At 33.5% G+C, this 71,226-nt stretch overlaps 4 protein-coding genes and 1 pseudogene across 11 annotated transcripts; 3 read left to right on the top strand and 2 right to left on the bottom strand.

Moving 5' to 3' along the window:
- Positions 1-12,855: 12,855 nt before the first annotated feature.
- On the top strand, positions 12,856-14,144 carry LOC121263299 (diacylglycerol kinase theta). The gene is made up of 2 exons (XM_041166113.1): positions 12,856-13,277; positions 13,388-14,144. The coding sequence occupies exons 1-2, from the start codon at positions 12,965-12,967 to the stop codon at positions 13,864-13,866; spliced, it is 792 nt and encodes a 263-aa protein (XP_041022047.1). The 5' UTR covers positions 12,856-12,964; the 3' UTR covers positions 13,867-14,144.
- A 578-nt stretch (positions 14,145-14,722) lies between these two features.
- LOC121263298 (squamosa promoter-binding-like protein 14) lies at positions 14,723-21,043 on the bottom strand. The gene is made up of 11 exons (XM_041166111.1): positions 20,587-21,043; positions 19,711-20,315; positions 19,413-19,609; positions 18,495-19,330; positions 18,295-18,369; positions 18,095-18,202; positions 17,892-18,009; positions 17,499-17,634; positions 17,272-17,416; positions 16,563-17,165; positions 14,723-15,819 (listed from the first exon to the last, which is right to left on the bottom strand). Exons 2-11 carry the CDS (start codon positions 20,283-20,285, stop codon positions 15,394-15,396), a joined length of 3,219 nt encoding a protein of 1,072 aa, XP_041022045.1. The 5' UTR covers positions 20,286-20,315; positions 20,587-21,043; the 3' UTR covers positions 14,723-15,393.
- A 10,565-nt stretch (positions 21,044-31,608) lies between these two features.
- On the bottom strand, positions 31,609-38,004 carry LOC121263297 (calponin homology domain-containing protein DDB_G0272472-like). 2 transcript variants are annotated; one of them, XM_041166110.1, is made up of 9 exons: positions 37,740-38,004; positions 37,276-37,571; positions 34,955-37,239; positions 34,702-34,860; positions 34,387-34,563; positions 33,985-34,179; positions 32,844-32,942; positions 32,188-32,766; positions 31,609-32,069 (listed from the first exon to the last, which is right to left on the bottom strand). In XM_041166110.1, exons 2-9 carry the CDS (start codon positions 37,538-37,540, stop codon positions 31,710-31,712), a joined length of 4,119 nt encoding a protein of 1,372 aa, XP_041022044.1. In that variant the 5' UTR covers positions 37,541-37,571; positions 37,740-38,004; the 3' UTR covers positions 31,609-31,709. The 2 variants fall into 2 exon arrangements, with proteins under 2 accessions (XP_041022044.1, XP_041022043.1); XM_041166109.1 differs by having other exon boundaries at positions 34,955-37,571.
- Positions 38,005-52,155: 14,151 nt separating this feature from the next.
- Positions 52,156-59,591, top strand: LOC121263296 (splicing factor U2af small subunit B-like). 7 transcript variants are annotated; one of them, XR_005940240.1, is made up of 3 exons: positions 52,157-53,242; positions 59,385-59,453; positions 59,494-59,591. XR_005940240.1 is itself a non-coding variant. In XM_041166108.1 (2 exons), the coding sequence occupies exon 1, from the start codon at positions 52,362-52,364 to the stop codon at positions 53,208-53,210; it is 849 nt and encodes a 282-aa protein (XP_041022042.1). In that variant the 5' UTR covers positions 52,156-52,361; the 3' UTR covers positions 53,211-53,242; positions 59,131-59,314. The 7 variants fall into 7 exon arrangements, 3 of the variants coding, with proteins under 3 accessions (XP_041022042.1, XP_041022041.1, XP_041022040.1); XR_005940239.1 differs by lacking the exons at positions 59,385-59,453; positions 59,494-59,591 and adding exons at positions 54,327-54,667; positions 59,126-59,314; XR_005940238.1 differs by lacking the exons at positions 59,385-59,453; positions 59,494-59,591 and adding exons at positions 54,321-54,667; positions 59,131-59,314.
- Positions 53,871-65,622, top strand: LOC121262003 (annotated as a pseudogene).
- The last annotated feature ends 5,604 nt before the right edge of the window (positions 65,623-71,226 follow it).

The following is a 71,226-nucleotide window of genomic DNA, read 5'->3' as shown; positions in this document are numbered from 1 at the left end:
AGAAAAATAAAATAATTTTTTTAAATAAATTATTCTTCATCTCTCTCATTTAATTGATAATATTTCATTTGTAATATTTAAATTTTCAAATCTATCTTTTAAATTATATTATATCAAGTAAACATTTTATCTGGTGTATTTTATCGACCAACTTGATAATAGAGTTTTTATTTTTTAAATTTTATTACAAGTTAATTTTATCTTTTATATATAGCTTCTGTAATTTGCAGCTCAAGCAAAAGGTTTAGAGCTCGTTTGGATGTTCTAAGTGCAGTTCAATTTTAAACTCCGCTCAACATCCAAACATACAGCTGACCTTTCATTGAGTGCAGTTCAATTTTTAACTTCACAGGATCCACAACTGACAAAAGTAACTTTTCATATTCCTTATTGTTCCATCACTTTCTGTTTCTCTTTTCCCTAAAAGACATATCCTTCCCCAATCTCATTATCCCTAGCAGACCCGCATAAAATCAAGAAAATGTCCTCGGGAAACTGAAGCTTGGCTCGGGTTATTGTATACGCTGAACATGTCTCTCATACCAACCCCAAGTGTTCATCGTTTTTGGACCACTGCTAGTCACACAGTAATCGAATTGCATCGAACGACAGAGATTGTTGCCAACACAACTATCTCGTTACGGATGCGGAACAGTCTGAACTGAGATTGACTGGCATGCTAGATAAACTCATGCAAGCAATGTGCTCACACAGTGTATTTGCATCCTTGCAATTGGTGTGTAAATAAACAACTATGCTTACCTTAGCTCGTGGTCAAACAGATCCCTTGTTCCCTTTACTCTTACTTCAATCAAATATGTTAGTTTCTTTTTCATTTGTACCCAACTCGTGACCAATTATTGAATGCAAACAATAAGGGTGGAGTGTCGCCATGGATCACTTAGTGTGGCCCCATTCCCTCTATAAAAAAGCGCTTATGCCAAAAGCACAAATCCATCTTCTCTGCAACCTTCATCCCCCACCTCCACATTCGTTAGAGATCTATGCCGTTAAAGAGATCGGCAAGCACAACTCCAAGGACCCGCTCGTATCGAGTAAGTAACGATCCACTCCCATTTTGTTAAATTGCACTGTACTTAGCTTATTTGAATTTTGTCGAACATGTTGAGTGCATGTTAGAATGTCTGTTGTTGTGCCATCTTTTATTGAATGTTGGGAATTTTGAAGTATAAAATGGCAACTTAGCACTACCAAGGACCATTGAACATAACTAACTTGACTATTGTTGTTGTGCCATCTTCCAATAGTGTTTCTTCGAAAGGCTTTTGATGTTATTGCCTCTGCACTAAACCAGTCATTACAATTCTAGCCTATCTCATCCTATCACCCACTAACAAAAGGGACAATCTCTCTTTCTGACATGGAAAAATATGTGGAGAGATCGGAGAAAAGCGGAAGGAGAACTAGGAGGGCAAATCATTAATTTAACAGTGCTCCATAGATTTCAGTGGGTGGTTAATATATATTCAAAGTAGTCCATTATGTTTAACATGCCCACCATGAATGTAGTGGTTGATTGGGGTGCCATTGTTTCATGTATTGCCTTGGGACTTCTTGCTTTCATACTTCACCCATTAAAATTCTTTGTTTTAACCCATATTTATTTGATTACTCAAGTGACAAAAGGTAGCAAAAGAAAGAGAAAATATAAGCATGTGAACCATGACTTGGTTGCTTTCTCTCATTTTTAACTTTAATTCATCAATGTTTTTACAATTGATATCCCAATTTTATGTAGACTACTACATTCCCTATTGAACAGAAGACCGCTCAGCATTGAATTACTTCAAAACATTCTTTAACATTGGCTATAAACACCGAGGTTTTTGATGCAGTCACAATTATTTTTTTCCTGGTATTAGTTGCAACTGAGCATTTTTTAGAAAAGTTAGAATTTGCTTATGGTGGAAATAGCGAGTGACTGGCAAGTTTGAGAGCAGTTCTTGTTTGTTTCATGCAAAATGTAGGATTGTATGTGCATCCTGAACTGCAGTGGTAACTAGTGTCTTCATCCAAGAATACTTGTTATTGTTAGAGAGAGCACATGTTTTTATTGTGTGTGTATGTACAATTTGATGTTGTTGGAGAGCACATGTTTTTATCCCTCAATCTATTATATGATTCATTCTTCTTGCATAAGTTTTAACTCATTAATTCGTTTTCTTCTATAATGCACCTTTCTTTTTAAAAGTATTTTATACTTCAAGTGTACTCAACAAACAGTGAGTCCTATATGCAAATAAATGACATCACTCATCCACTGATTCTCTTCCATATGTGTTTTTTCCATTGGCATTTCCTAGAATTTGCAGTGCTTCGGTGACAAACTAATTTAATCAGGCTTTCAAAAACCAATTACATATTTTGGTGTTTGTTTATAAACAATATTGATGTTTGTTTATGATAATATTTGGTATTTTTAATATATTGGTTTTTATTTATAATAATATATTGGTGTTAACATACACCAAAAAGCCACCATGTTTTTATTGTTGGCTTGGTAGTGACCAGGGAAGCCACCAAGTATTTGTTATGGTTTACTTCTAGCAATTTGAAAAAATAACTACATTGTTTATGTAAAAAGCATTGTAAATAATTGTTATGTTTTGACAATTGACAAGTCTTCTTTGGAACTTACTTTCCTAATTGCTATGTTTAACTTGCAGCCATACTTCCTATGCTCTTCCGGTAGCTCCTCGTATGTGGTATTAAATAATCAGTACAAATACATTAAAATAATGTTTATTTGCATTTTAGGCTTGCATTCTTTCTATGATATATTACATGCATTTAATTAGTCAACTTAAATCTTTGTGCTGAATGCATATCAATATGTTCTCATATGGCTTAAGTGCATTGTCTATTGTTTGTATTGTCATACTTGCCTATTAGCAGCATATTATGGATGACGTAGATGTCCTACGTGATTGCGATTTTTGAGATGGTGGGTTAGAGGAGATACTGGTCGACATGTTGTACCAAGAAACAATGGAGGGTAAATTGGTTGGGTCCAAAATTACCAATTGTGACACAGTCTGATTTGTCACGCGCCTCACTGAACTTGGTATTAAGCTTGTTGATTCATCACAAGTGTAGGGCAAAATCGCCCTTCTTAAGAAGACACAAAGCCAGTTTACAGATTTAATGGGTCAAACAAGCATGGGTTGGAACCCTGTCACGAAATTGTAATTAGAATAGAAGAACATTGGGCAAATACATTCTAGGTAACCTTCCTATTCTTTTGGTCTAATACGTTTCTTTTTTATTTATTGCATTATGTAATAAATTCATGGCCCATTATATGATTAAATGATTTTTACTTTTTTTAGTAAATTTGTTTAATTTTTATTCCATTTCTTAGGTCCGACCCCAGTGGAAAAAAGTTCAAAGACTTACAGCTGTCAAAACTACACTATCCTCTGCGATTTTTGGTCAGTCAGTCGCCACATGGGTATTGCATTATGCCTCAACGCAGGAACCCCTCTCTAGAGAGCTAGAGAGGAGGACTAGCGGCTAAAGGATGAATTGAAGGCCCAAGAGCCCGTGTTAGGCACAGGTAATGGCACTGGCACAGACTTAACGATTGATCTGGATGACATTGAGATGACCGGCTCGCCTCACAAAGGGGGACTGTAGCTAAGGAATTCTAGTAGGCGACATAGGGACCCATCTGGGCCATCAATCTCACCAGAGCTTAGCAATTCCCTACAAACAGTTTCTGCCAGCATTGCATCACAGATAAACTTGGATGCTAAGATGTACGCTTCATATAGTTCGAATCGCAGTAGAGGCAAGGGTTCAAATAGTGGGTCTAATGCAACCTTTAGCAGTATTGCACAATGTATGAAGTTTTTGCAGGAAATTATCCCTACTCTACCATCAGAGCTTCATCTTCGTGCAATGAAAGCTTTTATGGATCCTAATATTCTAATTGTCTTCCAGCACATGACTCCAGACTTGAGATTAAAGTGGGTCTGGTTGCTACTCTGACCACACATCTCGGGCCCCAATGTTTATTTTATCAAAACATTTTAATAAGTTGTAGTTGTCAAACTTTGGTGTGTTGCTTGATTTGATTTTCGCTATATTATTAGTTGTCTTGATTTCTAACATTTATTTCATGTTTGCTAATTTAAGTTCAAACATTGGCTTGCTTTTAATGAAAGTGCTTGCTAAGTTGATAAAAATATTTATTTTGTTGTTTGTAGTATGTTAAACAAATATAACATTTATTGCCTTTAATGTTTGTGTCAACATTCTGTTGAAAAACGCAGAATGGACAATGATAACTGGTGAAATGATGGGGTAAACACCGAGGAGAATGAGGCAAGCGAGGAGGGCTCCAATAGTAACCCCTCAATTACATTTGATGCAAATAGATGGGCAGAATGGGATGCATGGAGAAGTTGTGACGTTGATATCTACAAACAGGTGGCTCTTCCAACCATGGTTATAATGGATCATCAATATAATGCCCAACCTCTTATGCCTAGGCCACAACATAACATTAGCTTGTGTGGAAGGGAGTACATCATCGCAATCTTGAATGGACATCCTAACAACTGTTATGAGTTGTTCCAAATGGAGGTATAAGCATTTTGGGCCTTACGCGATTGATTACGTAGAGATGTGGCTTTGCTTGATTCATCATGAGAGGCCTCTATTGAGGAACTCCTAGGAATGTTTTGCTACACCGTTGGACATTGTGTGGTTCAACAAAATGTGGCTAACCGGTTTCAACATTCGGTTGAAATCGTCGACATGTCTACGCAGTAATGCGGACATTATGTCGCTTATTGCGCTATGTGATTCAACCAACTTAGATGACTGGGGTGATACCTTATATTCAAGGAAATCTCAAACATTATGCACGGTTTGAGCTAAGTTTTTTCTACATTAGTTACTTTCGTAGGTTAATGAATGAGAAGTGCATTTTACAAATGCCTTAATGTCATCAATACACGATTTTGAAGTTTATGCAAATTTAACAAAAATCTGCAGAAATATCATGGTGTAATAGATGGGGTCATGATCGACGCATCTGTACTAGCTTCAGTAAGTAACACATATCTAAATCAGTATCACTGTCTTGTGTCTGTGATTTCGATATGAAATTCACATTCATGTACGCCAGGTGGAAGGGTACAGCCCATGATGCTCATGTTTTAATCGATGCGTTAAGGCGTCCAGAAAACAATTTTCCATGGCCTCCAAATAGTAATTTGTATACATTATTTAATTTGTACCTTTTAAGTTTGCAATAATTTCTATATACCATCTTTATAAAAGATTAATATTATACTAAATTTTTAGGTTATTATTATTTAGTAGATTCTACATTTTCCTGCACCAAGAGATTTATACTACCGTATCCAAGGGTGAAGTACCACAGATTTGAACATTATGACAATCGTACATTCCAAAGATATAAGGATCTATTTAATTATCGACATTCATCCATTCAAAATGTCATTAAATAAACTTTCGGTAGATTGAAGAGGCATTTTCGAATTTTAATTTTATGCCCCCGTACCTTCCAACTCGGCAATGATGTCTTATTGTTGTATATTGTACGATACATAACGTCATTCGTACAGTTACACCTGATGATGAGGTATTTGTGTTGTATAGCAATCACAATAATTATCCAGATATAAATGCGGATTATAATATCAGTGAACAATCTCATGTTCCTGATATGTCGATTGCATCAGCACAGGCGATGACAACAACCAAGAAAGCTATTGCACTATCTATGTGGTTGCATGGTACTAAGCAACAAGAAAACACGTAACTTTCAACTTGGTGTAGCAATCTTTTTGTTTATGTCAGCATTGAACAATAGATGGTAAGTTGGGGACACTTTATTTATATATATCGATATTTAATATGTAAATAAATAATGAAATAAAATGTGGGTATGATACTATTGTATTTTTATTGATAATTATTTTATTTTATTTTTATAAATTTGAAGTAGGAAAAAATTTGCATGCATGCAAAAAGTAGTGGAAAATCAGTTTTTAACATGCATTGGGGGAAATAATAACGTTGACAAGATTATATAAAGTGATATTATTTATTAATTTTGTTATTTTTAAAAGAAGTAAGAAATTATTCAATCATACTTTATATAACCAAATGAAAATACTTTATATAGAAATCTGTCCAGATCAGTGGCGCGTATGGCTCACGCGCGGCTTACAGTGCCCGTAGGCTCCACGCGCCACCACACCAGAAGGGGTTTCCAGCGGCCAGCGGCCTTGGATCTTTCAGACCCGCCTGCTCCTTTCTTGCTTAGTGTGGCGCGTGCCTTACACGTGCCACTGCCGTCGGTGGTGGCCTTTGCCAGTGTGTTAGATCTTCTAGTTACTATTCTCTTATGTTCATGTTTTCCCTAACCAGCGATCAAGATGATATGATCGTGATAGTTTCTTACAATTGGACCAGATCAACAAAATACAGCGCACTCCTCTCGACTATGGCGTTTAGTCGTAGGTTTATAGTCTATTTATCAGATTATGTCAAAACTACTTTTGAGCGGCTTTCCCTTATGGGACTGGGTTGTCAAGCCTTTGACTTACCCCTTTTTTTTTTTTTTTTTTTGGTGCTACTTTTTGATTGTTTTGGAAAGATTGTCGAAGACTCCCACCCTATTGAATCTTGTATCATTACAACTACTTAGTTTATATATGCTATCTTAACTTGTCAAAAAAAAATATATATGAAAATAAGGGAAGAGAATGGTTGGCATTACTCATTTAACTCAAATAATAAATGGCACGGGCTGAGCACAGCAGCCCCTGTTGCCTAATCACAACATGAAGTGTCTCTGGCTCCACTCACCGTATTTGCCGTTACAGAGTGTATAAAAGTTGTAAGCTACTTTTAATAATGGAGTCTAATCTTTTAAAAAAATTTATGTTACGTATAGTCATTTTTATATATACTTAACAAATTCTATTGATGTGATTAATTAAAATAATTATTTTATAAAAAAAAATGATGCAACCAATTACATTTTTAAAATACGTAAAGAGTATGAAAAATGGCTGCACATATAATTTTTATTTTTAAAAAAAGTTTTACATAACTGACTGTATCTAATATTAATGAGAACTGAATTCTGCGGTGAAATATGTCTACTGTTTGTCTGTTACTTCCAACTTCACCTTATATTGGGCCGATAAAGCCTTGCTTGGCTACAAAAACTACTAGGACATTGTGGTCTTGGAAAGAGATGTAACCATCATTGGGCCTGCACGCTCACCCGAAAGAAACATACTTGGGCCTTTATATTATATAACTGTTGGGCGTGCAGCTGCTGCCAGAATCTCATCTAAAACCTCCCTATCATAAACACCACCTCAACATTAACTATTTTATAATGAGCTCAACCACACCAGATTAAATTAGCCTCAATGTTAAATTATTTTTAACATAAGTTCCGGACATCACAGAGCCAACAGAACCAACTAGGCCTATGCAAAAAGCCCGAAAACTCGGCCTACCGGAAAGACCCGAACAGACCCGTCCGTTAAAATTAGTTTGGATTATATTTCGGGTCCAACCCGTTAAAAATCGGTTTCAACCCGACTAACATGCATTTAGAGCATTCTTATTAGATTAGTCAAACTTAAAGGATATTTTTTATGAATGTAAAAAAATTTAACTTTTGACTATTCCATTCACATAAATCTCTACATTAACTATTTTTTCATTATATAATAATAAAATAATATAAGATGAATTTAATTTTAATTATTCATATTAAATCTCTACATTAGATTATACATTTATTCATTATAGTAATGAATAACTAATAATTTTAAAAATATTTACTTTTTTAATTATTAATTTATTTTATTTTATCATATTTTACTTTTCTACCTATTATATATTAATTAATAATCATATTCTTAATAAATTAATATATCACTAACTCAAATTAATATATTAATTGTGATAAAATATATGATAGAAAGAAAGAGAGAGATAAATAATTAATAAAATATGTATTTGATATATGTACAGTAACTTTTAAATTTAAAGTTACTGTAATTAAATTCTAAATATTTAGAATTTAACTAATCTAATGTGTGTATATTTTATTTTTTAATAATTACATACTTATTAAATTTAGCTTTTGACTAATCTAACGAGAGTGACGTTATAAATTCTTACTTGCAGTCCAAACCTTAGCCGCCTTGCCCTGCCCTCCCCATACTCTTCGTCATCACCATCGTCGAATTATTCTTGAGGACAAAAGCACAGGGGCTCTCTCCCCAGTGAGGGTGCGGCATTGCCACAGGCCCACTGACTGCAGCCAGCTTGTCGGTTACGCTAAAGTTGTGTTTTGCTATATTTTGCTCTGTTTCGGTAAGTGTTTCTTTCCAAGGCAGAAAGGTCCATCCTCCTATATATTTCAATGGTGCGAGTGCTGGCATTCTTTCTGCAGTGATGTGGGTTTTTCTGGTTGGACTTGGCAAGGATGTTTTATTTTAGTTTCTTCTGTAATTAGTCTATCTTTTTCACCTTTATCTGTTTTTAAACGGGTATTACTTTCTCTTGTTTGCAGGCATTAGGTGAAAAGATTTGGGATTGTCTTTGGTATGGAGCCAGGTGGAAGTGAGGGGAAGAAGAGTCTTGGACTTTATTTTGTATTTGCCTTTAAACTTCCTCACATCAAATTTATCCAAGCCAGCCACCATGGTAGCAGATGCAGAACCTTCGCAAATGATACTGAAACCAATTCGTACGAGTCATATAAAGGGCTTCGACAATCCCATATTCCCAATGCTCCTTCTTTTTCTTCATCATCTTCTTTTCCTTTCAATGTCTTTTGCATCATCTGGTTTTCAACAGTTCAGATTTTAGTTGTTCAAAGGGAGTTTCAGACATACACACACGCATAGAGAGAGAGAGAGAGAGAGAGAGAGAGAGAGATTTCGTTTGCATGCAATATTTTTATTAAAAAAAAAACGCGGTTTGACCTGACCCGAATATGTTCGGGGTGGTGGTGTTGTTTCTTGTTGGCGGGTTGGGCCCAAACCCAACTCGGATTTGACGGGGTTGTAGCCCTAGAACCAACAACATTTCGAAGGTATTGAACGCATGCTACAGAAGATACAACGGATCATCACGGGTCTTCATGCTCATGGCAACATTAAACGGCAATGATGGAGGTCGGGGCTCGGGACTGACCATGTGGAGGTCATGGTTACGTACCAGGGCAAAGGCACCAAGCAGCCGATGACTTTTCCAATGATGAGGAAATTCAAATATGTTAGCCCATATTAGCTCGTGTTCTGCATCAGTACGGCACTGGTCAGCAACATGATTCTCTTGCTTCTTGTTGAGTTGATTGACAATATGACACGATGAGGAATGCTGCTCTCCACCCTATATTTTGTATCTTCAGTCACACATTAGTAATTTCAAGCGGTTTATTATATTAATCAATCGATTAAATGACAATCACTTAAAATGTGCTGCATAATAAATGTTGGTAAAAATAAAAAAAATTTAAGACAATATTATTCGTACGGAGATTTCCTTGTAGACAGAATATTATTAGGGTAGGCTGGAATTGAATCCAAATGAAGTCATGGCCGGCCTAGTTTGTTTTCACGAGACGAAATAAAATGAGATAAATTAAAATTAAAATTAAATAATAATTAAATTATTTTATATAAAAATTAAAAAAAATTATAATAATTAATTGAGATAAGATAAAAAAGAATTAATAAGAATTATAAAAACAAACGAGAGATTTGAGTCTGCGCAAAGGGCATCAGCCTGGCGAGAATTTAGATGAGCCTGGAATTTAGGTAACTGGACCCGGGTCCCCAAACGAAACAATGAACGAGTATAATATAAAATAAAATGGGAGTGGATTCCCTTCTCTGCCATCTTATTCATGCGGTAGTGCGAATGCGATTGTCTAGGCCTCTTTTAGGCACTTCCCAGGTGGCAGATACCAACACCATACTGGTCAGATAAATGATTTGTAAAAATTTCATATAGTCAAGTTACATAAGTCAGGCTCGTAAAAGAACAGACTTCACTTAAAAAAATTGTAAAAAAATTTATTCTTTATTAGTATGACCTAACTTTTTATAAAAAATTTATCTGAGATTTATCTATTTTAGATTTATACCTAACATTATTCTATTGATCAGGGACCAAGTGTTGGGATTGCATTGAACTAGACTAAATTTGTTGTTGGGTTCCCAGATTCATCCCAAAATCGTAGGGTCAGAGAAATGTCCCGTTTGGATATAAAAACCATTCATTTCATCTCATTTCATAATTATAATATTTTTAAATTTTCGTACAAAATATAATAAGTAATTCAACTTTTTAAAATCAAATAATAATAATAAATAATATTATAATAATATTTTATTTAATTTTTAATTTTCATCTAAATTCATCTCATCTCAATTCAATCTACTGTCCAAATCGTAACTTACATTAACTATGCCGGTCTTCATAAGGCAGAGGTTGAGACCTCTATCTAATTTTAGGGGCATAAACATCAGTATATATTGTTGGCAGATAGGATACATAATATTGAGTTGGGTGGTGAATTAATTGAAAGGATCTCCTAAACTCTGCTTGATTGTTTAATAACATCCAAAGAAAGACAGGAACATCAGAAAACGTGAAAGTAACTGTGTTATTGAAAGCGACTGCATCATCAACTATTAGTGGGGAAAGAATCTTGGACGAGAGGAGGGGGTTGTTTCGAAGAAGGAAAGTAATTATCATTTATCATACAAAAGTTGTGGCGGCAACTGAATGCGCTTAAAAAAAATATAAATACTATCTACAGTCGTAAAGTATATAAAAAATATATAATCATTTTAAAAAAGAATACGATCTAATATTAAAAAATTAATTTTTTTTTTATGTAGATCTTAAATTTATTTTTTTTTTTTAAAATGATTACACGACGCTTACTCACTCACGACTGCAACTATCATTTTTAAAAAGAAAAATATTTTCAAAAGAAAAACAAACATATGGGAGTGAGTCATATAATATCTTTGACTACTAATTGTATAAAAAATACTATAAAATCTACTTTAGATACTAATTCAATAATATTTCAAAGTATAACATGAGATTAATAAAAATTTAAAACAGTCGACAACGCGTATAAATGTCTTAAAAATGTACAAAGGGAATCTCTCGATTTTCTTTTGCTAAGTTCTAGTTTGGTTTGTGTGTTTCTTTGGCATCAAAGGAATCACTTGTAAACCACAAAAACTGATAACTTTAAAGACCCCTTTAGTCAATTTAAGTGACTAAGAAAGGCGTCCTACTAAAATATATCATGAAATGCCTTACAACTCAACATAGAGAAAATAAGAAAGGAATATATATGTGTGTGCACAATTCCACAAACCCCTTCTTCCATGCAGTATCCTATCGAATTTAATTAGTTTACATAAAAGGCTGCAAATTATTTCCTATGATTTATACTTCAGAATCGAATATTAGAACTCTATTAATTTCGTTTTAGATGTTGAGTTGAATTGAGATGAGTTAAGTTTTTTATAAATAATAATAAGTTGAGATTGTGGAGTGAGTTTTATAGAACTCACCTAATATTAGTATTTATGAAAAATTGAAAAAGGTTATAGGTCTCACGTGTAAAGAGGTATTGAGTTAAAAAAGATATAAATCCTACGTGTAAAAAGATTTTGAGTTAAGTAATGTTTAGTGATTTGAGAGCTATATTTAAATGTTATGATAGGTCTAAAATAGAACTTAATTTTGAGATAAATTGATCACATTCAAGAATCCAAACGAAGTCTTAAAAGGTGAGTGCTTTGGTGGGAAAGGTTTGTTGTTGATCAAATCACAAAAACCATTGCCCATGATTAAAGCCAAAAGAAAGCCTTGACTTTGGTGTACTGGTATCTATAATTTTCTCCAATTGAGTGTGCAGCAAGCTTTGTGTTCAGTTCCTGATAATCTATTCTATTGGGAATCGACACTGTTTCTGGGCCATGCATGTTTATATTCTCTTGCTTGCTTCGCAAGAGACACGACTCCTTCATTTGTAAGAAAAATCTATTTTTTTTCTTAGATATTATAAAACATTTTTTTAGCTATATTTCTTGTGGATGGATTGAACAGTGATCTCTTTAATTATTTGACCCGATTAGATGATCAATTCTAAAGAAAATAATCACATTATCATGTCGATTTTATAGCAATTAACGTTGTTCACATAAGATTTTCGGATAAAGGCATATTTGCATCAACATTTAATACTGTGTTTATTTCTTTGTATTGAACCATCAAATTCGATTAATAGTGAGTAAAAATATCGAGAAAAATTAAAGCTGCGTTTGGATACAGAAACGGTTTCATTTTATCGTATTTTATCATTACAATTTTTTAAAATTTTCACATAAAATATAATAAACAATTCAGATTTTTCAAAATTTAAAACAATAATAATATTAAAAAATAATATTCTAACAATATTTTATTTAACTTTCAACTTTTATCTAAAATCATCTCATCACCTATATATATATATATATATATATATATATATATATATATATATATATATATATATATATAGAACACAGAACTTTCCCGTTGTGTTTACCAATTTGGTGAATTTCTTAATATTTCTTTTGTACAAATAGCAAGCACATGCAAATGCAATTAGTTACTCGAAGGTGTCCTTAACTGGCATCTACTTTCCAGTACACGTACAGTCTCCGGAATAGTGTCATGATTTGGTTGTATGACCAAAAAGTGTCGGGTTTTCCAGCATATAAATATCTGTCCCCGTCTGTTCAGCAGTTTGCACAACAATTTTACTTTAAACCAGGAAGGTCCCAAGTACGTAGCCCTGGGAAACAACAAAACCTTAAACAAGGCAAGATCATTTCTCCTGAACAGATCTGCTTCAATGGAACTCCCTAAAAATCCTAGACCCACAACATCTGTACCCAGAAAGTATCCTCTCATCGAATTCCCCACCTCCCCACAACTTATCTTGGGGGAAGAGATGCTTCATTTTAATCACCCACAACACCCTCTATCGAAAGTGGACCTTCCAGACCACTTTACCTGCTCGGGCTGCAAGGAGTATGGTGCAGGAATGAGGTTCACTTGCCAACAATGTGATTTTCAGCTGCACGAGTTCTGTGCCCATGCTCCTCCTGATCTTAAGGGCCACCCTTTCCACTACCTGCACCAGCTTACTTTCTATTCTAAGCCAGGTAATGATCTTATTGTTTTGCGCATGCAGTTGAAGTACTCAAAGCTGATGATCATTCATGTCAATGATAAATCCGTTTTGGGCTCATTAATTTTCATCCTTTTTGTTTAGGTAAAGAAGGGAAATCAAAGTGTGATGTTTGTTTCAAACCCGTCAAAGGGTATGCTTTCCGATGCAGTGCCTGTGGTTTCCAGATGCACCCTTGCTGCGAGAGGCTTTCTTCGGAAACCAGCTTCTTATGCCACCCTGCGCATACCCTCAGACTTGTGCCCGCAAACACGACGGGTGCAAATGGCGATTCTGGTTTTGTGTGTGGCGTGTGCAAGAGGAAGAGGTCAGGCCGTGTGTTCCACTGCACTGTTTGTGATTACCATCTCCATGCGGTTTGTGCTAAGAATATGGTTAATGGGCTCTATGCCAATGGGATCAAAGATCTCGAAAAACCCAGCATGCTAGGGTCTGCCGTCCGGGTTGTATCTAAAGTTGTCATAGTGCTCCTTGAAGGGCTGGTCGAGGGTATTGCAGAAGGTGTTGGAGAAGTTTTAGGTGATAATCTTGCCAGAGGAAAGGGCAGAAATCGAAGTAGCTAGAACTGAGGGAAACAATTAAGGAAAAGATATTTTGGCTTCTTCTTGGAACAGGACGATATATATGCAAGCTGTTCATGATATCCAAGATGGATAAAGTGTTGAGTGATCAGATCAGAAAGTGTATTATTATGATTGTTAATTGTATGTTTGTGTATGGTTCATGGTGGTGTCTTTTTCATGCTGGTTTGGAAAAGGCCGTTCCCTGCTAAATTAATGTGAAATAACTTAAATTGTCTGCTTAGCAAAGATGTTTAATTGGAGTAAAACCATTTTTAACTCACAGCTTGTCTTTTAATTCTTGCTTGTATTGCTCAGTTCTTCCCATTCTCATCACTCATCAGCTTTATGAATCCCGGTTGTATGACCCACCCACTAATAAATAACACAATGTTAATTCCTTCCCATTTACTAATTTCCACAAAAGTTACATCAAAGATTCAAAGTTCTTTCTCCTTTTCAGCGAACAAGAAAATTTACATTTCTGGCTGACCATTAACACCTGAAGATCGAGTATCTCTTGGAGGTATAAAAGCAGTATTGGTGGTCGGAAGAAGCGTCAAGGTACCAATCCAATCCGATAGTGTTGGCATCTAAGAAGAGAGTAGAAGAGAGTACACGCCATCCTATCGTTACATCATGTAGAAGAGAGTAGAAGGCTGATAAAAGAAGAGATGCATTCCCGGATAGCAATCAATCAGGCAGCATTTCAATGATATTTGTTCGCATTTCAGTGGAAAATATTACCGTTCAAAAAAAATAAAATGATCACGTCCTTTAAAGCAGGTGGCTTAAATGTACAGATATTACCAGAAAATCAGACTGGCACTTAGAGATATACTAACATACATGCCTCTTATTTTAAATAAAACTGAACAAATATTTCACTATTGCGTGCTTCATATGATATTGTCGTGTGATTCACCAGAGACCGATTAGCTTATAGAGACAACAATGTTTACACTGTAAATGCCCTAAAATTATGATCCATGACTTGTAAAGGAATATAAAGGGGAAAATAAAACCACATAGGATTAACCAAATTAAACCTCTTACGAAACTATACATGCTTGCATTCTCTCTCGACTTCTCTTTTTACTCCATCTGGGTGGGCATCCAACACCTTGCTATCGTGCAGCTTTCCGCCCTTCCTCTGGCTTAGAGGTTTCAGGAGCTGAAGATTTCTAAATTCCTAAGTCAAAAATAAATCACCTACTTTCAGCAGATACCGGCCAAAGAAATTTTGCAATCTAAGCCGGCATCCCGAATCTTAGGACTAGTTAGGAAGATATTATATGCAGCATCTCAATCATGTCATGCCTGATCCTGGTCATAACTTCCTAACTTCTCAGGACTGTCTACACAACTCCTGTCCAACCCTTAGTTCTCATTTTCAAAATGTAATCAGCATAACTCATTTTCATTTCCAAAAATCAACTTAACCGATATCTACTTTGATATCAGAATCAACTTGCGCTCAACCGACCTGAGCCGCTATTTCCTTTGTCCAAAAGCATCTCCCCATTAACATTATATTGTGCCAAAACCCAAATTCTCCCACTTGAACGGGGCAACCGAGCCAATGTCTGGGGAGCCACGCAAGAACAAGCAGACACAAACACAGACAGCAGCAATGGCAAGCATTGAATGAATGAAGGGGCGCTGAAGCAATCCTTGGGAAGCTGAAACCCTCATGTTGTGCTTCCTTGCAACAACTGCACACCTGGCACAAGATCTGAGCTGTTTGACTTGGGTACTTATCTGATGCTCTGGCTCCATTGCCAACCGTTCTTGCTCTATCTCACTCGTTACCATCACTGACACTTGACCATTCTCTCTGTCAGTGAGTTTACGAGCCACCAGCTTGTTGTAAGAGTGATTATGCCTCATCATAGCATAATCATAAGGTGACTGTCTAATTGCATCAAGAAGGGAAGTCCAGCAGTTCAATCCAATCTACAGGAGAAGGATGAAACAAAGAAGGATTAACAAGAGTTCAAATTCTAATTGTATCCGTGAACTATTGTTTCAAGGCTATAATTTCTGTGAACTTGTCCCGATTCAGCATTGAACTTTTATAAATGTTCACTTATTCAATTTAGCCATTACTTTTTTATCAGTAAAAACAAATTTGTCAATTTAGCCATTATAAAATGACAAATGCTAATATGATAAGACACGCTGACACGACAATTTTTGGTTTTCTCATAAAAGCAGAGCCATAAGGAAACATACGACATATATTAGGGCCACAATATTTTCAAATTATTTTATTTTTTTATAAGATCAAAAAATGGCCTAACTTGTCACATCCCTATCATAAGGACGTGTGCAAAATTGTTTACTTCTAATGGTAAAATCGGTCGCAAATAACATTAAGTTGCTTCTCTAATATATTCAATGAATTGGCGGTTCAAAGATGAAATTATTATATGATACACAATTTAAGAACCAAAATCATATTTTGGCTCTCATCAATCTATTTTTATTGTTAAAACTATTATTCGATGACCAGGGCAGGTCATCCTAGTATTATCAATCCCAGCTGCCAAACACTTCCCTCCTTTTACTTTTCCCAAACCTTGAAAAATCTGATAGTTAAAATTGATAGTTGTAACAGAGTCCTAGTACCAATCACCACTACCATCAGAACAATTATATAATTAATAACATCGATAAGAGTATCAGTAGTAGAATACCTCTGGTGGGTCGCTCGTCAAAGCATCTATCAGATCATCTGAACCTGACGTACAAGCAGCCAAATGTAGAGGTGTAACACCTCCAGGCCCCACAACATTTGGTGGAAATATATATTTCTTGGAGGCATCATTACTGCTAGTAATGGAGTAATGGATGAGCACATCAACCATCTTCCTGCACCTTCTTTTAACTGCCCGGTTCAACAGCTGAATCTCAGACAATGTCTCCAAGGACTCCTTTGTCAGTACATTTCCATCAAAGTTTCTTTCAACCAGTATGTCTAGGAGCATTCTAACTAAAGCACAACAGTCTCTTTCAACAGAGAATGTGAGTAAAAATTTGAGCCGGCTAAGTGAATAATCAGGATTCCCAAGCATGGAAGTGTTTCCTATCCTTTGGAAGAGCCATCCAAGTTCATTCAAGAAGTGCAGAACTTCCTCCCTCGACTTTGGTCGCCGAAAATCATTTGTATTGTCTTCTGAAATGTCATCATATTCTTTTGCCTCCAAATCAAACTCAGACTCGAGAAGCCTCAGTTCCTCACAGATGGTTGAATTAGCTACTATCACTGGAAAACCATTGCCCTTGAAACCATTTTCTACCTGCTCATAATATTGGTAAAGTTCAAGAACAATGTAGACTTTTCAAGGATTCTATTCATCTGAACAGAAAACTACAAATAAAAAGAAGAATTTATCAGAGCACTACCTCAATGAAAAAGCGACCGACACCTCCAGGAGATTCACAGTGAATTTTGAAACTGACCAAATTTATCTTATCATACGAGGTTCCTTGGCAGGTAGATTCCGAAACTTCCTTCGATATGTAACCACCCATATAAGTGCAATGAATCCTGCACAACTTGTAAACCAGCTCTTAAAACAGGGAATGTATTAATTGAACATATCTAAAGAAAAAAAGTACACCATACTTACTTGGCTCCAGGATTAGAGAGATTTCTACCCTTCAAAAGTAGAGATGTTTCTTGCCCATCCACAACTGCCAAAGGAGATACCAAAATCAACTCTGGGGAACTCCATGTTCTCCAGGATTTGCATAGACGGATCTTTCCTGAAGAACAAAGTGCAGATCAAGTTATAATCAAAGGGAGATAGTCCAAAATTTCTATTTCGTTTACAACCCATCCAAATGAAACATTTTTTTTTTTTTTTTTTTAATGTTCGTCCAGATGGCACATCTTATTCTTTAGATAAAAATCTGGATTGTATAAAATCATAACACCTAAAAGGAAAAAGATTGTAAAAAAAAAGTATAACCAATCCACATCCTAAAAAAAAAGTTCAGTCTACCAACCCATTCGTACTCACCATCTTTATGCGATGCTAATTGCCTGCCTGTGTTAATTATAAACCTCCCACTTCTCCAGAAATCAGAATCTGAAGATTGAACCAAAGTATTGACACGCTCAAGAAGGTTTTGTTCAAACTGCAAAGAACACATACACCCTGCAAGTGGTCAGTATAGTGGCGACATAAATGTTGCTCAGCTTGCATTACAGCAGTTCACTCACTTGTTCCCAGGCAGCGGATGGCATTGACACATAAACTGATAGAACCACACAACCAGGTCTTATATAACTCTCCATTTCAGATGGACGGTTAGAGAGCCAACAGGATATCTACAAAACAGGTCAACAAATATATTATTACGTTTCCACGCCATCCAAATGACACGATGGGCAAGTGATACGATATGCCATAAACTCCTCACCTGTGTCCGCAATGTCTCTGGAAAATGGCTCGGATCCTTGTCAAAAAGTTTAAAGATTATTCGACCAGTGCGATCCTGTGGGAGGAATCATACAATTATTTCATACGCATGATAAATTAAATAAAATAAAGTTCAGACAGCCCCAGAGGAAAAATGGCAATTATAAAGCTCAAACAAAATCCCATGCAGTGCCTAGTTACCTGTGCATCAGAATTCAGACTTGGAGGTGAATGGTCAGACCCAGAAGAGATATACCCAGCTTGATAAGGAAAACTTTGAAATGAACCATGCTCAGCTCCTGTATTTGATCCTCTGAACAGATCAAAGGGCCTCTTAGAATCAGCAGTTCTGCTAGCGACAACATTTGCATTAAGCCCTTTATTGATTGTCATTTTCTCAGGCTTCAAAGTTTCTCTTTTTCTCTGTATCGGTAACAGCTTTTGCACAGTAGGAGGAGAAGACGAAGGAGACCTCCCATCAATGGGATAACTGCTGTCGGATGAGAAATATTTCCTAGAAGATGCAAGTTTTGGAGGACTATCATCTTCAGGTGAGGATCCAAACAGCTGCAGAGGTAAATTAACATGCACTTCTTGAACCTGGCCGTCAGAATCTTCCATAGGAGACTGGTAACCGCTACTACTTCTCTCTCCTCCAACAGAAGGAAATTCTAAAGGTCTCTTTTGCAGATTGAGAGTAGTTTGGTCAGAGTGAGTAATCTTAGTTTTCTCACTGTCACTGCTCTGGCTGCTCTTTTGAGATAGTATTGTGAGAGCATCGGGAGCAGACGTGGCTAGGGGAGCTGAAAGAACAGCAAGCAAATCCTTTGTTGAAGGAGAACATGCGTTTCCATTCAGTTTGATTTGCTGTTCCGAAGAAGTATGACCCGGTAATTTACTATGCAAGCTTCCTAAATTGGGCAGCTTCGCCACCAGGTCTGGAGGCAAAGGTAACGAGTTTATCTTACTAAGTATCTGAACAAGATGGTCTCTATCTGGTATCGATGAGCAGTTGATTGTTTTATCCTCATTTTTCCCTATGATTTTGAATACATAAATATTAGCATAGAATCAAAAGAGAGAAAAAGGAATGGCATACATTTAGCAAGTCTCATTTACCTTGGGTACGAGCTATAGCAGCCAACAAATTGACGACATCTAAATTCGCATTACTTGCAGTGTTGTCCCGGTTTCCAGGAAGTAGAAGCCGTCCTGTAACATCCTCCTGTTGGGTTTTCCTTCTACGGCGATTATGCCCATCAAGTCTACGCCTACAACTCCTCTTACCCTCATCAAACGCAGAAAGGAGATGAAACCTGGCAGAAAGTCAAACCAAGAAATTGATGTATAATGTTCTGACAAAACATGAAACTCTGCGAGGAAACACGCACAGTCACACACAAAACTAGATGGTAACCTGCTGCACTGCTGGCAGAACCTCTGCATCTGTTTGGCAACAAGGGCCTTGGTAGATTTGCTGTGAGCCTCACACACTTTGTGTCGGCGGTGATAGTCTTTTGCGTTTGACAAATCCTCCTTACAGTTATCAACCTGACACATGGGGTAGTTTCCGCCGGTACCGGGAGATCCGGACCGGACCCTTTTGTTTGGCCTCGACTGGGGCTCCTGCTCCTCCTCCACAAACTTCAAGCCGCCACCAAGATTCAGCCGAAGGCTCTCGTCTTCTTCCTCCACAGACACAGACCGAGAGCTCTCTTTCTTTTTCTGCTCCGCTGCTGTTGCTGCTGCTGTAGCTGGAGTACCAAGCCGCAGGTCCAGGGGCTTGGCTACGAATCTGACGCTGTCCCAATCCCAACCCTTGGCGTTCCAGTCATCCATGATATGGTTTTGAAGCTCTGTTGTTGGTGTCATCAATGGCGGCTTCGCCTGAACATTAAGCAGATCACGCTTCTTGGCCATCGAAAACCGACTCTGCAGTGTCTGCGGGTGTATGAAAATGGGAGAAGCCACCTGCGGACCTGCCTCCTCCATATCTCTCCTCTTCTCTTCTCAAGAATTACTCTATATGTCAGGAAAATGAAATTAAAAACTCAGCACACGGAAATCCCATATCTCTTCTGATAAGTACAGGAATAGGAATCTCTTACCAAAAAAATCATATCCAAAATAACAAACAAAAATATAACCCAAAGAACAAAGACAAAAAAGAGGCTTTGAGTTCGCATTCCATGTTCTCGCCACCAATTAAAATGGTCACACAAAGATTTAATATGCGGATAAATTGCAAAAACCCAGAGATCATAGATGCAGAAATTAATGAACAAATAAATACCTTCACAAAAAAGTGAAGTGAAGCCACATGTCCTCAACCGGAACCGAACAAAAACCAAAACCAACAGTTAAAGTCGAACTCAGATCTAAAGGTTTACAATTTTGGAAACCGAAATCTCAGAAACCACATATATATATAAACAACTGGTTCTGAGCCCAGTATCAGGAAACCTCCGAATCTCCGAAATCTAAAACTGATAATCTCAGCTAACTCAAATCCATCAGAGAAACCGATCTAAGCAGAACCTCAACCAAACAAGCGAGAAGTCCCTCCGCACCCTCCAACCATCTTTTACTTTTTGCGTTTGCAACTTGCAGACTTTTCCCCCCACGACCCTCCTCGTCTTTACCTTCTAACAAACTCCTCCTCCTCCTCCTCCTTTCGGTGTTGGCAAAAGCCGTAAATTGCAGCAAGATTGGGGCTTTAGTAGAGGCCGCCCTGTGACCAACGAAGAATCTACGACTTTTCCTGTTACTAATTTAACTGAGGATATATATCGAAAATCATATTTGTCCTTTTTTTTAATAAAAAAAATTAATTTAAAGGAAGCGTTAGAAGCCAAAAAGGTCCTGAAAACATATTACGGACGACTTTTATCGTTTCCGTTCCGGTCACGTCACACGCCGGCACCACCAGTCCCGACGACCATTGTTATAGCCACCATATTCAACTTACAGTGTGAAAATAATCGACAGATAACATTGAAATTTTGTTAAAAAAACATTAAAAAGATGTTCTCTCTCACGCTGTTAAACTTGCTTTGTTGCTAACTACCTTGTACCTACTTATGATGTCATTGGTACAAGAAACAGAAACTCAGGCTCCGAAAAAGTTTTTACTTGCTGTATTTTCTTAAATTATTATATTTGCAGGAGCTCATTTATAAGTAAAGATTAAAATTTTAAATCTTATATTTTTTTCAACCAAATATCTATTTTCATAAAGAATCAAAATATCTCTCTCTCTCTCTCTCCTTAATTTTTCTTCTCTCTCTCCATAAGTTATTTGCTAGACAAATTGATACAAAGAAATGGCTTTCTGCGGCAGTTTTCTTGAATAAGAGTACGACTTTGACCGATATACTTCCCCCTCCATCCCTGTGGTTTTAACTTCGAGCATGAAATTACCGCCTCACCATAAAAGAAACAATGAAGTACAAGTGCTGTGGAATATCGACATGAAACTACTGTATAACCACATGGTACTACAGATTCTTCGTACCATTTTCATAACACTGTTTTTTTTTTATTATTGAAATTTTCATAACACTGTTGTTCCCACTTCCCACCTGCAAACCTTAATTTCTTTGTATTAATAAATTTATAAATAAATGATAAGAGTAATTCATTTTAAAAAAATAAAGTGAGATTTCTCGTTTAAATTTTTTTTATATAAATTTTAAATTTATTCATTTTTTATAAAAAAAAATACGTAAAATTTACACACAGCATAAAAGTTTAATTAAACTCATTTATAGCGAGTCATAATGAATTAACAATAAACTAATATATCTGACAATATCTAATTGTAAGAAGGATATTATCTTTTATATATGAATTTTGCTACATGTGTTAACACACCACTTATAATAAAATAATTTAGCAAATGCTGAGATAAATTAGGGTGTAAAAAGGGTTCGGTTTAATTATGTTTTTTCCACCTTTCCGGTTCTCATAAATTTTGGGTTATAGTTTGAGATTGTTGACTCTCCGCGTAGCATGAGGTACAAGTCATTCAATCATCCATTGAAAAAGCACCCGGTCAAGACAACATTTCCTGAAATGAGAATTCATTTACTGTTCGAGATGAAAATGGGTCCTTCTTCGGCCTGTTTTTTCTTCTTCTTTTTCATTATTATCAATATAAAAGAAGAAATCACGTAACCTCTGAGTAATTCACGGCGTCACGTAATTTCCGTCTCATTTTCTAGAATTTTTCATCTGCATGACTCATCTCCCCATTCACAATGCTTTAATCTTAAGTCCCAAAACTCTATAATCTTGCACTTCTCACTCGAGAATTGAGAGTATATATCATATCACTATCATCCCACAATTATTAAACTATCGTGATGTGATGGTGTGTGGATAATCATGAGATGTTTTTATATTTATTTTTTTTTTAATGTTTCAAGGGATAAGATCATACTATCACAATAGTAAAATGGAAAATTTGAGAGAAAATAATGTAGATTTTGAAGTGTAGGATAAAAGCAATTGATGTCCATCCATGGGCATTGACATAAAGCATCACAAACAAAGGCATCTTTCAAGAGTACAATGAGGAGAGGTGTAGGATAGGAGTGTGAAATAGTAAGATTCTTGGGTGGATGCATGCACCGAATGGCAAGGGAGCTGTATTCAAAATTCATGCCCCCCCACCTAAGGTGCTTGCTTGCATCTCCCACGTCTGCTTCAGTTTACTGAATTTGTACGTTTTCTTTCTCCGCCATTGATTTCTTCGGTACTTCCATCCTTTGTACTATCCCTTTTTATCATTGGACTGGTTGTACGATTGTTCTTTTTATAAGTTTTTTTTTTTTTAATAATGTTATATATAATGATAGATGGATAAGCATTACGTATCCTTTTTAAAAAAATTGATATCTATAATTAAAAAATTAAATTTTTTTTTTTAAGTTTCATATTTACATATATTTTATAATTATAAATATCATTTCTATATAATAATGCTTGAAGTAGGTGTACAAGTCTATGTACAAAAATGGGTTTTATTTAAAAATGGATTTTTTTTTTTTTTACTTTTACATTAATTTTACGGTATATTTGAGTGGAATATTTGATTAAAAGTTAAAAAATAAATTACAAAAACAATTCCAAGTCAACTCAACTCCGTCCCTTCTTTAATCACAAAATGCCCTTACGACCTGCTCCACCCAGCACAATGTTTTCTTTTTCTTTTTAATATTAAATTATTTTAGAGAATTAATTAGTTTATTGGACATATTTTTATATATTAAAACGCATTAATAATTCATTGCCAACGTGGATCGAAAGCTCCATTTCCTTTCCTAATTTTATCCCAAAAAAATATTTAAAGCAGTATGAGAATGCATTGGCTGCTTCACAAGACTGCCATGAATGCATCGAAGTCGAAACAGTAAATATGATAAAATATTAATATTCATATAACTATTTTAGGGTTAATGTTTTTATTTATACTTATTTTTCGGAAAATAAAATAACTATTATATTAATATTCATAGAATTACTTTACAACACATTTTACAACCACTCATAGTGTCATTTCATCAAAAACATTATTTTATTTTTGATAAAGTTTCTGATTTTACATAAATAAATTATAAAAATAATTGCATATATATTATTGTTATTCTACAAAGAGTTTCTATCAAGAAGTGTAAAATGTATATTTTTATTTTGTGTGTTTTCTGAAACATTTAAAAAGAAAATCACTTTAAACATTAAAAAAAATTACAAATAAATAAATAATAATAATAATAATAATAATAAATAAAAAAGAATCGGTAACTTTTATCGGGATGATGCATCATTTCCCTTCTACATATTATGTAATAAACCTAAATGACATCCTCTAATGTATTTATAAATATAATTTTCTAAACATCATAGAATATGGATAGTTTGTGTTTGAGACAATAAAATATAATTTACTAAAATATTTATCAACTCAACTTACTAAATTTGACGAATATAATTATATATAATATATCCAACTTATTTAATTTAAACTTTTCTAAAATAAAAATTGATGAATTATAAAATATAAAAAAGTAATACTAGACAAAGTTTTAAAATGTAGTACATTTTATCTAAAAAAACTAATATAATTTTATATTTAGTTTTAATTTTTTTAAGGTGAGTATAGTACAAATATTTATCATTTTCTCAAATATTATATAAAGATAAAAGATATTTATAATCGTAAATTATATAATTGTCATGTAATTATTTTTAAAAAAATAAATAAAATATGAGATTTACATAAAAAAAAATAATTTTTTAATAATAAATTATATTTTTTTTAAATAATTATATAATATTTATATATACGTAGATTTATTCTTTCATTATCGAAGTTGGCGCCACGGGGACATTGAAAGGGCGTTAAACGCGTGGGTGTAGAGTGATGGAGACCCCAAAAAACACGTAAGGCTGTGATTTGCTGATCTATTATTTTTCCCCAAACTTTTAAAGCAAAGGCCCCAATTGGACCAGAAGACAGAACAGCATTCATGGACCGTACAATCGCACGTACTTCGTCAACGTGAGCAGCGATCAGTCCCAACACTATGTCCACAGAAAAAATTTACCGAAAGTTTTTATTTTAATTTTAATTTTTTATTTTACTTAATAGTTAAGTAAGTGTTTTTAAATGAATATGTAATTTTTTTTTATTTTTAAAAAATATTTAAATAGTTTAAAAAAATAGTGAAAGAAAAGATAAAAAAAAATAAAAAAAAGATTTTGTATGTTCGGTAGAGGATTTCTGTAAAAATTCTCTATTGACGGAGTAACGTCCTTCTTTTTTTATCCAAACCGAATTTTAATATACAATTATAAAATAATTATCATTACTTTATATAAATATATTCAGTTTGATTGCCCGTCATTTTCATATATCGTACATTATATTTATTTTATTCTTTTTAAATCAATTAAATTATTCTATTTATCACTGCATATTTATTAATAAATAAATAAATAAATTATGTATAATATGTAGTATAAAAATAATAAGTAAATTTTTTCTTTTAAATTATAATTATAAAAATAATAATAATAAAATTATGCATGTATTGTTATTATTCTTTATTCTTTTCTTTTTTCTACCATAATGAAGATTCTATCTTTGAAAAATAGTTTAATTTATGGTCGCAAACTTTCACCTTTTACTATGTATAATAATCCTCCAATTAAAAATAAATAAAAATTGATTGGTATGCGTAGACGCTAGTCTTAAAGTATTAGTATTGACTTTATCAAAATCATATTTAAAATTTAGTTAAAAGAATATACTTTTTATAAATTTAAAACCATTCAAACCATAACTTCATAATGTATTAGTCAAAATAATAATATAATATTATTTTTTTTATATTTGATTACTACACTAACTATATATTAATTAATATTTTAATTTTTACTTAAATTATTATTTCTATACTATTATTTGTCCTCAACTTATTTCTCAATTATTAGTTGGGTCTAGTTTTTTAGAATAAAATATTACTTTTGAACATGAATAGTAATTCTTTAAATATGAAGAAATGCTCCCAAATATTATAGCTCATAGTTCAAGTCATTATTGTTTGATTATCCCAATGCAGATCATTTAAGTCATATTTTTTCAAATTTTGAAGAAGCATTGTCATTTGGCTAATCCAATTCTAATACTCTTAGGCCAGATTTAGATATAAAAAATATTTCATCTCTTAATCATTATAATTTTTTTAAAATTTTAAATAAAATATAATAAACAATTCAATTTTTTAAATTCTAAAATAATAATATTATTAAAAAATAATATTTTAATAATATTATATTCAATTTTCCACTCAACTCTTTATATCTTAACTCACTGTCAATCCTCCCATGTACGAAGTATCATTAATTTATGAAAGTCAACGTACGTAGATTAGATTACTTTCTTATTTAGATGTGCTGTCAAAATGATAAATAAAATAGTTTTTAAAAATAAAATAACGTTACATATAGTCAATAGAATGAATAAATATCGTGCAATCGCTTGAAAAAGAGTATGATTTATTATTAAAAAATTAATTTTCTTTAATTTCATAAAAGTCCCGTATTTATTCATTCTTTTTAAAATGATTACGCGATACTTTCATACTCATTACTATAACTATCATTTATGTTTAGAAAATTCTCACACATCAAGCGAGTTTCACTTACCATTCTTAATTAATTTACCCCACCACCCCCCCCCCCCCGGCCCAAAATAGAAAAATAATGCATTGAGGTGGCAAAGAAACGCGTAAGCTCGTGAAACACTCATATCCATCCAAAAAAAAAAAAAGAAAAGACATCGAAAGCAGTGACCATTCTTGGAAGGAAGAAAATAAAAATATTGGTTTTGGTTTTTTGGTGATTTTTTTTTTTTTTTAGTTCAAGGAATTATAATAATAAGGGGTTTTAGAGAAGGTATTTCCAAAATATTAATTTTTAAAATCTAGTTTTAAATAGTCAAATTATTATAAGGTCTTTTATTAGTAATTCAGTTTCTAAAATTTGAAGAATTAGGAAGATGGACATTAGAGGATGTGTAGTTAAAGAGAAGAAGATCCGATAATACTCGGATTACGGTGCACCCATTCACACAATTACAATTTCTTTTTCTTTTTCTTTTTTTCATTTTCTTAATAAAAAATATATTTTCTTTTTATTGATATTCGAAAACAACATCTCCGACTAATTTCGTAGGTACACATTTCATTGATAAGAAATTTTTGATAAGCATACGTCAAATAATTTAAGAGAAAAATCTCTATAATCTCGTACATTGTTTGCACTATGAATTTTTCTTAATGACAAATACTTGTGTGAAAAGGTTAGTTAATTCCAAGGTTAGACTTTAACCCTACTTTAATTCTTGTTCTTTGACTACAAATCCAAGAAAAAACAAATACATCCAATCAATACTTGGTCGCTCATTCATCCTCTTCACAAATGGGGAAGAGAGATATATATGATTATCATAATTATTCCAACATTGACCACTCAAAGATGTATTTTCCATAGCCTCAAAGATCTATTCAAGTAGGCATGTTTGATTAATGCTATGCATCAGTCACTTTTCTTTAGTCTCAATGAGTAATATTATGTATCAGCTACTATTCATCTCTAGATTCTTTATATCCTATATCTATAATTTTTTCATAAGGTATGAAGATGTTTTTCATAAGGTATGAGGATATTTTTTATAAAATGTGGAGTGTGGGACGGTGAATAATCACTAATCAAAAGAATTTGTCTTGATTAATAATGATTTTGAGAGTCTTTATTATTGACTTCTATTACAATGGATAGAAAATATGACAAATTTTTTAGATTAAAAACTTTTTGGGTCAATTGATTTAAAAATTTATTTGAATAAGATTTTTTATGAGATGTGTTTTTTTTTCTCTTTTGGGTTTTTAGGGAAGTTATTTTAGTTTCTAATTTTTTTTTAGAAAAACTTAGACAATTTAAAAAAAATAAAATAAAGACCAAACAATTTATAGATCTTTAGCAGTTTTTTTTTTTTTTGTGAAAAATTGTGAAGAACAATCATAATAGCAAAAGTTATGTTGTTCAGGAGGCTATCTCCTATTGTTTCCTTCTACTCTTTTTGCTTAAAAAATAGAAATAAAATCCAATGGTCGAGATCATTATGCGGAGAAAGATCAAGGTCCAAAAGAGGTGCACATGCAATATAGTTCGTAGAGATGTACGCGGCCTGGCTACATGTGTTTACGTAAGGAAGGGGCTTGGAACTTTCATACATTTTGTACTTTGCGACACTGTCTAACCCACTTGGATCGCCTCTTACATGCAAATTGACAAAGGAAATAGCCAAAGGATACTAGGGTACCATGTCCTTGAGCTCCCTATGATTGATTAGGATTGTGATTGACATGAATCGAACTGAAAACGAGACGTTAAAATCTCGTCTTTTCTAAACACGAGTAGAGTAATATTATATATAAAATAAGAGAAATGATATATATAAGTTTCAAATATATAAATTTTATACAAGTCTTTTATGAAAAAGTGGATCATGTCATGAAAAAAATGTGAAAAACTCAATTTTTTTTAATGGGATCCACAATTTTACAAAAGACTTGTGCCAGGCTTATACATTTTGAACTTCTACCTATCATTCCTTATAAAATAATAATAATAATTTTTATTGCTAAAATTTTATGAAATTTCATATTTATGCACCAACTAGTTATTGCTGATATTGGGTTGTTTGATTCAATTGGATAAGCTATATTTAATTTCTAGTATAGTTACATCTGAATGTCACCAAAATCTTTGAATCTAAAGCTTTGTTTGGATCTTCAACTCTTTTCAACTCATCTCAACTCATCGTTAAAACTTTTTCAAATTTCAACACAAAATATAATAAACAATTCAACTTTTTCAAATCTCAAAATAATAATAATATTAAAAAATAATATTCTAACAATATTTTATCATCTCAACTCAATTCAACTCATTTCAACATCCAAACGCACCCTAACACAACAGTTTTCAAGTATTCTTAGAAGTTCTTCATGAGTATTTCATTCTCAAATATCATTTAAACACAAAATAATTTTTAATTTTTAATTTTTTCATCTAATCATTACAACCTTTTCAAATTCCTAACACAAAACACAAAAAATAATACTATTTTTTCAAATCTCAAAATAAAAATAATATTCAAACAATTTTTTAATTTTATAATATTTTTATTCAACTTTTTATCTTTCATTTCTCAACACTCAAAAAAACATCTTAACTCAAATAATTTTACTACTACTGATATATATTGAGATATTCTAAGTATCCAAACAGACTTTTAATTTCCTCCCATGTTTGATGATTGATCTATGCATATCTATTGAAAGATATACACACATTTACATTACAAATAAATTCACAGTTCTAGGAATTTAAGCTGCGTTTATTGTATTAGCCTATTAGGAAGGTGTTTTTCCTTCATATTTCTTCTAATACTTGATAAGTTACATTTGTGTCCAATCTCTTTGGAGCCCATACTTGTTATCATGACATGAATCCTTTCTACTGTTTCATGATGCACAGAAATGATGATTGAATCCAAGGAAGATTCAAGATCGTGAGTCCTCCACAATGTGCGCATCTTGTCCACCCACTCCAATCTGGCTTTTAATTGAAGTCCCTACAATGGTTATGTATATGAGTAATTCTGTTCACTATGGATTGGGTTAAGAATGATTTACCAATGATATTTAGATGGATGGGTCATTGGATTTGTTATAAGATTTTGCCTCCAAAATCAAAAGTTATTTATGCCACATGTCTTTATAGTATGCAAGATTAAGCTGATGGGTAGAGGTATATTTTAATTCTCTCTTATGCGTGAGACTGACTCTTATTTAATGAATAAAATATTAATTAAATAAAGTAGAATATATTTTGATAAGCTGATATAATATAAAATTATCACCCATCTCACAAATTTAAATTGATTGGAATAGCAAAATCCCCCATGTATATCTAGTTTCGAATTAATTAATGATCATTGATTGAAAATAATCTAGAATCGCATCTCAGCTGTACGGTGAAAAGACATATTGCATTTACACAGTCTCTAAAATTTTCCTTTATTGATTGGAGGAACCTAGCACTCATGCTAATGGGATTTTTATGGGGGCATTCAACGATTCAAGTTACAAATTGAAGAACGAGGAGCAAAACCGAAGAGACTCGGTATTCCGGAAAACAGAACAGCGTATCCCTGGTCCAGTTTTAACTGGAATTAGAACTAAAAGCCTGGTCAAATAGGGCATAACAACATTAAACTTTTCCATTCTAGTAGCTCGTAATAAATTAGTCAGTCAAAGTCAAACAACGTTCGAAGGTCGATGGCAATTGGTTCAGTTTATCCAAGGTTTCAAACTCCAATTCCCTCGTGATTCATCTAATTCCAAGTTTATTTATTGACAGATTCGTCTACAATGAGTTATTTGAAGTCGGTTGGCTGACGACGACTTTGGAGGAATATCACACATTTCAAAACATTGAAAACTGAGTACCTTACAACCAGACGACAAGAAAAAATTAAACTAGTTTCTCTTTTCTTTTTCGTTTTCCTTTTTTTAAGATTTCTAGAACACGAACATGAAATCATATAATTATCAATTATCTCAAAAATTTTAAAGAATATAAAATTCTAATAATATTTAATTGAATTGAAATATGAGGTAAAAGGAGATGTTTTGTTAAAAATGACATAAAATATTATTTTTTAATATTATTTTTATTTTAAAATTTAAAAAAGTTGAAATGTTTATTATATTTTTGTATGAAAATTTAGAAAAAAAATATAATTATGAAATGAGATGAGATATTTTTGTGTATCCAAACCCACTAAATGTTACAGTCTCATCCCACTATGATAAAATATGACATTAGCCATCAATCTTTCGGACTTTATTTAAGAAAAACAAATATTAATTCAAAAGTGATAAAAAAAATACCACATTTTAATATTATGCGGTAAAAAATGGATGAGAGTGTATCATTTTCCGTTAAAATAAATTAAACTGCCTAGAATTAGCAAAAGCAAAGTAATATAAAAATAATGTCACATTAAAAGCACCATAACGCTTAGTTTCCGTAAGCATTTTGATAAAATGGCTCGGGTATGTATATTTGTGTGTTAATGGCCGGCCGGCATAGTGTCATGCAAAGAGACTTGAAAAAACTAATTGAGATTTTGTTTCGTGGGGTGAAGCCTATTTGTCGTTTAATATTCTTGGACCAAAACAGATAGATGCGAGAAAGGCTGCATGATGCATTATAACGCATTTTATAATCAACTAACGTCGTAGCCATGTCAAAAAGGAAAATACATTATATACAAAGAGATTACATAAAAATAAATTCATAAACAAATGTGACTTGATATGATACGTTAGATTTTAAAATTACTATTATTGTAAAGTAGATCTAATAGATCTCATAAAACTACATTATTTGTAAGTTTATTTATAATCTCTCTGTATATGTTGCAAGCAGTTCTCGTATTATATGTACATCATTACTCTTCACTAAAAAAAAAAGAAAAAAAAACTGAATGGAATGGAAGCAAATAGTTCAGAAATCATCGTATTTATTAGTATAGTAATGGAAGCAATACTTGAGAAGAAAAAAATATTTCTTCTTTGTAAAAGCAATTAAAAAAAAAAAAAAAAAAAAAAACAAACAAACAAACCTATGTGGTGTGTGAAAGACAAATCCTGGGAAGAGCAACAAAAGGAAAAAGAAAAAAGAATAATTGCTTATATTTTATCTACGTAAATGTCTCGCCCAACTTCTATAGGATACCCTAGTAGTTAATAATGCTTATGTAATTTGGATGAGTACTTAAAAACCAAACCTTTGACGCCCAAAATCAAAAGAGAAGCTGCTGTTCCCCACCAAGATCAATGCAAAAACAATCAAAGCGGTTAGCAGTACCCACATCCATGGCTGCATTCTTCTCTTGTTGCGGTTGCGAAGAGGCGGAGGAATTGATTTTCCCTTGCTCTGCTTACTAAACTGTGAAGGTTTTTTAGACCTCTTTGTTTTAGTAATGGGCTTCTCTCTAGTTTCAGATTCCTTGAGACTTTCGGTTGGAGTTTCTGAGCCTGGAGAAGCTTCTTTTTTATTATCACCATCAGTAGCCTCTACTGCCGCTGCAGCTGCCTTCTTTCTTTCCTTCTTCCTTGCTCTCTTTTCCCTTTCCTGCATATAGATCACATGCCAATACCGATTCAACACATGAAGGCAAAGAAAGGCAATGCACTTATAGCTGCGTAATGCCAGTTGAAGCCATGGAATGAGGAGCACAAGTAGAAATTACCTTCTCTTTCTCTTCAGCTTCCCTCTGTACTCTGAGCATAGCCTTGGTTTGCGCCTTTTCTGCTTTTCGCTTTTTCCTCTCCAGGGCCTCCTTGGCCTTGGCCTTCTCCTCCAACAAATGTTGCTCCCTCAACTTGGCTTCTTCCTCTTCCCTTCTCAATTGCTCCATTTTTCTAGCCAACTCCTCTTCCTCCTTCGTTTGCTTTGGCTCTTCTTCTCTTGCCTCTTCAATCTCCTCTCTGCCAGAAACAGTTGCTAAGCCATTCCCCAAAGGTTTCACAGGTATTTTAGATTTAGTAGTTTGTTTCTTTTGCTCCACAACTACCGTGAGGGGTTTTTCCTTCACCTTTTCAGTTTCCAGTTGTACAATTTGTTTTCCTTGTTCAGCAGCTGACTGTGGGGGCAAAGCCTTGTGCATTCTTTCATAAACAACATTGGGAATTAAAGGTGGCTCCTCATCAGGACCAAGTGATCGGCCATCCAGCGTCCTTAGTCTCCTCAATGTACTCCTAGTGTTGCACCTGATGTATTCTTTCCGGAACTCATCATTTTTGTTCCACAGTTCCATAACTTTCTCAACCTATACAGTATATCTGTAAGTCCAAAAGTAAAGTTGTTTTGCTAGAGAAGAGCAACAAAAGGACTGCACAATCCCACCTGGTTAACACAAAATCTTTGAAGTTCCTCCCTCTTCACTTTTGATGCTAAATCAGCAGCTGCATTAATGTCATCCCTGTACTTCCAAAAGTGTTTGTTCTGCAGATTTAAGGAATAAGAATTCGGTCAATCCCACTGTTCTGTTTCCAAAATTTACCTCCATATGTGAACCTTTTTATCAACCTAGAACATATGTGCACTCCTACATGTCAACAAGGGCTAAGTTTTTTTATTATGATTTCTTGTTCCCCACTTTTTTAAAATGAGAATATCTCAAAAAGAAAAAGTAAGCAGATACTGACATCGACAACTAAATCAGGCTAGTGGGGTTGGCACATGATGGGAGAAACATTCATCTTTAAAACTGCAAGAACCAAACAAGGGTCCACATCACTTCAGACAAATTAACAGCTACAATGAAACAATGGAACATTATCTAAATGAAAAAACAGCTTCAAACCTCATCTTTTTACTTAGGTGATCAAATAAGAATAACTTTAAAGTCTAAATAACTTTTCCCATCTATTCTTCCAGTCAAAAGGCCTTGTCTGCAAACTTTGCAGTCGCCAACAAATAGATTCATTTCAAATTTCTCCTCTGTCAATCTAATTAAGTATCGACAACACTTGACAAAGTAAACTGTCCAGCCACAGTTTTCTACTTTGAGCCGTCTTGCTTGTGCAGCTATCACGCAATGTGTGTGTCAGAAGGAGAAACAGAGCAAGAAAGAGATCATAATTGTAGCAAGCAATCAGACTTAAGATGCATCTCCTGGAGATACCAATGCACCGTAATAACATAAGCAGATGATTTTTTTTTCCTAACTAAGCCAGTATTTAATTGTTAACAATGCAGTAATCTTTGTAGGTGTGGCAGTACAAGCATCAAAAAATTTATAAAACATAAGATGTTTTTGCAACTAAACTCCTTGGAGGTTCGCTTGTTGATTTTGATGTGGCAAGGATTCTTCCGTGTATTGGCAACACTATCTATTCTTTTGGTTTCAGATCTTTATACCCAAATTACATTTATTATATCTGTGGAGAAAATCCAGTTGACACCTAAAGGGAAATTCATATGGGCATATTATACATGTTATTTGACATCAAACAGAAGGATCATGCGAATACAAAAGATATACCTTCTCATGAAATTGTTTCTTCAAGCTCTGTAAATGTGCGTATGCTTCTTGGCGAATAGCATCTGCAGCTGTAAACTGAGCATGTAATTCCTTCAACTTTTCACTTTCACCATTGTATTTCTTTTTTGCAGTTTTAGTGACAGCTTCAGCTTTCAGAACATTGTCTCTAAGTATATCCAGTTCCTTCCTCAAAAGCTGTAAATACTAAAAAGTCAGATAAGCCTTTGAACCCCAATATAAAAAGAAAACGTATCTCAGTGATAGTTTATTACAGAACTATCTTATAAGTTTAAATATATAAGCTGTTGAAAATTAGATGTAGATATTTGAAACTTGCATAGCTCATGTCACCTGATAGACACATAAAATTAAGAGATAATGAGAACAACCAGAAAAAAGTACCTTCAAGAGTGCTTCCGTTTTCTCTTTCTGATCTAAAGCCTCCTGAACATCATCCTGCTGACTATTTGAAGATAGTTGTGCACGATGTTGCTTCAATTGCTTGATTTCACGAATAAACTGCTTTTCTTCTGTCATAGGCAGGGTCTCATGTTGCATCGCATGTTCCATATTGTGTATCTTTTTACAAGCCATAAATTGAAAAAAAAATGAGCATATTTGCTTTTAAAAAAAAATTGAACGAAAAAAGAAACCTCAAGTAGAGCATATCAATTTGCCCATTCAGCAATCAGTGGAAAGAGACAAGTTAGTGCATACCCTGCCATCAATGTCCTTGACGGCTATTACATTCTTCAGTCTGTTAATCACAGATTGAGCAGAATCCATCTCCCTGCGTTTCGATTTAAGCAAGTGTCTTGCAGCTTCCTCTTCCAACAGGGTAGCTTCAAGATTATCACCATACCCCTTCAAAGTGACCTAATAGCAGGGGCATCACAACAATCATGTAATAAAAAATAAAAAATAACAACAGATCCTGAAATATTGTAAAGTAATCAACAATATTCCTTACTCTTTTCATTCGGATTTCAGCTTGAATAGCATCCCGATTTCGAGTCTTCTCATCAACTTGTAGCTGAGCATGTGTGGTCTGTTCTCTTAAATTTTCGTCATCATATCTTGGAAGCCGGATCAAATAATAGAATGGCCTTTTCACCACCTCAGCATTCTGCCCTTCAAAAGCATCAGTGGATCCTTCTGGAGAAGGTGTAGAGGTTTCATCACAGTTAATCCCAGAAACTACCTCGGCTCCTTGATATGATGGTTTGCTCCCACTATCTGTACCAGTAAATTGATCACCTCCATCTACATCTAGATCACAATTTAGTGCACTTTCAATCAAATTAGCAGACCCAACTCCCACCTTGGACTCGGATTTGATATCATCATCATCATCATCACAGGGCATATCCCTGCTACTTAGTGTGAGAGTGCTTTCAACTTCAGTCTCTGATTTCACGGACAAGTCATTTTCAACAAAACCATTTACATGGCATTGCACGCCTGTAGCAGCAACAGGATGAGGCTGGCCATCAGCACAATCGACGGCCAAATTTGAAACTTCAGGTCCTTTCTTCGGGGCATCAGCTGCAAGGTCAGTTACCTTTTCTTCAGAATCAATGGCAACAGACCCAGTCTCAGTTTCTAATTTTGCATCATCGGCAGCATGGCAACCTGAAATGTTATAATCGGGCCTATTCTCGGCCCCATTATTGGTATCCTCTTTTACTACAGTATCATTGTTGGGAGCAGTAGGGAAACTTTCAAGAAGTTTATTCCCAAACATGCTAGGGGAGAGCAAGCAGTCCACATCTTGAGAAGAACCATTTTGTTCAGGTGTATTTTGAATGACACCAACCGAGTCATTATTGACAGAGATCTCAGATATACCATTTTGATCATCAGCAGGTATGCAAACTCCATTTTCAATGGAGACAACTTCCATGTTTGAACTCTGCTGCACATCCACCTCAAGTTCCCCTGAGTCCGCTTCCACAGGAATCTCATTGGCAGCAGGCCCATTCTCAATATTCTCTTTTGCTGCAGTATCATTATTGGAAGAAGTAGGGAAACTTTCACCACTTTCAGGTACACTCCCACACAGCACAGGGGAATGCAAGCGGTCCACGTTTCGAAAAGAGCCGTTTTGTTCAGGTGTACTTCTAATGGTACCAACCAAGTCATTATGGACAGAGATTTCTGAAATGATAGCTTGATCATGATTGGTAGGCAAGCAATTTCCATTTTGATTGGGGATAACTCTCGTTTTTGAACTCTGCTCCAAGCCCGCCTCATGCTTCACTGAGTCCGCTTCCACAGAAACCTCATTAGCACAAACAAATGGAGGGGAGGGCAAGCTTTCAGCATCTTGAGAAGACCCATTTTGTTCAGCTGTACTTTGAATGGCCCCAGCCGATTCATTATTGGCAGAGTTCTCCAAAATGATATTTTGATCAGGATCAGTAGGCAAACAATCTCCATTTTCATTGGAGACAACTTCTGTATTTGAGTTCTGCTCCAAGTCCAACTCATGTTCCTCCGAGTCCAATTCCACAGTAATCTCATTAGCAACTGCATTTCCACAACCAAATGGAGTGGAGGACAAGCTTTCAGCATTTTCAGAAGACCCATTTTGTTCAGCTGTAATTTGATTGGCACCAAGAGATTTTAAAGAATTATCTTCAGTAAGATTGATAGGCGAACCATCCCCATTTTCAACAGCAACAGGACCAGTATTACTCACTTCTGTTTCTAACTCTCTCCCAGCAACAGGGGAAGGAGAAGAATGTGCCATGTCTACCGCAAGGTTCTCTTGTGCAGCATCTTCGAGAGGAGCCTCGTTGGTCTCTAATTCAGTTGCCTCCTTCTCCCGTACAAAATCATTTTGAACATCCATGCTAATTATATCCCGAGATTTGTGGTTTTCCTTGCCTTCTGTTGACAAATCAGGCTTCGTATCCTCCTCTTCTCCAGCAATCTCTAGCAGCTCAGATTCAGCGGTTGAGCCTAAATTACTATCCTGTGCCCCGCCCTCATGGACCTGCATGGACGACTTACATAAATCAGACTCAGCAGCATCCGGAACCACAGGAGGGGATCTCTTAATCTGTCGTGCATCCTCAGAGGACTCCTCAACCTTGATTTGCTCTTCAACCTCGAGCCGCTGCGGCTGTGGATGTGCCTGTGGTTCAAATTCCCCAACAGCCTCCGGCCCATATTCCTCCTCTGCGCCATTGCTCCCTCTCACTTGCCCCACCTTAACTTCACATTCAGAACCCTCTAAACCACCACCACCACCACCATTATTCTCGTAACATTCCCCACCACCACCACCATTATTCTCGTAACATTCCCCATTCTCAACAACCACGACTTCGGCAACCCCGTTGAGATCCGTTGGCTCAACGTGATCGTTGGAAACAGAGTCGCTTCCGCCGACGAAAACGTAAGAGCGGTCGACATCTTCCTTATCCGCATTGCTCCCACTGATAATCACAACCCCGTTGTTCTCTCTGCGCAGATCCTGATAGCTACCCTTTTCCTCAACGTCACCTTTTGGAACGTCGCCAACAGCACACACGTCCACATCCGCGGTCATTGTTACAAACTAATCCCAGACCCCGCGATGGCTAGCACACCACAACAACGCTATTAATGTTTTCTTTCTCACATAGAATAAATCAAAATGGCAGTCAATTTGAGTTTCTTTTTTTTTTTTTTTCTAAATTTTAAAGACCAAGAAAAAAATAAAAAGGAGTATAATTCGAAATCATATGGAACAGATAATCAAAACTTACATGGAACGAAGCTTAGAGATTCGAGATTCAACAGTTGCAGAAACAAACAGATCGAAAGCGAGATCGGTGAACTGGGAAGGCCAATGCGGCGCAGTTGGAGCGTGGATCTTAGGACTCCATGGATGAGACGAGAGAAATAATGGCGTTAAGAACTTAAGAGAAAGAGACAGAGACAGAGAGAGAGGGAGAGTTTCCTTTCCTTCTTTCTCTGAAGCTGGTGGCTCTTCGGCGTTGATTTGAACTCAAATTCCTCCCATTAGTTTTCCTTTTGTATTCTTTTAATTTATATATCTTTTTTCCCTGTTTTTCCGTGTTGATTAAGATTTTGTCACTTCCTCATCAATTTTATTTTCCTAATATTATAATTTTATACAATCTTGGATAAATACTAATTATATTTCCTCATTATTTCCAAAAATAGTTTGACTGTATTTAAAGTTTAATTTTTTTTCTTAATTTGTCATATCATTTTTAAAAAAAATTAAAACTTATAGATCTGCATAATAAAAGGGTGGCTCTACTGCCATTGCTGGAAGTTCCCGTTGGTGTAATTGTTATGTTTTTTATTTTTATTTTTTAACACTTTTATATATTTTTAAAAAATAAAAAAATTACTATATCATTAAAAATTCTTACTTAATCACTAAATAAAAAAATTAAAAAAAAAAAGTCCAATGGGAACGTGAGAGTAGCTTTACTCATAATAAAAACATCTCAAAGGTCAAATAATTTTGGATTATCTCAATCTGTTATTTTAGAGCACTCTTAATAACTTTTGTATTATACAAAAAATACAAATAATTTGAAGAATTATTCTAAAAAGAAGCTCCATCTAATTATGTAAAATGAATTGTAAAATACAATTAGTTACAATATCCCGCTACATGTAGTGGGTACTGTTCATCATGTAAAAAAATTTTTATTGTTGATATTTCATTTATTCTCTCATTTTTATTTACTTTGATTTTTATTAGATAAGTAAATTCTTTTTATTGTTCATCATTTAAAACACATATATTTCATTTTTTTCTAAAAAATATCTTGAAATTATTTTTAAACCAATTTTTTTATATTTGATTTTATTTTTAATTTTTATTGGCTTATATATTTTTGTTTTATGTGTATAGGACTAAATTATTTTACATTGTATATAAAAATAAATTACAAATATCAAAAAATATATGGATATTATAAATTTATTGGTAGAAATGAAATATTTAAAAAGAATAAAAAAAATATTTAAATAATATAGAGAAAAAAATAGATAAATTGATAGAAAATATATTATAAAAGTTAATATATAAAATAGAAAAAATAAATTTTAATAATATATTTTAAAAGATAAGATAAATAATTGATTGGGAGTGCTCTAAGTTCCTAATCCCCACCGACATTGCAAATCCAGTTTTTGAGTCCTGAAAAAAATAAAAGACCTTAAGATCTTCGATAGAGACGACCACAACACTCGATAAGAAGTTGAAGGGATGCATCATACATATAATATAAAACTAACATGATTTCCTTTTTTTTCCCAAATCCATGAATAGAAATCCACGAGATTCTCATGACTGGTGATGTAGCCATCTCATCTACGTACTTTTAAAAGTACATTTCGTTATTAAATACCTCTCAACTCATTATTATAATTTTTTTAAATTGTAACATAAAATATAATAAATAATTCAACTTTTTTAAATCTCAAAATAATAATAATATTAAAAAATAATATTCTAACAATATTTTATCATCTCAACTCAACTCATTTTAATATCCAAACGCAACCTTAAAACTCATCACAAATTCAAGATTAAGCTTCATTTGGATGATTAATTCATCTAAACTTATCATTACAATTTTTTTAAATTTCAACATAAAATATAATAAACAATTCAACTTTTTCAAATCTCAAAATAATAATAATATTAAAAAATAATATTTTAACAATATTTTATTATCTCAACTCAACTCAACTCACTTCAATATTCAAATGCAACCTAATACGCTCGTTAAGAGTTCTATTTCAAATATGTGATTTATATGTGGTTTAAATAGTGAGTTGAGATGAAATGAATTGAGATAAAAGTTGAAGGTTAAATAAAATATTATTAGAATATTATTTTTTAATATTATTATTATTTTAAAATTTGAAAAGTTAAATTATTTATTATATTTTAAGTAAGAATTTGAAAAAATTGTAGTGTATGTTTAGGATTGTAATGGAAAATATAGTTTATAGCTTTAAGGCTTATACCTTATAACTTAAGTAATAAGTTCTACTATTAAAAAATTATTTACTATTTGGTAATCATATGGTTAAAATATTTTCAAACACATTACGTTTATTTGAAAACAAATTAAAAAAGTGATTTTTGATGTAGAAATGACGATTATTTGAATTTTTAAAGATTATGACTAAATCTTTAAAAGTTGTAATTATTTAAAAATTGTATGAGTATTTTTGTCCATTGACAGTTTTTTTAAAATTCGAATTACATTCCGCATTATCCGAAAAAATATTTTTTAACTTATTTGAGATTAAAATTGGTTTAATATGTAACACTAAATAACCTAATTTTTCTATTAAAGAGCTTTTAAAATCATTTAAGTATTTTTTAAGATTCTCCTGCAATTCTAAACATACATGTAATAATGAGATGAAATGAAACGTTTCTTATATCTAAATAAGGCCATAAAATGATAAAGAGATAGACATATAACACTATAGAAAACCATTCACTCTAAATATGTTATTTTAAAGAGTAAGAGAAATGATAGTTATAATCGCGATTGTGTAAGTATTGCATAATCATTTTGAAATAAATAAATGACTCGCATAAAAAAATTAAATTTTTAATAATAGATCTCTCACTCTTTTTAAAGTAATTATATGATATTTGTTTATTCTATAACTATATGAAATATTACTCAAAAAGTAATATATCTAAGTTTCACATTTATTTTGAAAAAATTAAAATATTTTCAAGCCAACCTCAAATTTATTCTATTTTTTTTAAATAATACATTTTAAGTTTGAACACCTAGAAAAGTTCAAATCATTATTGTTTAGACTGTCAAGGTCCTCATTTTTTGGTGTTTTTTTTCTTATAATATATTGATATGACATGTTTGGTGAGGAAGCAGTGGGTAGGTTAAAGTATTTGTGAAGGTGGTGGATACGTGGTAGTATGCAGTTTCAGATAAGACTTGTCATGAGGGGTCAACGACATTCATTTCTAGAAGCTTGAATACATCCAACCAAAATGCGGAGGTCATTGTCAAAGGTGCCCATACGCGTCAAACTATCAGGATTCAGAAAGAAAGAAAGGTAAAAATTTAGGAGTCTTAAACCGGACGTCGTGGCTATTGTGATGTGGACGTTTGAGATGATTTATCATTAATATTTATCTTTAATTTCAATGATATCTGGTTGAGAGGATATTATTTTTCAGAGTAATGCTAAATGTGCGAGTCTATAAAAAAATTTATTTATTTTTTTACACCAATCTCAGATTTTTTTTTTAAAAAAAAATTGTTTAAATAGAGTATACAAGACATATATTTATACAACTGTATAAACAATTTATATGTTCCTAAATAGTAGATGAATTTCTATTTTATAAAATAATAAATTTAATAAATATTACATAAATATAATAAAAATAAGATGAAGTTTAGTATATAATATTTTTTTTTATTTTTTTAAAAGAGTACTGTTAGTGCCACCGCTGGTCGCTCCTGCTGGGAGCTACCGCTGGCTTCAGTATGTGTTTTTTTTTAAGTTATTTTTTATAGAAATTTTTTAATACTTTTAAATATTTAAAAAAATAAAATAAATTTAGAATATTATTAAAAAATACTTCTTTAATCATAAAGTAAAAAAAATCATTAAAAAATACTTCCTTAATCACAAAATAAATAAAAAATTACTTCGTGATTAAGGAAGTATTTTTTAATGATATTATAAATTTTTTTATTTATTTAAAATTGTTAAGCAAATCTATATAAAAAAAGAACTAAAAAAAACACATAACAAAACACACAATAGAGCCAGTGGTAACTCCCAACAGGAGCTATCAGCAGTGGCTCTATCATTATTCTTTTTAAAATTATATCTCATTTTTATAAGTTGTGAGATCTATTTAAAGAATGTAAGTATTGTTATTTTTTTAGGCTTTGTGAAAAAACTGATGTCTATTATTTTAGAGAGATTAAAGATTATTTGGGATCTAAACAAAAAACCGAATAAAAATATATTTATATAAATAACCTATAATTATAAGTCTCGTATAATTATTTTAAAAAAAAAACTATAGTAATATTATTTAGAAAATGAAAATATTAGTAGAGTCTCTCAATCTTACTGCTCAATTATTTTAGTTTTTTAATTTTTAATTTTTTATTTAATAATTAAAAAAATGATTATTAATAAAATTATGTATTTTTTTTAATAACTAAAGATATGAGAAATGCTTTGGTCCCGAATGGCTTTTTTTTTACTTGGTGAATAAGAAAGTGATTTTTAATGATGTTGTGAATTTTTTATTCTCTTAAAAAATATTTATGATGATTAAAAAAATACATAAAAAAAAAAAAATAAATAAAATATACTATTCGGAAGACTTCTTCGAGTCACTTTTGCGGTGTCTGTAGCAAGACTCTTTTGGATTGGTCATGTAGAAGCGATCACCGACACCCACCGGATTCAATGAATATAGATATCACTATGGAAAATGGTACTTTCTTTTTCTGATTTTATTCTCTCATTTTAACCGTGCGTGTTTTTTTTAAATTATTTTTTAATTTAATAATTAAGAAAATGATTATTAATAAATTTATATATTTTAAAAATTTTTAAAAATATTTAAAAGAAAAAAAAATACAAATACACTAAAGAACACTCCTGAGGGCCCGAGGCTGTCACTATATATCTTTCTGAAATAAAGAGTGCGACCTTAACCCATAAAGTTTCTTTAAAAAGAAAAAATAATAATTTTAGCTGCCTTTGACTATAAAGTGCAGTTGCTATGCTGCTCCATCTTGACTGCCGGCTATACCGGCTAGCATAATTTTATTTTTTTTTTCATATTTTTTAAACATATTTAAATATATTTAAAAAATAAAAAAAATACATCAATACATTTAAAATCATTTTCTTAATTACTAAGTAAAAAATAAAAAAATAAAAAAATAAATTTTGACTAATGGCCAAATAAAGGTGTCAAAATAAGTGGACATAATAGTATTTTCCTTGACTATATCATGTTAAGAACAGTAACTAATATATAAATCATTGTTTTCATCTCTCTATTTTTTTTAAATATATATTATTTTTCATATGAATATTTAATGAAGTCTTAAGTATTTAATACAGAATATGAATTCATTTTAAGTATCGATCTCTGGCTCTAAATATTAAAATTTAAGCACACGAATCTAATTTTCATTATTATTTCAATTTCATTGTCTTGTTCAAATTCAAGTTCACAAATAAACTTGATTTTTGATGGAGCAACCATGTTAAATGACATGTTTTAATAAAAGAAGACTATACAATTTATTATTAAAAAAAACTGGCATATGTATTTGGTTACTTTCAAATTCATTAATTTTTCGTTTCATTTTTTTTATAAATTCAAGCAAAAAATAAAAAAGTTAAATTGATAAAATAATCATTATCGTTATGTGTTTTTTAATAGAATAACTCTTTTTAATGAAATAAAAATATTTTTAATCTATTTTTATTAATTTTTAGAAGAAAGATAACAGCTGCATTGGTTAATTTGGTTCTATTTATTTGGCTCAATTTCTTAATTTATATAACAACAACATTTTTTCATTGAAATAAACAACAACATCTGGGTGATTTTATCTATTATTTGCTTAAGAACAAGGAAAAATAAAAAAGAAGAGATACTACTGCTTTAAAGAATGGTAGGGGTGAAAACCAACCCTTTCGGCGTGGTTTTTGGATAAAATCGACGTCGATCGACGCTTAAGTTTTGAGGGAGAAAACTGGTCGAAATCGGTCGTTGGGGAGGAGAAACGCTGACCGATGCTTTATTTCTGTGGCAGTTCACAGTCAGTTCTTAGACCGAGCTTCGTCTAAGAGAGTAAAGACTAGAGAGAGAGAGAGTTACAGAGAAGAGAGAGAGAGAGAGCAAGGATGAAAACTGAGACGCAAGGAAGAAGACGGATTGATATCGAAACGATGCCGTTTGGTTTGAGAGAGTAGAGACTAGAGAGAGAGAGAGTTGCAGAGAAGAGAGAGAGAGCGAGGATGAGAAATGAGACACGAGGAAGAAGACGGATTGATATCGAAACTACGCCATTTGGTTTAAACCAAACGGCTGTTTGGTTTATTATCAAACAATGTCGTTTCAGTTATGTTTGAAATACAACTATAGGAGTAAACGACGCCGTTCCACTTAAACTTAAGTAGAGCGGCGTCGTTTTAAGTACAGAGTATATAAAAAAAATTAATTTCTTTAGTCGGCCGGTTCAGCGGTTTGAATCAGGTTCGAATCGACGTCAAATCGGCCGATATCGGTTTTCTCAATTTTGTACTGCATGCTGATCGGTTTTCCACCGGTTTTGGCCGGTTCCGAGCTCAGTTGGATGGTCTGAGTCGGTTCCGGTCGGTTCTCCAGTTTGTTGTACAGCCCTAAAGAATGGCATACTCTCTTGCTATCGTTTGTTGTCAATTGCAACAAAATTGGGGAATCATGGAGCTTGTGCTATCCATGGCCAATTGTTTGCAAGCAGTTCCTTTTGGGGGGGTTATAAGTTCTCTTCAAACTAGGTAACTCATTTAAGAAATTATATTTATTAAGCATATGAAGTGTATACGATTTTTAAATTCACATCCTGGTTATTGAAATACTGAAAATTATAAAATTTAAAATTTAAAATTCAAAATAAAACTGATAAAATAAATTTGATACATAAAATTGTAAGTACATGTAGTACTGATGTTTTTTAATTTAGATTCTTAAAAAATTGTGCTCTTCAATAAATACTTTAGGTTTAACAAATGATGCTCTTCATTCGTGATGTTATCATCCTTAGTAAACTGCTTATTTGGCGTATTGTAAGTTGTTTTGTATATCAATCACTTAAAATATGTTACTTCAACAAGATAAATTATATCGGATAATGTCAAATACAATTTTAAAATGTGTAAAGTCCACGTACTCTATTTAAAAAAAAGTGGGACTCATTATTAAAAATATGATTTTTTTAAATAAGTCCCACATATACCCACTTTTAAAAAAAAATAGTGCATGAGGCTTGCAAACTGTGAAGAAATTTATAAATCTAGTACATTTCATAAAGGTTCTATAAGAGATGATTGTTCACTCCTTATAAACATGCCTAAGACCTTGTCCACAGACAATGTAAGATTATTCCTCAACACCCTCTCTCATTTGTAGGCAAGTATTTTTTCCGGTCCTTGTCACGGGGTAAGTTATGTGGGCCCCATTCATCCTCTGGCAGACTTTGATACTATGAAAAAATTCATGGGCCTAACTCATATCATAAAATTGGTTCTGCAAGAGATGATTGTTCATTCTTTATAAACATGTTCAAGATCTTGTCCATAAGTAATGTGAGATTATTCTTCAACACACTGTAGGACTGGCAGAAATGATATTTATAATCTTAAAATTTGCAAATCTCGTATACTCATTTTGAAAAAAATTGGTTAAATTTAGGATTCATTTGAAAAAATTATTTTTTAATAATAGATCCCATTTTTTTCAAAGAGAATATTCAAAACTCTAAAACTGTTTCCAACATTACTCCTTCAATAAAAATAATCGAAGATGATAAAATACACATGTTTAATAAATGATGGCAAACAATAGGGCTGTATAGAAATCGACCGCCATTGACGTGAATTGATAGGCCGCGTTAGAAACTGGTTGGCATGCAATGGAAATTTGAAGAAACTGACGTTCAGCGGTTCGGTCTCGATTTGAAGTTAGACCGGACTATTGAACCGACCAATATAATAATTTTTTTTTTAAATATACCCTAATTAAAACAACGTCATTCCACTTAAATTTAAATGGAACAACGTCGTTTTATACCAATAAGTATACAATAGATAATAGAAACGACGCGATGTCGTTTTATTAAGAATGCAAGGAAAAAAAATGTTTGAAACGACACCGTTCCATTTAAACTTAAGTGGAATTGTGTCATTTCGGTATGAGATCTTCTTTTTCCCAGCCTTCCTCCAATTCTCGATCTCCTTTGCAACTCTCTCTCTCTCTCTCCCCTATACAACTCTTTCTCTCTTAGTAGAATCTTACCGCTAGAGGAATCGATGCTAATCGAGAATTGCCTCGATCAGTTTCCTCCTCCCCATCAACCGGTTACGGCCGGTTGCTCTCCTAGTTTTCTAGACGTCAATCAGCATCGGTTTTGCCCAAATACCGCGCCAAAGACGTCGGTTTTCACCCCTAGCAAATATACACATGCACTAAAATGCACATGCGTTAAGCAGTAATTTTAACGAAGCCTCAGCCATTCCGCCTTCGGAGCAAAGTCATTTACATGGTTGTCCCGTCCGTTTTACAGTCCCCGACAAGTGATGGAGCCACCACATGTTATCTTCTTTGTTACCGATTTTGATCTCTTTTTTTTTGTTCGATTTAGGTACGGCTTGAATAGTGAGATGAGATGATTTTAAATAAAAGTTGAAAGTTAAATAAAATATTGTCAGAATATTATTTTTTAAAATTATTATTGTTTTGAGATTTGAAAAAGTTGAATTGTTTATTATATTTTTTGTGAAAATTTAAAAAAATTATAATGATGAAATATGATGAGATGATATGAAACATTTTTACTATCCAAATGAGGCTTGATCTAATTTACATTAAAAACAAAAAGAATTTGAAATGAATGTGAAATTCAAATTACCCCATGTATTTACCTTTTTATTTTTTAAATTGAGATTATTGTGATAATAGAAATAAGAGTGCTGCTAGGTCCACTGATGACTTCCACCTAAAAGAGTAAATTTGTTTTTTTTTTTTTTTTGCTTTTTTTTTATACATTTTTTTATATCTTTAAATGTTTTTTTTTTTAAATTTACAACATCATTTAAAAATACTTCTTTAATCACTATATATATATATATATATATATATATATATATATATATATGAAGAATCGGTAGAAGGTTTTGGTAAAAAATTTCTGTGGTCATAGCATTTTCCTTAAAAATAAATCTTTGTTCATTTCCATAACTGCATCTATCTAGCGTTTTCCAATCTCTGTTTATGAATGATATGATTAATAGTTATCAGGATAAAAGCTTATTAAATTCGTATCGGCTTTGAGTCAATCACGACACCTTGGATATATTTTGATTAGATAAATATCTTAATTATAAATGCTTAGATTCCCTCCATGTCAAAAGCGTTTCTTAGTGTATTTTTTTTTTTCTTTAATATTTAAAAAAGTTATCATTGAACTTGTGTGTGTTTTTTAACATAAAAAAAAAAAAAAAAATTTAAAATATAATGGGAGGCACTTTTGGAGGCATATTTGCTGGACATCGTAGCATCTAAAATTAATAATCAAATCCTTAAAATAACTATTTAATTTTATATGATTTTATTCGCGATTTGATTTTCTCTCTAACAATAATTTTCTAATCATACTTGGATAAATTTGTGACTTGCATGATTTTTTTTAATAATCGACCCACTCTTTATTAAATGGAGTATAAGATGCTTGTATATTCTAAAAGTGTATCTCTTATCTAATTCCAATTTCTATAGAATATGATTGTCGACCCCAATGCGATTAGAAAGCATTTATACCACACATCATCTACTTGACATAATTTAATTTGTAAGATTCAAATTTTAAAATTTCTATTCTAAATCCAATTATGCCACATGGATAGTGTGTGATGTAAATATTTTTAAATATAATCATTCTCTTTAGACAATTTTCAATTTTTCACAAGAGTAATGTTTTTAAAATTTTGTTAGATATTGAAAATATTTTTGAATTGAAGTTGAAAATCCCAAATAGTTTAAATAGTTAATTGTTTGAGATTCTGTAGGCATGATTTTTGTGTTTATTTTAGGGGTGAATAGTAATCGACAGAATCGATAGGAAACGGTTGACGTAGTTCGAAACCGGTGAAAAACTGGTCAGCCAACAATACAAAATACTAGAAATTGATGTCTATTGATTTGATTATGTTCAAATCGGTGAATCAACGGATATAATATATATTTTATTTTATTTTATATAAAACGACGTCATTTTGTATATACATTTTAGAAAATAAATAATAAGAAACGATGCGGTTTGATTTAATACATCAACTGGTGTTATTTTAGGTTAGAACTAAAGCCCTAACCCGAGCTCCCATCCCTCTTCTTCATTTCTTCACATAGCGTCGTTTCTCATTTTCTCTCCCTTGCCGATGTCATTGTTTCTCTTAGACCTCTCTATGTTATCAACTGGTGAGACTCAACTCAGCGGCCCTGTTGCCCTAATGATGTCTCTCTTTGCCTCGTTTCTCATCTCTTTCTATCTCATCAATCCGTCCGTAAGTTAAATATCTCTCTCCCAATATTATCATGCATTCTTGAATTTTTGGCAAGATTTGAAGCTCATTCATGGATATATTTGGTGTGGATCATTTTATCAATACATTGAACGATTAGTTAAATAGAAGTGTGATTTATACGGCTAATCAAGGCCTAAAAGTTGATTAAAAAAATTATCGTCCAAGGGCCCAAAATCAATCAAAAATTGCCCAACCGACCATAATTGCTTCAGACGATTTTCGCCCCTTTAATCCGTTGGTTCGATCGATTTTATAAAAGTAAAAAGCTAGTCGGGTTTAAGGGCTGGGCTCCGACGGAGTGGAAAGCCAGGCTCCGACTAAAGTCAACTCCGATCAGAGTTGCCAAAGTCAGATTCGGAGGCTAGAGCTCCGATCCAAGTTGAAGGAAAGAAGAAAAGCAAACAAAAAAAAAAAAAAAAAAAAAAAAAGAACAGAAAAAATAGCCCAGCTCCCAAAGCAACGACTAAATTCGTAGGAAATCAAGAAATAAAAAAAAAAATTCAAACAACATTAAACAAAATTACAAACAACATCCGATTTAACTATATGAATTCAAGAAATCCAACAAAACATGGGGGCAACGGCAACCCATTTAACAAAATGACAAACAACAACCGAACTCGTTTTTCCTTTTATTTCCAAGAACAGAGGCAGAGTTAGTATAGTATGGGAACTCACAAAGATAGAGGCGTAAGAGCATGAGAGCTAACAGCATTAGTATTAGATTCATTATTTTTATCTTTAAAATTTGATAAAAAATATATATTTTTCATAAATTTAAAACCTCTCTATCTATAACTTCATATTGATTATCTATTAGATTGATCAAAATAATAATATAATATTTTTTTGTTAATAATTATATTTTTAATTTATTTTTTTATATTTTACAATTACACTAACTATATGTTAATTAATAATTTAATTTGATGTTTAAATTATTATTTCCCAACTTAAATATATTGTAGCTCAAAATTAAAAAATAATAATTTAAATAAATAAAATAATAGCTATAAAGTGTGAATAATGAGTCTTCAATACAACAGATTTGTTTTTGTTTTAGGAAATATGAAAAAGAAGAGTAGAAAAAAGATTGAAAAGCAACCAAGAAAGCAAGCTTGGTTCCTCAGCACGAGGAGGCCACATGGAAATCAAGCCTCAGCACCTTCACTTTCTCTGGTCTTGGCTTCAATGGACGATGGCTGCAGTTGTTTTTGTAAGACAGGAGTAAATTTTCTTCTGCGTGCAGCTATTATGACGCCACATGTTGACTGTTGGGTTTACCGTCCAGCGTAAAAATATATATATATTTTTTATATTTTTTTAATATATTTAAATATATTTAAAAAATAAAAAAATATAATAATACATTTAAAATCACTTTCTTAATTATTAAGTAAAAAAAGAAAAAAAATTAACTAGCAGTCAAATGGAAGTGTCAAAATAAGTAGGCATAGTAGTGTTTTCCTTTTCTTTTTCCTCTTAACATACTTGTAACGTGGATAGCTGCTGATATTATATTTCAATCACCCAAAATACAAATAAGTGTTCGTTTGTATAGTGAGATGTGATAAGATAATATGAGATAGTTTTAAATGAGTTGAATAAAATATTATTAGAATATTATTTTTTAATATTATTATTATTTTTAGATTTGAAAAAGTTGAATTGTTTATTATATTTTGTATGAAAATTTGTAAAAATTGTAATGATGAGATAAGATGGATTGAGAGTATTTTTGTATCCAATCGAGACCTAAATCTTGCGGGCAATGAAAGCAATTACACACAGAATTCCTCAATTTCTTGCTTCAGAAATGAAAAGCTAGCTGCTAAGAAATCAAAAGAATACGCATGAAAAATTAACATACGTCGAGATTTTATTCAACACGGCAAAACAAGAAGCACAGACAAAGCAACACATCCTGAACAACATATGAACCAAACCCCATGTTAGAAAATGATATCCTCATCATTGTGTGCAGCTGTGGATAATAAGTTATGAGTTGAAGAAGTCCTCCCTTTTCAGTCCATCCAACTCCCCTTAATGTAACTTATGATGTTCTCCAGCTTCCCTTTAATGTAATTTTGATTTCAAAACAGCCAGCATATATGCAAAGAAACTAATCCACAAAATCAAAAAGAAAAAAAAAAAAAAAATAGCACTCAACACGCAAGCAAACTCATCCACACTAAAAGAGAATGAATAAAAGCAAAATCATCCAGACATTTATGGCGAGAGATATGCTTGAACATGGTCCTTGGTTGGCCAGAAAAAAGGAACCCAAATTCGATTGAACTAAACCAATTCGTAAGAATTTTGTAACACCAAATAAGGAACACAAATGGTATAACAGACTCTAGAAACCCTCAATAGACTTCATAGAGATCTTCACAAATGGTAAGTCCCAAAATTCTTGACCACAAACGTCCCTCCATATCATAAATGATAAATTAATCACAAAATAGATGGAGAGGGTTAGAGCATACAAATTTGAGAGAGAGAGAGAGAGAGAGAGAGAGGAGAGGGCGGTGTGGTGGCGTCATGAAGACTAGCTGAAGCCATTTTCAATGGTGCAGTGGTGATGTTCAATTAGACCAGTCGATTTCATGAGGGTAAAGCAAAGAAGCATAAACAAAGAGGAAAAAAGCAACAAACGTCAATAGAAAGAGAAAAAATAAGAGGAGAGAGATTGAAAAATAGTAAACAATTGCTTTGGTCGAGCTACAGTACACATTCAAATATGACTGAAAGCTTGAATTTGTAGCTCAAAGTTACTGTTATATGATTTCGACTAATCCAATGTAATAAATTTTCACGTCTTATTAGAGCACTAGGAGTGAGATAGCCATAGTCAAATTTTGACCAAAATTTAGTTAAGTTGCTTAAAAATCAATTACATTAAACTCAACAAATGTACATTAAATTTGGCCAAACCCTTTTTCACTGGCAAAATAATTTTTCATGCATAAAAAAATTACTTCCCACTTGTATGAATCTGTAGCATTTGAATCGAACTTAATTGCATACGGTGAAGCTGAAACATTTGGCTCTACTTGTCTACCAATAAAAGCAAACCACTCTGCCAAATAAATTAAAGTATGAGAACTACAACTCATAAAACAGCATGAATAATAACATAGAAAATTAAAAGCAATGCATCACCAAAAATATTCTCCCTCACTGCTAAGTGATTAAAATATGAACAACTCGGGTAAAATATGAATAAATATTTCAATTAAAATTAGAATTAAAATAAATAAAAATTTTAAAATTAATATTTTAATAGAATAATGATAGATTTTGAGAATTTGTTATTTGATGTTGTTAAAAAATGACTAGTTAAATTTATAAAAATAAATTTTTTAATTAAAATTTGGCCAACTTTAACTAGAACACTACTAGTACTCCTAGGCTTTAACCATTTGAATGACTTTAACTATAATACTACTGGTTTCGATAATGAGATCAGATGAGATAATTTTAGATGAATTGAATAAAATATTATTAGAATATTATTTTTTAATATTATTATTATTTTGAAATTTAAAAATTTAATTTTTTTATTATATTTTATGTAAAAATTATAATGATAAAATAAAATGAAATGATTTATAGATTCAAACATATGGTTATTTTATTTGAATGTGATTGCGTACATATAAGCGCTCCACCTGGGCCTCGGCCCCGGCCCATATTCTGGTCAAAGAACTGAAAAGTAAACGCACTTAACGCCCATGATGCCACTTGCACGTGGCGTTCATTATTTATTACTTTAACTGACGTTTGCGGTTTGAGCATTGGAGGACAGAGGATCTTCATCTAGTTTGGTCGACGAAAAATATTATAAACCGGCGATTTGGGGCTCACTTAGCTTGAACCTTCCAAATCCAAAGTCCCCAATTCTCAAAATTAGGGTACCCCCCAGTCGGCCATAAAAATAGTTAGTATCTCATTTTCATTTTCAAGCCGGCCTATTATTAGGTCTCCGGAATCACCCTAATAATCGGGCCTTTTCCTCTATGGCGGAGCACTTGGCTTCGATCTTCGGCACCGAGAAGGACAGGGTGAACTGCCCCTTCTACTTCAAGATCGGCGCATGTCGTCACGGCGATCGTTGCTCTCGCCTCCACAATCGCCCCACGATCTCGCCGACCCTTCTCCTCTCCAACATGTACCAGCGCCCGGACATGATCACACCCGGCGTGGACGCCCAGGGCAAGCCCATCGAACCTCGTAAGATCCAGGAGCACTTCGAGGACTTCTACGAGGATATCTTCGAGGAGCTCGACAAATTCGGGGAGATCGAGAGCCTCAACGTCTGCGATAACCTCGCCGACCACATGATCGGCAACGTCTACGTTCAGTTCAAGGAGGAAGACCAGGCCGCCGCAGCATTGCACGCCTTGCAGGGACGCTTCTACTCGGGACGCCCCATTATCGCCGATTTCTCGCCCGTCACAGATTTCCGCGAGGCCACGTGTCGGCAATTCGAGGAGAACAATTGCAACCGAGGCGGGTACTGCAATTTCATGCATGTTAAGCTGATTGGAAGGGAGCTGAGGAGGAAGCTCTTCGGGAGGTACCGTGGGTTTAGGATTAGCCGGAGTCGGAGTTTGAGCCCGCGTCATAAACGAGAGTATAGGGATTATAGAGACAGGGACCGTGATTATCGAGGGAATGGGAAGCGATCGAGCAGGGAAAGGTATGACAGGGATGGTGGTGGTGGTGGTGGTGGTGGTGGTGGACGGAGAAGGCATGGTAGCCCGAGGCGGAGCAGGAGCAGAAGCCCCGTACCCGGGAGGGAAGGGAGCGAGGAGCGGCGAGCTAGGATTGAACAGTGGAATCGGGAAAGGGAGGATAGGCCGTGATATCTGGAGTGTTTTCCTTTTCATTCGGTACGGTAGGGTGCTAAAAAATTCTTCCTTCTCTAGGCTTTGTAGATTTTTTGGATGTACTTGACAGACATTTAAAATTAGTCTTTCCTTTGTACCATCGGTACTGATTCTAGCGTGTCTGTTAAGATAGTTTAATGGTATGATCAAGTGATCTAGGCAAATATTTTATTCCTGCTTCTATACTGCTTTTATGAACCTTCTTGTAGGGTTTATTTAAATCCTTTATTAATGGTTCTGGTACCGGGTTATTGTTAGTCCTCTTTCTAATCTCCATGCTTCTAAGTTTTCCTATGTTCAGCCTCATTTGTTCAAATAATGCATTGACTGTATATATATATATATATTTTTTTTTTTGGTGGGGGGGGGGGGGGGGGGGGATATGTTTAGTTCAGAACCCAAACGACCTGTAAAGGGCGAGAGCGAGTCCCATACAAATTGTTAGTTTATGTGTAGTCTGCATTTGTTAACAAGTTCATTGGCGCAGTTTTAGTTGACAATACAGACCCTGATTTTAAGGCTATGTGATTTGTGGATAAAGTAGTTTCAATTAGATTCTGGTGTTTGGAGTAAGTTTCTTCTAGGTTTCGTGATTGTTTGGTGCTCAATGGATGATCAAAGATTTTATAGCTTAGCATGTCTTTAGAAGGTGGCGAGTTCCCTGTGGTTTGTCTCTTGCTAGTCAGGAATGTTAATTGATAGTTATGTTTAAGATATACTTCTCATCACTCTTTGATCCAACATACTGATTTTGAGCGTTTTTAGAGGACCTCACCACACTTGTGTGGTGGGTTAGGATAGTCGTGCATCTGATTCTGACTGGGCCTGCGATTACAAGTCCACATCTGCTATAGGTAACTAGGCTAACTAGCTGTGATTGGTACTATGCCCATTGATGGCACTGGAATTCATAGGTGTTTCCTAAGGGTCTGGATATTGGTGATCAACCACTTGATTCTTATGTTTTTTTTTTTTTTTTTTTTTTTTTAAATTTTCTGTTCCTGGTTTTATTTTCTAGTCAGTCAGAAACTTAATCCTTTTCTCTTTTTTCAGATCTCTCTAATGACTTTTCCATTTATGATTTAGGGCCAGATTTGGTAGCCCTGAAAATTGGGCTTGCTGAGCTCAAAGTTGGTCAGAAACGGGTCCTGGTTTAGTTTTCTACTCTCATACTTGTCCTTTTTTCTCTCTAATGATTTTCCATTAATGCTTTTAGGGCCAGATCTGGCTGCCCTGAAAACTGGGGTTGCAGAACTCAAAGTTGGTCAGAAAACGGGTTCCTGGTTTTATTTTCTGGTCAGAGACTTCTATTTTTTTTTTCCTCCTACCTCTCTAATAATTTTTCCAATTTTGCTTTTAGGGCCAGATCCGGCAGCCCTGAAAACTGGGGTTGCCGACCTCAAAGTCGGTCAGAAAACAGGGCAAGTTGTCTGGTTAGTGTATCATATCTCAGTTTTTTTCTCCTGACAAAAAGTGTTTATCAGGGATGATAATTGTTCTTCTGCCTCTAGGTAAAGGAAAAAACAGGTTATGTTTTCCTTTTTGTTGACTCACGTTTATTGACTTCATGACAGTATGGGTCTCTAAAACTAGCTGAGGTGTGCCTCTCTGTGTTTTTGTGGCGTTATAGGAAAATAGTTGACCCATTCTGGTAGAAACATAAAAGCTTTTTTATCCTCATTATTGAGAATCCAAAATTCACCACCTCCATCATTTGTCCCAGTGCTTAAGATATAGGGTTTTGCTAGGGGTGATAATTTGTGATATGACACATGAACCTAACATGAACACGACATGAAATTAGCGGATTTGAGTTTGATGTTAACGGGTTCGGACAAAACGGGTTGACCTGTTAAGAAGATTTATAATCGGGTCAACCCGCTTAACCGGAAATCAATTTGTTTTGACCCGTTTAGATTTTATTTTAAAATTACAATTTTATTATTGTTGAGTTATAATATTGGTATTTCTCAGTGTGCTTATATTTTTATTATTGTGATTGCAATTCTGGACCTATGTTCATATTTGTTAGATTTTGTAATATTCATTTTATTATATGTTAAAATTTGAAAAATATTGATATTTTTTGTTAGTAGGTATTTTATTTTTGAAAGATATTGTGGCTACTAATAAATATAGATTTTAAATTTTATGTAAAATTATGTTAATCAGGTCAAATGAGTTATGCGTATTAGTTCAACTCATTTACATAAAACAAGTTTAAATGAATTGTGTCGTATTGATCTATTTCTGATTAATTACTAAACTGGTCAAAACGGATGACATGACACGACCCATTATCTAAATGAGTCGGGTTAGGGTTGACCTATAAGTTGAATGTTTATGACTCTACACGACACAAACACGATCCGAAAACATAGATTGTCACCTCTAGGTTTTACCCATGATCATACAGCCAAGGCCCAAGACAGTTGGTTTTGAGAGGGCCAATGTATTTACTTCTTGAAGTGTTCATTCATTAAAGTGTTGGGTAGTGAAAAGTGTTGTGAAGAGTAGTGAAAAGTAATGAACAATAGTAAAAAGTAGGTGAAAAGTAATAATAAAGTAATAAATAGTAGTGGAGTATTCTAAGAATACCTACTTATAAAAAAGAAGTATTCTAAGAATACCTGAGGATTCTTGATACCCAAACATAGAAGCAGCATGACTTCAGAAACTCTTGTAAGCTATTTTAGTTTGAAAAGTTTCATTTTCAAGCCGGTGTGTTGTGCTAATAAAGTGCTTACATGATATAATTTGATTTGAATCTTACAAATCAAATTTTATCATTTAAGTGATGTAGATGGTGTGCTATACATAGTTTGAGAATAGAATGACTTTTTTGTTTGGTTGAGTTTTCATTCATTGGTGAAGTGAAGTTTATTAGTGCGGACTTGTGTAGTTTGAAGTATTGACTGCAGCTCTACTAACACATTGCCACGTCTGCATGTTTGGATGCAAAAAAGTTTCTTTTTATTTTCGTAAGTTTTCTATTTCTGTGGCGCCCTCGACCCCCACGTGTTATTTTTATAGAGTTCGTGACACCGGGATGATGACCACACGGATCACGCACCCCAATAAATCTCAGTGCTCAAAGTGTGTACAACATACATAAAATGTACAGTAATTTTCGTAGCGGTGAAAATAAAAGGGTTTTTCTTTATTAAGTACCAGAATTGTTCATAAAACAGCAAAATAACTTTACAAATATTTTACAGTCTTCCGTCAGATAATTTAAAGAAAGCAAATAACATAATGGAAACAAGTCTCAAAACGCTGAACAACATAACAGCAACTTAAGCTTCTGACAGAGTCGGTCCTTCAGGTTCATACTTGGGCTCTGCGTCAAACTCTACGGTACCATAAAACGGAACTTTAGGGTAAACACCACTATGAGATTATGACATCTCAGCAAGTAATTAACCAAAATAACATCCAAGAGATTTAAAACATATTTATACAAACACGTGTTCCTATGCGGACAAATAACAACTTACATTTCTTTTCCAAAAATATCATTTTATTCTTTCACCCAAAAATTCCATTTTTGTCCCATTCATATTTATTATGAATTCACGCATGCACCACGGTCTCTCCTATGGACCGTCCGCACACCCTGGCTCTCTTCGTCACATCACGGGTAACGTCCGTGCATGAGACTTCGTAACGAGCGATGCTCAGTTCCGCGCCCAGCGCGTACATGGCCAAGCATCCTCTAACCTCGCCAGCCCAAGGTTACGGAATCGGTACGAGAGCGTTACCGTCTCGTTCGTTCCCGTCGTCGCCCTGCGACAACTCAGAGGATGTCACGTCAGTCTGTTACGCTTCCGAGTGACCAGAGAAGTTCCACTGAGATAATGCCCCATCTCGGCTTGGGGTCGTGAAACACACGCACCCACGCAACAGTATCAATATCCAACAGACTTCGTGACATTACCGCATAATTTAATAAAATGATAATTTATGCTTTTCAACAGTTTATTAGAATACGCATTTAAATAATTCATTTTACAAGTTCTCAATAAACGCCGAAACACAATTTCATAAATACACGCATAGTCCCATTCGCTAATCTGGCCCAAGGCCCAATTACATTTAAAATCCCAACAACTTTGACGGCCCAAGGCCCATTCTCCACAATACCATTTAAAGCCCAACACTTCAACAAATACAATACATTTTCATCAAACTAATAATGTACAAATAAACAACAGTTTATAAAGCCAATAAATACAACAATTTATTTATAAAATTGAGAAATTACAAATAATATTTAAATAAAGAAAAAATTACATACACACAATGAAATTGATAAAAATCTGGAAGATCACGTGAAAGGAAGTGCTGCCAACAGTGGCGACGGCGTCTCACGGCTGAACACCGACTAACCGTTTCTCTCAACTCACGGGTTGTAACAAAACCAGATGGAAACTCAACAACAACCCAACCAAAATACAAGATTTTGAAAGCACAAAGAGCTCGGCAAAAATCACAACACCTCATGGATTTACAAACCAAATACCCAGAAATTTCAAGAGAAAGTTGTTTTCGGATCACACCAAAAAAATCCCGATTAATTTATCCAAAGCAAAACCAAACACACTCGAACGGAGATCCCCAAACCATGAGAAGCCGTGGTCTACTTATAGGCCAAACGTGGCGGTTCGCATGGCGTGCGTGTCGCACGGTGGAGGAAGGAAATAACGGCAGCATGCCGTGGAGAAAAAGAAGTCCTCTCGCGGACGCGTGGCACGGCGGCACTCACGGAAGCCATGCCCATCGCCACCGAGGAGCTTGCGGAAGAGCAAGTGACCGTGCGATGCCACGGGTTGACAGCAAACCTTCGGGGTGCATGCCGAACGACACGAGAGAGTGAGACGTAGGTGGAGGTGGCTCTCGGCTGTGATCTATTTTCGGCAGCAGCTGCGTGGAGATCCGGTGGGAGAAGTAGAAATGAAGAAGAAAAAGGAAGAAGAAGAATCGGGAAGAAGGGTAGCAGAGTGCGGTGCGAGAGAAGGGAATAAGATGGAGCTAGGGCTCCATCAAAACGACACCGTTTCACAATGAAGAGACTGGGTTCTCACGGGCCGCATGGCTGGGCCGTGTTCCGCACAAGACCTGGGCCCCCTGCTGGGCTGGGCCGGATCTCGGGTCACCAAAAATGCACACACACACCCACGGCCCACAGAAAAAAAAAAACACACACACAGCCCAAATAAGTAATCAAGCAAATAAAAAGCCCAAAAATAAACACAAGTCCAAAAATAAAAACAATACAAATAATTAAAATAACATTCTCTAAATTAAATTAAAATAAAATACCAAAACAAATAACATATTTAATTAACACATTAAAATAAAATAACACCTCAAAATAATAAGGATTAAAAATTCAAGTGAAATTAGAGATCTCACAATTTCAATCCAAACATCTTTAATTTTTTTAATAAAAAAATTATTTCTCAAACAACTTTGATTTAATCATTTGCTTAGTTTACATGAAAAAATGAAAACTAAAATAGTTTTAAAAAATATTAAAAAAATAATAATTATACTTTTCATATCTAATTGCCTATTTTCACAAACCCTCACAAAACATGTATTAATAAATTCTTATGAAAACAACTTAATTTTAGTGAAACAACCTAATATTTACTATTTATCTATAGAAAAAAAAAAAAAAAATTATTGGGCACCCAAGAGATTGGAGGCCCATTTAATCTGTTGGAATTGTATCCTCAATAATTTTATTTTCAATAAGCTCAATCTTTATCATATTTACATAGAATCCATTATAAAAAGTTTGGGTGTGTGGATAATACTGCATAAATGAGTAATAAATTTGGGATGTGTGAATTGTGACTAATCTTTCTTCTATCCTTGTTATTTAGGTTAGATGGTCTGCGGCTAACTACTTATACGGCTGCTGCAGCTGCAAAATTTTCCCAGGAAGCTAGGATATCATATTTGCATGTTTTTGTGTTGTGGTTAGATAGATGCATGAATGAACCCATCTAATGAGGGTACTTCAACTAATCTAGGTAGTTTATTTTTTATTTATTCTTTAAGTTTTAACTTGAGTCTTTTTTTTTTTCTTTGCATATTCTCTAGAGTTTATTTATTTTAAAAAGGATATACTTCTGAAACCAGTCGCCAATTCACTCGAAAAGCCTAGCTGGGATGACCATGCTTGAGAAATGGGCTATTAACGCCAACGAAGTCTCAAATTTCTTTTTTGTTTTTGTTTTTGTAAAAAAAATCCAATACCAAAAAATGCCGGGTGTGTACTTCTCATAATAATAATACCCTTAAGTCGCAAGAAAATCAGTTTGTTCCTCACCAGTTGCAGAACAAATCCGGGTAGTGTTCACTAAAGTAATCAAATAATTACACAAACTAACTTGACTTCATGTGCTTCGGTGAAATTATAAAGCGACTTTTATTATAAAATAGATCTAATAGATTATATGAATTATATCAGTTTGTAAAAATTGCTTTTATGTAATCCACTGTCATATTTCTTAGTTTTTTTTCACTTTATCACGATACTTCATTTGATTATCCTTTTTAACAATGATTGGTCTAAGTTTATTAAATTTTGTCACATTAATAGAGTGAGATATATAAGGATAGTGATGTAGTTTTTTTATTTTTGACTTGGGGGGGGGGGGGGGGGGGGGGGTTTATTTGTTTGATCAGGATTAGCTTCTTATTAGAGATTAAAGAAAACGTATCTACAGTAAATCAACTGTCAAAGTAAATATAAATCCTAAAAAATTACCCTTAAAGAGAAGTCCTTTAGCCTTAAATCTAGTTTTAGGTATAATGTATCTTTGTCTCTATGCCTCACATATGGGACTATAGGAGCAAATAGACGATATTAAATGAATAGATTTTATTAGTTTAATGTTGAAGTTGCATGTATATAATTACTATTTTTTTTTTTTTCAAAGGAAACCAGTAATATTATTCATAAAAGAAATCAAATACAAAGTTTGTCTATGGAAACCATCCGTGAAACAACATCAGGAACATCTTCAATTCAAACAGACTCGATCTTCAAAAGAATATTTTAGCTTTGCAAGCTCGTGGGCTACACTATTTCCAGCTCTAGAAGTTAAAACAACTCTCCAATCAGTTCGGCTACTCAATAAAGATTTGATGTCTTCAATGACTTGGCCATACCAACTTTAAAAATCACTGGAACATCTCCCTCAAAGATAACATTTCTTATATCAAGCTCCATGCATATGTCCATAGCTCTCCACAAGGTTATGCATTCTGCCAATATCGGTTTTGATTTGATCTTTTTATGAAGACTCACTGCAACCATAACTTCCCCTTCATGGTTTCTGATAGCCATTCTCATGCCAATCTTCTTACCTGCCTCATCAACTGTAGCATCCCAATTAGCCTTAACTAAGCGTTCACTAGGCGTTCTCCATAGAGGATGGTTGCTGACTACCCCACCTTGAGCTTGCTGTGCATTACTACTTTGTTGAGCTTGAGAAAATTCTGTCTGTGTCACCTCAGTTGCTTGGATATCTGCTGCTTAGGGTTGGACAACTTCCCCTCAAAGATGAATTCATTCCTTCTTAGCCAAAGTCTCCTCGTGGTGATCGATACCCACTCCAGATCCTCATTCTGAAGTTTACGAATGCATAAAATCAACATCACAAGTAGTCCATTTCTGTACTGGGCAGACAGCATCCGTCCACACATTATTTGTTGCATTGAACCTCCAAATCACATGAGTGATAGACTCTTCTTCCATATGACAGATGGGGCAAAAAGGGTTATCAACAAATTTTCTTTTATAAAGATTTTGTCTTTGTAGGAAGAATATTATGAGCTGCCTTCCAAAGAAAATTCTTAACCACACTTGGCACCTCCAACTTCCAGATTTTCTTCCAGCTACCATTGGCAACTGACCCCTTTGAGGATTCTCCCAGTTGTCTCTTCCTGTATTGTAACTTCTCCAGATTTGTGAAGCTCCTTGACCCTGCTTTGCATCTAACAGGTCTGTCCTCTTTAAGATATTTATCCTTGGGTACTTTAGCTGGCTAATGAATCAGGAAATTGCAACAGCCTCCAACACTGTTTGGCAAACATAACTTTGTTGAAACTTCTCTATGATACGTAGTATTCGCAATTTAATAGCATTAAAAATTAATATTCATATAAATAACTTTAATAACATGATATCTTATAATTGAGTGAGACCACGTATTAATCTACCTATATTCGAAAATTATAATTACTCTTTTTAAAAACGAGAAATGACAGTTGGCATAACATATGATAATCCTTTGATTGAATTGATTAAAATTTATTTCTTAAAATTTTGTATTTTATTGAATAAAAATGACTTATTAAACTAAATTTCCTTCTAAAAATATTCGAATTTTAAAAAATAAATGTATAAAATTTGGTCGCCTAGACCAATCACAGTTGCTTACCTATTTTGCATTTTTATGTAAAATGACTAACATGTCATAATAAGGTCTCCATCGGATTATATAAAAGGAAATATAAAATACATATGTGATAAAATGACTCTCTCTATCTCGTGTACTATTCATCTATGTAAACATATTTATTATTTATTTCTTCTTCCTTAGCTTCCTTATACTTTTCATATTTATACTATCATTTATAAAACATGAAAAAGTTCTAATATTATTTGGATACTTTATTTTAATAAAAATAAAATTACTTATGATAAAAGAAATTTACAAAACATGAAAAAGGATGAAAAGACCAAAAAGAAAAAAGGATGAATGTGTGTTTTTTTTTAGTTTTTTATTAGACTATTGATGTCATTTTGTGAAAAATATAGCGTACTCACATTAATAGTCAAAAATATTGAATGATAGGTGACTATTAAAGATTTATTAATAGTTAAAGAAAATATTTAAAATAAATAAAGAAAAAATATTTAAATATAAAAATAATAAATAAATTAATGTACGGTGTATTAATAAAATAATTAATTAAAATATTAATTATTTTATATGAAAATTTAGTTAACTCGAGAAGGTATACCGATGTAAGATGATACTTTAAAAAGAGAAATTCTTTCATAAAAAAGAAATTGTATAAAAGTAAATTCATAAATTAGCATAATTTAGTACATGTTTAGGATTGCGATGAGAAATATAATTTGTAGCTTTAGAGCTTATAGATTATTACTTAAATAATAAGTTTTCCTATTAAAAAATTATTTACTGTTTGATAACTATATGTTTAAAACACTTTCAAATATTTTACATTTGCTTAGAAACAAATTAAAAAGATATTTTCTGATATAAAAATGACAAATTATTTGATTTTTTTTAAGGATTATGACTATATCCTTGAAAGTTAAAAAATTATAATTATCTGAAAGTTATATGAGTATTTTTGTATATTGATGATCTTTTTAAATTTGAATTATCTTCCTCATTATCTGGAAAAAAAACATTCGATCAAAAACATCAAAATCAATCTAATTTTTAGCTTATTTGAAATTAAAAGATATCTTAATATGTAATATTCAAACAATTTAATTTTTTTATTAATTTTTTTAAAATTATTTAAATAAATTTTAAGACTTTTAACGAATTTTAAACATGTCTTTAATATATATATATATATTTTAAAAGAATGTCTTTAATATTGTAGGTTAGATTAAAAATATATATATTTTTATTATAAAGTAGATGGCCGTATCAATTTCCTGGAATCATCTATAGTTCTTTGGACAAGTCTCGTGGATTTCTTCGGCGCAACAGCAACTTCAAATTCGTCCACCTGAGCAGACGGCTCGTCATTATTCGGCGCGCGAGTCCCCGAGGCTGCTCTCGAGTCTCTTCCTTGGGCACGAAGGAAAGGAAAACAGCCGACGCGTTTCCCAGGTAAATAAACAGCTGTTCTTAGATCGCACGAAGCAACCTCATTCTTCTTCTTCTTCCGCGTTTTTCCTCTCCTCAGGGCTCAGGCTCTTCCCTTTAGTTTTATTTCTTTAGTTAATTTTGGTGTTAATTCTTCCTGTTGCCTTTAGTTTTTCCATTTAAAAAAAAAAAATCATAATCTAATTAGCGGGTTATGGAAGAACAGAAATTTCTTGAAGACGAGGACGACATAGTCGGAAGAATCAACTTTGATGGTCTTTTCGATGAATTACCGGAGGGCACGAATTTTTTCTCGATCGAACCTCCGGTTTTCGACGAATCCTCTTCGGCCGAGGCCTTTTCGGACCCGTCCCGGGATTCGTTTTCTTCGTGGATCGACGAGATCGAGACCATGTTGATGAAAGACGATGACGGTGAATGTGACGCCGTGGAGCCGAATAAGGAGTTCTGCGATAACTTTTTGGCCGACATAATTGTGGACAAATCGCCTCGGGAGGGATCTAGTGAGGCCGACAAAGACTCTCCATCTGTTTCCGATGACGGAAGTGGTAATTGGGACAAGGAGAAGACCAACGAAGACAACCACGGTGACGGTCAAGTTGATGCTGATAACCCCTCTCCAAGAAACGGAGAAGGTACCAGTACTAATTTGATTGCGTACTAATGATGAAATTATATATATATATATATATATATATATATGTATGTAGGTATGTATGTATGTAAGTAAATATAGATATAGATACAGACACATTGTGTGTGTGTGTGTGTTTTATGGTTAGTGTGTATGTGATCAGTGGATGCATCTGAATTTGTCTTCAGGCAGCTGAGCAATAGGCACGCGGCAATGAGATCAAGGGAGCGGAAAAAGATGCATGTGAGGGATCTCGAGATAAAGAGTAGGTATCTGGAAGGGGAATGTTTGAGGCTGGGGCGTTTGCTTCAGTGTTGTTATGCAGAAAATCAAGCTTTACGCCTTGGTTTGCAGTCGGGCAGCGCATTTGGTGCTTCCATAACCAAGCAGGAGTCTGCTGTGCTCTTGTTGGGTATGAATAACATACCATATTGCCTCTTTTTTTTGTTTTTCCAATCGCTTGTTATACAGTTCAATTGAGCTTATATGATACGGAAAGTATATATTTGTGTATCAGTTGAGAGATTTTTAATTCCAATTTGTTACTGAGATCAGTCTAATAACCTAGTCTAACTTGTAATTTTCTCTTTGAAAAAAAATAATAAACGTAACTACATTTGTTTGCCTAGCTCACCAAAACTCATCAAATTGACTGGTACTCCACATCCTCAGCTTGCTGGGGAGAATCCCTGGTTGAGTCATTCCATTTTCTCTGTTGGGTTCAAATGTCTTAAAGCTAATATAAGGGAAGGGCTAAAGGAAAACAAACAAATTACTATCAAATTCCTATTTGACAAATTTTATTCCCACCAGGATTTTTTTCCCAAGGAATTATAGTGTTGCTGATTGTTTCTCTTATAAGTAATGCTATTCTAAGGCCTCTATACCACATAGCATCCACGTGACATAGTTTGATTTGAAAGATAAATTTTAAAATTTGAATCTTACGAATAAAATCTTACATCTTATCATTCAACGTGACATGAATGCCATGTGGATGATGTGTGGTGGAGAAGCATTAGGCATTATTCTTCTCTTATTTGTAATCAGAAAGTCTGACTTGCTTAGTTTCCCAGTCATAAGAATCAGGTTATGTGATCCAGGTGCTATGTATTTTTCTCCTGGATCATCCATGTATCAGGAATTCAGACTTTACATGGTTGTGTATAAACTGTATTGATGTCCTGTCCAGTTATATCATGCAACATGCAGATATATTTGTTATCAAGTTCCATGTATCCTTTAATAGAACTCACTGCTTTTGATTGTAAAAGAGGTTGCTTTGCCCATGCTTGCCGTTTTATGGTTTTGTAAATCCTTAGTTTGAGCTTTTCCAAGTGCCATTAGGAGGTGGGAAATGAAAGAATATATTTTTTTCATTATGCTTTATTTTTTTTTATTATATTCTGGTAGCTCTCTATATTTTGTTTTTTTGACTTGGTTGACCATGGTTACTTGCAGAATCCCTGCTGTTGGGTTCCCTGCTTTGGTTCGTGGGCATCATGTGCCTATTCACTCTGCCCACCATGCCCGAGTCAATTCTGAAAAGGGTTCCACTGGAAAACGTAGGAAAGAAAAATCCAGGAGTGGCTCTAGGAGGGGCAAAAAGTAAGATGTTTGGATTCTTGATGGTCCAATCATTTGTAAAGAGTAGGAGATGCAAAGCTTCAAGGATGAAGATGAAACCGAATTACCTTGTTCTTTGAGTTTTTTTGTGTGAGACCTTCATCTTCCATTACAGGTTGAATATGTTGTTCTCCGTTCTTATGTTTAGGTGTTACTAGTAGTGAAGTGATGATAATAAAACTCAATGAATATCCTGGTAAAGACATAATAGAATATTGAAGTAAGGTTCCTTGTCGAACTATTAGAGCTATATAATATGTTATTCTTTGCACCATTTTCGCATCGGACATCATTTGGCTGTGTCTTTCTTTCTGATTGATGATTTTGGGTTGAAGCAATGAACTTTCTGTTTGCGTTATTGAGTCATGCTCTCGAGTCATGCTCTCCACCAATTTTTGTGCCCGATTGTGGCTCGACTGAAGCAATCGTTGCGAGTAAGATGGAGCTTCCGTCACAGAAACTTAATGGAGCTTTATCTTCGACAGAAACCCAATTTTCTGATGCAATTACAGGTTCACATGACGTTTTTCCCCCTCCGTTTTTGTTCACAGTTTCACAACTTCTAAGATCATGAACACGTTCCAATACCCATATATATTACAATGTTCTTTGCATACTGCGTGCTTCCTCACCCTCTCCAAAAACTTTTGGCAAGAACAGGAGGAAAAAGCAATTCCAAGTCTTGTCATTTTCTATAACATTTGTTAACATGACAATATTTAAATGGTTCTTGTATAAGTTCTTAAAGTGAGAGTCCCACGTAGTAATGCGATTGAGGATAATAAAATTTAGCTATACAACTTCTTGCTGTGATGCTACCTCCACACAGCTGACCTGTATTTTGTTATTTTTTAATGAAATGCTCGTATTGGAGATTTAGGCTGCGTTTGGTTGTAAAATTCAGTTGAGATCAGTCTAATTTTAAGTTGAGTCTAACATCTAAACACCTAACTCTTAAATTACTAAACTCATATTAACTCAGAACCTCCTTACAGGTATGACCCATAACCTTTTTTAACTTAATACATCTTTATACGTGGGATCCATAACCTTTTTCAATTTCTCACAAAAAGTATTAAATTTATCTTAACATTCAAACACACTTTAAACTCAGTTTAGATGGGCCCCGCATAACTTTCCTCACTATTCAACTCACTACTATTCATAAAGAACTGAACTCAGCTGAACTCAGCTCAACATCCAAACACAGCCTTAATAGAACCTATTGAAATAAAAAGAGAAATGCTTTTTGTATTTAAAAAGAAATGTATAAAAAACGTACACTCAAGACCCCACACATGATGGTCAACGGAAAAGTGATTGCTGCCTTAAAACCCCACATGTTTAACCCCACACTTTTTATTAAAAGAAACAGAAAGTGAGAAATGAAAACAAACGGAGCGGAAAAGTGAAAGCAAACGGAAAAAAGTTAAAGAGAAATGAAGAAGACGCATCGAAGCTACCCTTTCAAATTTCTTTCACCTTTTCATTTTGTTTGTTGGGTTTATCTGAATTGATTTAGAAAATGTTATTGTTGGTGTTGGTGATTGTTATTTTTTAATAACAAATCTGAAATAGGGTTTTTGTGTGTGAGATTTTTCCATTATCTCAACTTTTACAAGATGTATTTAGTAGTATATTTTATGGATTTTTATACATTATTAGTGCCATGAACCTTTTTGCATTTTATTTTTATCAAAAACTAATTACCTTTTGGCATATTGTTTCATTTTTTTTTTATATTATTATTATAGTATGAAAGGTTGTTTGTAATCACTTGAAAATTTGTGTTTTGTTTATCTATTTGAAATCTTTGGTTAGTATATTTATATTGAATATTTGGTCATGTAGAGAACTTGAACATTGACCAAGTGATAAACATGGATGGTAATGGTGGTGATGCAAATACTAACACAGAATAAAATGAAAAGGTGGAAGAACCAATGGTTGGAATGACCTTTTCATCGGAAGATAAAGTCAGATCATATTATAAAAAATATGCTAGATCGATGGGTTTTGGGGTGTCAAAACGAAGCTCTAGACCTGGAGATGATGAGAGATTAAAATACTTCACGCTAGCTTGCGTTTGATAAGATTAGACAAAATCTACAAGTTCTAATCCACTCAGGCCAAGACCAATTGAGAGAGTGGGATGTAAGGCAAAAATTAATGCAACTCTCTGTCTTGATGGAAAATATGTACTTTCTATTGTTGTGCTTGAACATGCACATGTATTGAGTAAAAAAAAATCTAGATTTTTTAGATGCAACAAGAAAATCGATTCAACTACAAAAATACATTTTGATGACACAACGAAGCGAAAGTATGAACACATTCTTCGATGATTATATTAACTCGAAGACCTCTCTGAAACAATTTGTTGAGCAATATGATAATGCTTTGAAAAGAAAAGCCGAGAATGAGACAGTAGCAGACTTTACCTCCTTCCATACTCAATATCTATGTATAACCCACTACTCTATTGAGAAGCAATTTCAATCATTGTATACTAACGCAAAGTTCAAAGAAGTTCAAGATGAGTTTCATGGGTTTTTATATTGTCAATCTTTCATAGTCAATTGTGAAGGTCCAGTCCACACTTATAAGGTTACTGACGAAGTCAAAGTGGCGGATGGGTACATTAAACGAGTGGTGTTTTGGGTTTCATACGTTGAGAATGATTTTGTTGTTGAATGCAATTGTAGATTATTTGAATTTCAAGGAATAATGTGTAGGCATGCCTTGTGTATCCTTACAATGCTTGATAAGACTTTGTTGCCCTTGAAATACATTCTTGATCACTGGAGAAAGGACTTAAAAAGGAGATATACTCTAGTAAAGTGTAGTTATGAGGATCTAGAGGATAATCCTGAAGTAAAAAGATATGATAGACTCAAAAAATATTTTCTAAAATTGCATTGTCAGCATCGAAAAGTGAGGAAAGTTGCAACAGATTAATGGGATGTTTGGATATGTTGAAAGTTAACTTTGTATGTAGTGGAAATCAACGCAGTGGCAACACAACGTCTTGTGACCCTGTTGATGTATGCCCCAGTGATTCGGGGGGAAGCAATAAAATGCTAAACCCATTAGTTGTCCGAAACAAGGGTAGGCCCTCCATCTAATTGAAGGGTCTCCACCGTGGAAAAGACTGTTAATAAATCAAAGGCTGTTAATATAATCAATTTGATTAATAACTTTGTGTGCCTATACAGTCTAAACTGAAGTATGCTGAGGAAGCAATCCTTTACGCACTTTCAATGCAACATGCAATGTATCAAACACAATCAATTAAGTCTTTCCAGAGTATGTTTTAAGATCACTATTTTTTAGTTTTAGGATCACTGTTATTTAGTTTTAGGATCAATAATAAGATGTTATCTTTATTTATTTTTAGGATCACTATATTTAGAGTCAAGCAAGTACACATCTTGGTGCACCTTCTGCCATACAAGATGATGAGCAACATAGATGCAATGAAGATGTAAATCTTAATATTGGTAAGCACTTTAGTCAAATGTGAAGACGTGTATTTTTTTCATTCATAACATGAAACCGATATTAATATTGTTAAATACCTTATTTTCAAGTTGGCCCACTCATTTTTATACTATTTTATCTTGTTTTGTAATATTTGTAGGTTGGCCTCATGATTTCAAAAGTTAAGGTGGTGGATACTTGGATACATAATAATGCCCCTTTTATGTAGTAAAAAATATTGGATATGTAATTGCCATGCCATGTATTCTGAGTGGAGGTTACTTCAATTATTTGTGTTTCATGTACTCAACAATTGCACTTATTTTTGGGTGACTTTGTGTGTTGAAGATTCATGTTTTGTTATTATCAGGGTGTCATGTATTCAACAATTGAACTAATTTTTTGGGTGATTTTATGTGTTGAAAATACAGATTGCTACTATTATTAGTGTGTTATGTATTATTTTAAATATCCTAGCTATCATTTTTTCTGATAAGGATATAACCAAATCTAATAATTCTATTTTAGCATCATTTAAAAAATTAGGAAAAATCTAAAATTTCATTTTACTGAATTTTTTTTCCCATTTTCGTCATGTTTCCAGTAAAATCTGATTGTCATTTTTCTGGTTGTTGCTATTATGGCATTTTTCCGTTTCATTTACTTTTCCGTTTCTTTCATTTTTTGTTAACTTCAACTTTTCGTTTGCTTGAATATGCGATTTTTATGTTTGTTGGATCTGTGCTTTTTGTGTATTTTGGTTGTTGATTTTGGGTATTTTCTCGTTATTAGTTTCTTCTCAGCCACTGTTTGTTTCTAGTTTTGGATACGTGTTTGGTTGTTAAGAAAATATAGGGAAGATCTCAATCTAAATTTTGTGTTTGGTAGTGGTTCCCTTTTTATGTTTTAGTGGATGCCAAACATTTGCTTACATAATGCAAACATATAACATTTCTTGTTCAATTCAAAACCTTTTTTTTTTTTTTTTGGTTTTGTTTGGAGGCCTTCTCTTCCTTCTTCTTTGAGTGTGGTGTTGAAATAGAAGAAAAATTCGTTGAAATGGTGCTATTCATTATTTCCCCTTTTCTTTTAGGAAAGAGGTAAATGATAAAAAAAAAAATGTAAGAGATCAATATTTCGATTCCATAGAAGATGATATGATGCTAAATAGGGACTATTCCATTAGTTTATAATGGTAGTTGCACTATTTCTATTTTAGAGGAGTAATTTATACAAGAACTATAGATGAGATTTAACTGCCCAAATAAACGTTATATTAGAATTGGTCTTAAAAACTGTTTGGTAGATGAGAAAAAGAAATGGAAATTGACTGTAGGTGCCAATAACAACGTGTAATTAAATAAAAGTAATTTATACAAGATCCTACCTTTGTTCAAAAGGGTGGGGAAAACTCATCTAGTATGGTAGTTCTATTCATTAGTCTCAAATGGAATTTGTATTTTAATGCATGAGCATATTATTTTGAACCTTGATCATTTAAAATTCCAGTCCAATTCATGTAAAAAAGAAAAAAAAAAACAAATAAACTAGTGCAACTGTGGATTGCATATTAATCTCTCTAAAAAAAAAGCATTATTAGCTATGAAACCACTCATGAAACAGAACTAATCTAGACGATGGTGATTAAAGATGGATTTGACATTGGAGATTGTAGAAAGATTAGCACTTTGGAGTTGTTATACAATTAAAGACAAACCCAACACCTTTAAATGTGAAAATATTTAAATTTGGGGATGTAACTTGTCCTATGCCAGGTGGAATCGCAAGGTAAAGGTTGATATGTTTACGTTAACGGCTTGTTATCTTCGGAGAAGAAAGATCATATCATACTGCTCATCACTTATCAGACTCAAATCCACTCTCAATGATTTGAATACCAAATGATCAATTTAGACATCTAATTTAATTGCTCATTATCTTCCATGTCAAAATTTGAATACCATTTTTGTTCATACATTTTTTTTTATACACTCTGTGATTGAGATCTAATTTGAGCATTTTGTTGAAATAGTGTGATGGATGAGGACGAAGATAGAAGGCCACTCATGCCTTCTACATGGATTTCATAGACTCAGGTATGATACACATTGGTTATTTGAAACTGTCATAGTATCCGATATTCTAGTCATTTAGTTAATGCACTGTTTATTTCTATATTACAAGGATATTACGGTATGCTAAATCCATACTACCCACAATATATGATGTCTCCAAATACATATCCAAATCGGTGGACATACGCTTGGGGTAGCTAGGTAGTCGTATGCTTATTTTATTGAATTTTTTTTTCGTGCATACATTCAAATCTTTCTAACACAGTGTGTAATTTCAGCATCCA

Source organism: Juglans microcarpa x Juglans regia, chromosome 4S (assembly GCF_004785595.1).
Source record: "Juglans microcarpa x Juglans regia isolate MS1-56 chromosome 4S, Jm3101_v1.0, whole genome shotgun sequence".
Classification (NCBI taxonomy): domain Eukaryota; kingdom Viridiplantae; phylum Streptophyta; class Magnoliopsida; order Fagales; family Juglandaceae; genus Juglans; species Juglans microcarpa x Juglans regia.
The sequence above is the reverse complement of the archived record's forward strand: the minus strand, read 5'-3'. Positions and strand labels throughout refer to the sequence as shown.

What these genes read in the sequence shown, in the direction of transcription:
- LOC121263299 (XM_041166113.1), top strand. Translation starts at nt 12,965, where the DNA reads ATGGAACTCCCTAAAAATCCTAGACCCACAACATCTGTACCCAGAAAG. An exon ending in TACTTTCTATTCTAAGCCAG is followed by an intron (nt 13,278 to 13,387) that starts GTAATGATCTTA and finishes CTTTTTGTTTAG; the next exon opens with GTAAAGAAGGGAAATCAAAG.
- LOC121263298 (XM_041166111.1), bottom strand. Translation starts at nt 20,285, where the DNA reads ATGGAGGAGGCAGGTCCGCAGGTGGCTTCTCCCATTTTCATACACCCG. An exon ending in TGCTATAGCTCGTACCCAAG is followed by an intron (nt 19,331 to 19,412) that starts GTAAATGAGACT and finishes TCAAAATCATAG; the next exon opens with GGAAAAATGAGGATAAAACA. An exon ending in CTCTCTAATCCTGGAGCCAA is followed by an intron (nt 17,417 to 17,498) that starts GTAAGTATGGTG and finishes CAAGTTGTGCAG; the next exon opens with GATTCATTGCACTTATATGG.
- LOC121263297 (XM_041166109.1), bottom strand. Translation starts at nt 37,540, where the DNA reads ATGACCGCGGATGTGGACGTGTGTGCTGTTGGCGACGTTCCAAAAGGT. An exon ending in AGAAACAATTTCATGAGAAG is followed by an intron (nt 32,943 to 33,984) that starts GTATATCTTTTG and finishes TTAAATCTGCAG; the next exon opens with AACAAACACTTTTGGAAGTA. An exon ending in AAGCTGAAGAGAAAGAGAAG is followed by an intron (nt 32,070 to 32,187) that starts GTAATTTCTACT and finishes ATCTATATGCAG; the next exon opens with GAAAGGGAAAAGAGAGCAAG.
- LOC121263296 (XM_041166108.1), top strand. Translation starts at nt 52,362, where the DNA reads ATGGCGGAGCACTTGGCTTCGATCTTCGGCACCGAGAAGGACAGGGTG.